The sequence below is a fragment of the Durio zibethinus genome, chromosome 4 (genome assembly GCF_047325235.1).
Source record: "Durio zibethinus cultivar Kanyao isolate XHJ-2024 chromosome 4, ASM4732523v1, whole genome shotgun sequence".
NCBI classification, from domain to species: domain Eukaryota; kingdom Viridiplantae; phylum Streptophyta; class Magnoliopsida; order Malvales; family Malvaceae; genus Durio; species Durio zibethinus.
In genome coordinates this window covers 955,409-1,026,843 of record NC_143165.1, presented here as the reverse complement: position 1 = coordinate 1,026,843, position 71,435 = coordinate 955,409, and the positions used below count along the sequence as shown (strand labels likewise).

Genomic DNA, 71,435 nt, shown 5'->3' with positions numbered 1-71,435 from the left:
ATATATTTTTATATATAATATAATATAAATATATGAATAATAATATTTTACATGATACAAATACACAAATCGTTAAAAATAAATGCAACAAATAATGTGAAAATATTTAAAATCGATCCAATAAAGAACTGAACTTTAGTTAGTTTATCTTATGTTGTGACTTGTCCCATAGAATTAGGCATAGTCAATGCACATCCTTTTCACTTAATTGAATGATAGCTTTGAAGGAAATTAGATTAGAAAATATTGGTCTTTATTGGAAAATAAGACCTATCAATCCATTTTATCTAGAAAATCTTCATCTCATATTTCCATATGATTCCTTCATTTTTCAAACTTATGCTTTGAAAATATTTGCCATGAGAATGATTAGAGAAGATAGAAAACATATTATTTGACTTAGAAAATAAGAAACATTTGACTTGACTACAAGTATATCTTATCTTTTTGTGCAAAGAGTTAGACTTTCAAACACATTTGATCATTTAAAATAAATATGATTACGAAAATAATATGAAAAAAAAAAAGTTACTTGGATTAAAATCTTAACAAAAATTATTTTAAATTAAAAAATAAAAAAAATATTTTATATTTTTCGTATCAAGATAAATTATGATATATAATTTTTATATAAAACATAAAATAAATACATAAATTATCAATATTTTACATAACATAAATATACTAGCAATCGGATTTGTTTTTGAGTGCTTCCACAAAAATTGGACCCAAATTGATAAATAAATAGATAAAGAGAATTCTTCTTATTAATTCTTTGTGACTACATATAAAGGCGTATTCCATTATTCCTTCCCAAGCTCAACGCATGATGAGATTGGATATGATTTTTTAGGCCCCCGATACATGGTACATACGTAATGTAATGTAAGTGGTTGATAAAATTAAGTTATTTTTGTATTTTTTATTATTTTTATATTTTACTATTGTATTATATTAATTTTTAACTTAATATTTTACTGTCTCTGGTACATACTTTTATATGTATGCAATACATGATATGGGTATAATTAGAGATGAAGGGAATTTTTTTTTTTTGGTTGGGTAGGTAAAGCTGACTGTACTGTTTATCTACTTCATTTTTTTTTGTTTTAGCTGTTTTGTTTTGGTCGGCTTAACGTTATTGACTGTACTGTATCTTTATAATTAGCTGTTTTGTTTTGTTTTTTAAAATTATTTTAGCTTATAAATATTATAAATTATTTTAAATATTGTTATATTAAATTGTTCTACATAAATTATGAAATTTTTAAAAAAATCACAATGATGATGAGCACAACTATCGGTAGTTATATCCGTAACTGCTATGATCACATTTTAAATGCACCATGGAGGATTGTTAGATTTTAGTTCTATTTGATTTCCTTTAAAAAATTTTTAATGTTTTGCTATGTTAGGGAGTAATTTCTGGGTGATTGATGCATGCACCAGTGACATATCTGTTCCTTCTTTGAATTTTAAAAACTTATAGGCTTTTAATATTTATAGCTTTTTCTTAAAAAAAAAAATGTCTGCAGAAATGTATGGTTTAAGTAATCAATTCAATTCGAATTAAATGACTGAAAGTTAATTCCACAGGATGTTGTCTACTTCAATCTGTTTAGTGGCTGAAGCAAATCAGCTCATCAAAGTTGAAAATCATAGTTATGGTCATAAATGAATCATTGTTGTGAAAAAAAAAATCCAAGGAAACTGCAATCACTTTTTTTTAACGGATTTAAGATTTAAATTTTAATATTTGTAATTTTGTATCCGATTTCCGAGCTATAACCTCCTATATAAAAAGGAAAATATAAAGCATTGAGGAGATAAGAGGAGTGGGGTGGGGGATAAAAATCCATTTGATGCTGTATTTGAGTAGTATTTACTTGATAATTTAAAATTTTTAATGTACAACTCAAGCTTCAGGTTCCACAAGAAAAAACCTGTTATTAATGATCTGCATGGCTGAAACTAGAATCTGATACTAAAGCCTTTAATCAACCCAGAGTTTCAAGTTTTGATGTGATGACATTGGCAAGAAAAACTATTGTCTGAGAAAGAAAATGAGGCAAAGGACAGACAGGAAGCAATTCCTGTTACTCCTGATGTAATTATAACTCAAAAAATAATGGAGTTGACACTAGAAGAAGCTGTAGCAATGCATGCTTCAATGGGTGGGGTCACAATGCAAAATAATGATGCCAGCAGCTGCAGCAGCACATCTTGCCACTTCACCTGCGTCTGCAGTTTTCATAGTTTGCTTTCACATGATATGCCCCAAACACCACCTGATCAATTCTAGGCAAATAAAATTTTTTGGAGCCAAAATTGACCATCAAGAGTATGAAAAATTGTTGAAGTATTTAATTTAAAATTAATTAGTAATAACTGAAGAGACTTAACTTAAATATAAAATTACAAAAAATTAAATATTTGTTAGATATAGAAAACATTATTTTAAAGTATAAACAAAAATAAATAAATAAAAACTTGTCACGTGATAAATTAAGAAAAAAATAATAAGAAAAAAAATCATAATTTTGATATCACTCAAATTAGGAAAGTGCAATAAAAAAGAGATCTTAATTCTGATACTATATTAAGTATTCAATTTAAAATCAATTGACAATAAGTGAAATCACTCAATCTGAATATCAAATAATAGATTTGAAAAGGATAATAGAAAGAAATCTTAATTTTGATATCATGTTAAGTATCCAATTTAATATATCAAGTAATATATTAAGTATTCAACTTAAAATCAATTGACAATAAATGAAATGATCCAATCTGAATATCAAGTGATAGATTTGAAAAGGATAATAGAAAGAGATTTTAATTTTGATATCATATTAAATATCCAATTTAAAATTAATTAAAAATAAATAGAGGGATTCAACTTAAATATAAAATTATAAAAAATTAAATATTTATTAGATGTGATATAATATTACGTCCAATCCAGAGCAAACAAAATGCTTTTAATGTTTACTATGTAAAAAGGCAAAAGATGACTGGAAACCTTGGTAGTATCTATCTTTTGACCCTGGAAAGAAAAATGTAAAGTTATATAGAGATCATATCCTATTAAATCTATCTTTTTTTAACTTTCCTGTTAAACTCTAGTTGATTTCTATTGCACCTGAAACAATAAATACAACAACGTAAAAGTAATATATTGTAATAAACCTACAGTAATAGACAACAATCAATAACGCATAAAAAATAAAGCACACAAAAATTTACATGGAAGACCCTCCAGTGTAGAGGGAAAAACCATGGACCACTAAAAAAATTTTTACTATCAAATAATGAATATACAAAGTTTTTTTATAGCTAAAACTATAGCTAATCAATAACTAGAGAGACAATTAGAGAAATCTCATCAAATAGGTAACTCAACAAATACATTTTGAATTTGTTCCTAGAGAGCTTCAAACCTAATCTTCACTGCTCAGAATGTAGAACTCTGAATCATAAATCTGCTAACAAATTTTTAGCTCAATCGGATAACGGATCGACTTTCGTTCAACCAACTATTCTTTCTCTTTTTTCTCTCTGCTTTTCCTGGATTATCTTCTTTTCTCTTCTTGGTTTGCAATACCACCTTAAACAACCCCACCTCTTTTTTATTAAGCAGCTAGGGCTCTGTGTAAAAAGAAAGACCAAGGCCCATAACCTTTAGTTGGTCCAAAACCAATTACATGGGGCTGGACCTTATTTTTCTAACAATCTCCCCCTCTAGCCCCATTAGAAAAGAGATTCATCACCATAACAGTTTCATTTAAAGCTTACCTTGGTCAAGAAACTCATTCCAGCCAAGTTACTGCAAAGCTCAAGCTTTTTTCTGAGAACTGTCTTAGTCAATATATCTGTTACATTCTCATCAGTATGGATTTTTTTTAATAGCATCTGTTGTTCCTCAATCATTTAATATAACTAATGATATCTAACATCAATGTGTTTTATTCTAGCATGATACATGACATTCTTACTCAAATCTAAAGTACTCTAGCTATCACAAAATACCACATACTCTTTCTGATTCATCTCAATTCAAGAAAAAAAAAACGTTTCGTCCAAAGCATTTCTTTACTTACTTCGGTTGCTATAATATACTCAGCCTCTATAGTTGATAAAGTAACACACTTCTGCATCTTAGACTATCAAGACATAATTTCTCCTGCAAAAGTGAACAAATACTCTAAATTAGATTTTTTATCATAAAGATCACCTACCATATTAGCATCAGTAAACTCTTTTAGAACTGATTGTAAAACTCCATAACTCAAGTACATTTTTAAGGTACCCTTCAAATATCTAAAAATTTATTTTACTACTTTTCATTGAACCTTTTTTGGATTAAAAAAAATTGCTCATTACACCAACTGCATGAACAATGTTAGACTATGTACAAACTATAAGATACATTAAAGAATCGACTGCAAAAGAATAAGAAATACTAGACATAGCTAGTTGCTCTTCTTTAAATACCAGACAAGATTTCTTACTCAAATGAAAATGGTTGGTAAATAGACTGCTAACTGATTTAGTATGTTGTATGTTGAATCTACTAAACACTTGTTCAATATACTTTTCTTATGACAATCACAGCTTTTTAGCTCTCCTATGTTGGATAATGTTTATACCAAAAATCTGCTTTGCTGGACCTAAATCATTCATATCAAAAGACTTAGACAATTATTCTTTTAATCTGTAAACCATACTGGTATCTTGTCTCACAATCAACATATCATCAACATATAATAAGATAATAATGAAGTTACTATCAGAAAATTTTTTAACATATACACAAGGATCCGTTGTTGTTCTTTTATAGCTGTAACTTACCATAAAAGAATCAAACTTCTTGTACCACTATCGCGAAGCTTGTTTCAAGCCATATAAGGTTTTTTTCAATTTACAAACTAAGTGATATTTTCCTTTCACTTCAAAATCCGTAAGCTAATTCATATAAATGTCATTCTAAAATCACCACACAAGAATGCAGTTTTAACATTAAGTTACTCAAGCTCAATATTCAAACTAGCTGCTAATCCTAGTACCACTCGAATGAAACTCATATTCACAAATGGAGAGAAGATCTCATCAAAATCAATGACTAGTTTTTGAAAAAAATCTTTCACCACTAATCTAGCTTTGTACCTCACTAGTTTGTCACTATCTTTTTTCAACTTGAACACACATTTATTTTTTAACAGCCTCTTTTTTTTTTAAAGTTTAACAAGGACATAAGTGCCATTATTTCGTAATGACTCTATCTCTTCTTTCATTGCTTTTAATCAATGCTCTCTATTTGAAGTAGCCTGCACATCTTGAAAACTCTGTAGCTCTCTCTCATTGGTAACTAAAATAAAATTTAAACTTGAATACATGGTAGATGGCCTACGTTCTTTAGTAAATCTCTTAGGCTGAGACTCTCTATCACCTGATGCCGAAGGTAGCTCCCCCTACTCAACACTTCAGGTAGAGAAGATTGCTCATTTTACTCAAAACTAATTGCATCTGGTTCATCACTAACTATGGCTAGCTCATTCATATCTCCAAGTTTTGTTTCTTGCTAATTTTCATCATCTGTGGCTCTTTCCTATGGAGCCACTGTCGATGTTGAAATATCACATTCAACAGTAACCCTTGTAATCTTTTTATTTTTTTCAAGGTCTGCTATGATTTTTTTCATGGAAGACCATATCTCTATTTTTTACTATCTTTCTTTTCACTAGATCCCATACTCTGTAGCCAAATTCTTCGTTACTATATCCCATAAACACACACTGTGTAGCTTTACTATCAAGTTTTGATCTCTATTCTTTCGATACATGTATGAATACTTTACATCCGAAAACTTTCAAATAAGAGTATGAAGCATCTTTCTCTGTCCACACTCTTTCTAGAATGTCAAAGCTCAAAGCAACTGATGATGATCTCTTAAGTAAATAACAAGCTGTGTTGACTGCTTCATCCCAGAATAGCTTTGGTAATTTTGTCATCCTCAACATACATCTGACTTTTTTCACAATGGTGTGATTCATCCTTTCAGCTACACCATTATGTTACAGTGTTTCAGGTTCTATCATCTTATACCTAATCTCATGCTTTGAACAATACTATTCAAAGTTTTTGGATGTGTATTCCTCACCATTATCAGTCCAAATACATTTTAAGAGCAACTTTATCATCCTTTCAATCATGGCATAAAATTTTTAAAAATACTGCAGTACCTAACTTTTGTATTTTGAAATATACACCCAAGTTTTACGTAAAGCATTATCAATAAAAGTAATAAAATATCTATTACCACCTAACGACTCAACCTCAATGGGACTACATACATTAGAATAAATCAATTTCAATATATTTTTTTTTCTTTAAGAATTTTTACCCAAAAAAACTCTATAATATTTACCAAACAAACAATAATCACATGAATCGAGAAATATATCTTTGGTCAAGGGAATGAGAGACTGTTTTACCAAAACTTATAACCTTTTTTCGCTCATGTGTGCTAACCTCTTAAGCCACAAGTTTGCTAAAGCATCATCCTCAATGGCATTTACCTGGTTGTCATTCAATTGCATCCATGTCTTATACATTATGTAGCATAATTTTTTTCTTATAACTACCATAGATCCTTTGAGAAGCTTTCACTGCCCATTTTTTTATCGACTCTCATATCTTTCCTTATCAAGGGCATTAATCGTAAGCAAGTTCATTCTCATATCCGAAAATATGTCTGACATCCCTCAAAATCAACATGCAACATGTACTAATTTATACAATAATATCACCAATCTCAATAATCTGTGACGCACTGTTGTTTCTCATCTTAGTACAACCAAAGTCTCATATTTTGTAAATTGTAAACAACTCTCTCTTAGGAATACAATGGTACACCGTTCACGTGTTAACTATTCACTCAATGCCGGGATCACCAACATGATTATAATTATCATGTGTATAAATCAAAGTAACTGAATCACTATCTGAATTCACTGCTACAACATTATCATCATCTGATACCTTTCTCATCTTTTCACTATTGCTTCAAGATTTTACAATGTCGTTTTATATGACATGTTTTACTATAATGAAAATACTTTACTTTATCTTTGGACTTAGATCAATATTTAGACTTACTACGATCTTTTGAGTTCTGACCTCTGTCAATGTTTCTATATCTGTTCTCTGTGACTAGAGCTTGATTTTCAAGGTCTACATCTTTTTGCCTTGCTTCTTCATTAAGCATACTGTCTTTTACCGTCTCTAATGTCACTTTATAATCAGGAGCTGAATTAAAAACAATCACAACTAAAATATTTCAGTTGTCTGGCAATAAACTCAAAAGAAATAACATCTTCATTTCATCATCCATTTTAAGTTCTATAGTAGTCATCCGATTAAATATGTCTTAAAAATCACTCAAGTGCTCAATAATCGATCATCCATCCATATACTGTAAAGTTACAAGCTTTTTAACAAGCATAACTTTATTCATATCTATTTTTCTCTTATACAATCTATCAATTTTTCTCAAATAATGTAGGCATCTGTCTCTTACATTATATGATGGAACACACTGATATCAACCTATTTTCTAATTGTAGTCAACGTCTTTTACCTAACTTCTTTCAGTTTTCATTTTTCTTATCTACTGATTTAACCGAATCATCTAATACCGACTTATACAAATCTTTGCAGTATAGATGATCCTCTATCATAGGCTTCTAAATTGAATAATTTGATGCTGTCAATTTTATCATGAAACCTGTATCACCCTTCATGATCTCAAATAGAATGTACTTCTATCTTAGACTGCTTTTGTATCATTATCTCAAAATAACCTTGCTCTGATACCACTTGTTAAGCCTGAAACAATAAACATAACAACGCAAAAGCAATATATCGTAATAAACCCATAGTAATAGACAATAATCAAGAACACAAAAAATAAAGCACACCAAGATTTACGTGAAAAACCCTCTAGTGTAGAGAAAAAAATCATAGACCATTAGAAAAATCTCCACTATCAAATAATTGATATACAAAGTTCTTTAGCTAAAACTAGAGCTAATCAACAACTAGAGAAACAATTGAAAAAATCTCACAAAATAAGTGACTCAACAAATATACTTTGAATTTGTTCCTAGAGAGCTTCAAACCCGATCTTCATCGTTCAGAATGTAGAACTCTGAATCATAAACCTGCTGATAAAGTTTCAGCTCAATCGGACTACGGATCAACTTCCGTTCAACCAACCTCCCTTCTCATTTTTCTCTCTACTTTTCTTGGCTTTTCTTCTTTTCTCTTCTTGGTTTGCGACACTACCTTAAAACAATCCCATCTCTTTTTTATTAAGTAACTAGGGCTCTGTGTAGAAAGAAAGATCAAAATCAATGACCTTTGATTAGTCCAAAACTAATTACACGTGACTGGACCCTATTTTTTTAACAGTTTCAACACAATGAAATAATTGAAACATATAGTGAGAAACCACTATGACTTGAAAGTAGAGCTTCAAGCCCCCAATCACTTGATTAGGTAAGTAACCATTTCAATTATAGACATATAATTTAAGGGAGATCGCAATTTAAGTATATTAGAAAAAGGGAAATTACAAGTTTTAAAGATGAAATCCAAACTCTTTTGAGAATTTATAAAAAAATAAATGAATCAATCATTTAAATTAAATTCAAATTATTTTACTTATTTATGTTGGTTAATGTCATGATATTTTTAAATTTTATTTTAACTTAATCTTATGAACAATTTTAATTGAATATTTCTGCACATTATTATCAAATTAAAGTAATAATTTAAAAATAAAAAAATTATAAGTATAAAATTTTAAATTTTAAATTTATTAAATATTAAAATTTTTTAAATAATTATATGAATTAAATTGAATTAAATCTTGTATTCATTTTATATTTATTTTTGTCTATATGCACTTAAACATCAAATATTTTGCATTAACCATATATATCTATAGAAACTCTCTAATGAAATTAGCTTTATAAAAAATATATATAATATGGTAAATTTAAGATCAGTGCTCTTACTTCGTAACACATCCCAATGGACTTTATTTTTATGACAATTATATATTAACAAAGTATTTAATTTGTACTGAAACAATCTCTAATCCAACATCCTCAATCATCATGTCTCTTTGCGGCGGCTTTTTTGCTAATTTTCTGACATAAATCCACCCAAGCCACAAATTAATCACCATGCCATCCATTGAAAAATTATTTAATATTTATAACATGATGTATAATAAAAGTTATAATTTATGTATTTATATTATATAAAATACTAAAATTTATATATTTATATTATATTTTATATAAAAATTATATATCATAATTTTTATTAATATAAAAATATAAAATAATTTTTTATTTTATTAAACATATTTAATTATTATTCAAATTTTAAATCATATCAAATAAAATTGACCTCAATTCTTAGGCTTTGTACTTTAACAATATTACAAAGGCTAAATCTTTTGTTAAATCAGAACCAAATTCATGACTTTTTGTAGTCTGTAAAGATAATTACTGCCCCCTTGCCTATTATTAGACTGAAGATATAGCTTAAAGCCTTAAATCATTTTTTTTTATTTTTGCTAAAATGCATTTGGATCTATTATTAAATATAAATTTTATGTTACATATTCGAGTTAAAACGGATAATAATTAACAGGTTAAATATTATATTGAAAATTTTTTTATATTTAAAATATTTAGTCCTTGGTGGAAGCATTTCATAATTGTAACAAATAGGAATGTTGATGATTAATGCCAAAAGGAAACAACAATATCATGACCCCAACTTGGTTAATAATTACCTTAATGTGCTAACATTGTGTTATTGGTGAAATATGAACCCAAACCAAAAGTTGTGTTTTTTCAATTTGATCCTCTATGATTCTTCTAACACAAAGGCAGGCCAAGCATGTCTAAAACAAAATTAATAACCCCAAACAATCTCACTTGCTAACAACAATAAACTTTGGAGGAAAACATGATTATAGGGGTCTAAACACTTTCTAATGCCCTAATTAAGTAATGATTTAAAGTAGATAGGGCAATTCATGTAATTTGCTTCATATTTATTTTGTATTAAACAAAAAATTATCGTACTACAATATGTATCGATACATCAATTATAAAATATATTTTTTAATTTTTGTTAAAATTTAAAATTGTATTATTTTAATTTTTTTGTATTATTTTTGTATTATATTATTATATCGTATTTGATATTATCAAGTTTAATTTAAAATGATTTTAAGGGTACAAGAGTAATTGCATTAAAAAGTAACAATTTTATTTTGCCTTTAAAATTTTAAAACTCTCTTTCTTACAAAAAAAAAAAAATCACTAGGAATCATGTCTGCCAAAGGAGAAGAAAGAGGGCTGTAATAAAGAATGGAGAAAAAGAAAAGAAAGCACATTGCCAACTCCCCCATGTTTGTCAACCTGAAGGCCAATGGCTTTTCCCTCTCTCAACAGAGATGAAAATTCCCTGCTTTCTGATCTTTTCTCAGCTCTTTCATACATCATTCTTCAGCTTGCTTTGTTCATGCAAGATCCAAAGCAGTCTCACACAAGGTATGTATGCCTTCAAAAACAAAAATTGCTCTCTCTCTGTTTTTTTCTGCATGTACCAAAAATGCTGCAATGTTGCTCAAATCAGTTCAAACATTCACCATAAATAATTACTGCTACATATTGTCCGTTAACATTTTTTTATCTACAATATCTTATTGCTACAATGAGTCAGTGACAATAGATAGAATGATATGTTGTTGCCAAATTCTCCAAATTTTGAATTGATTTAAAAGTTGCATAGAAGGGTGATTATTATTGTGCTCTGATTTCCATGGAGTTGAGCAAGAAATGTTCTAAATCTGCAGCCTGCAACTTTAGCACAATTGTCCACTAAGTGTCAAGCATAGTGGGCCTACATGTTTATTTGATTTGATCCAAAGTGCCAAGTTGAGTCAGTGGTTGAGCCTTGGGCTTGGGTCTGAAAACCCAGTACAATCTTATCTGGAAGTTAATGCTCAGCTCAGGCTGCAGGACTTGGGCTGAACTGGAGCACAACCAATTCTTCAGCATATGAACTGAGCTGAAATCCATTACATTTCTTGATCTTTGATTACTTTTGAGCTGGACTTTGGGTTTACCATTCACCTCAATCTATGTTTTTTAAATTGTAAATTTGTATAGAACAAAATGAAGGATAACCCTGATCTTTAAATATGCATGTGATCACCCAAAAATCATTGTTAAGGTTATTTGTTCATATCGTAGTTTTTATTCTTTTTCCTAAGGGAACCCTTCTGCCTTTTTTTGAAGAAAAAGCATAGAAAAAAACTAGTGGATAGGACAACTTCAGTGTAAGTTGAACTTGTTTAGTCCCCTTTTGGTTTACTAAACAATCATTGATGTGTAGTTCAATGAAAAAATTGATAAGCATGTCAATAAATGTGGTAATTTCTTAAGCTATTTAAGCTGTTTATAGTTAATTACATCATTGATGTGTTGTTCAATTAACAATTCTAATGTACTTTCCAAATTTTAACCCTACATAAATATGTCAACCATAAAAAATTGTTGGTAATTTGACTTTTATTACAATATTGCTATAAATTCCTCTAAATTCAGATCAGTGATGTTTGAATTGTCAAAGACAACTATGAATTTTACCTTTCTTTGATATGTCTAGTTAAAGTTGGGAATTTGGCAATTGGCATGGATAAATTTAGGTTTTAGACCAAATCAAAGAACAGCTGCATATAAAAGTATATATGTTGAATCTGTGAAACTGCAATAATTATAGTGTAATTGCTTGTGAATTTGCTTGTTCATCTACAGTTCTTCAATGAATCCACAAAAACATCTTGTTCAAGATTTCATGATTTACATGCGTTTGTTTTTCTGTAGGAAGCCTTGGTATCAAAGAGCAATAGAGAGGGCTACCGTATGGAAAACTGTTGCAAAGACTGCTGAAATTCCTACTACAAATGCTACATTGTGGAAAACCATTTCCAAACCTACAGAAATTCCTATGGCGAATGCAATGTTATGGAAAACCTTTCCCAAGTCCGCTGAAATCCCATTGACTCCTCCTAGACAAAAGCTAAGGAAATGTACATCCCTAAGGGTTGCCACGTCGTTTACTAGGGTTTGTCTATGTGCACCAATCTCTTCCTACAATGAGGCTTTTCATGCTAATGTTCCCCCTAGAAAAAGCAACAGTTACCCTAGGTCAAATCCGTTTCCCATGTCGCAAGAAAGGATACCTAACGCGAGACTTGGCATGGAAGGAAGAAGAGTTTTTCGCGGAAAATCTTTGAGGGATGATGTTTTAATGAGGAGATTTGTTGTGGACGAAGAAGCAATGATGCAAGTTAGAAGGAGGAACCAAATGGAAGTTATAAGGAGGAGAAGTATGATGAGAAGGAAGATGCTTGGCCCTAGTCCTCTTAACAAAATGGTAAAGGCTGATGAAGAAGAAAATTTTTAAATTTTCTTTTTTGTAATTTTCCATGTGACCTTTTTGCAATTCAAACAATTCCAATGCATGAACGTGAAAACAACAATGGAAATTACTTTTTTTTTAATTATAATATTATCATAATTTTTCGAAGCATCCTTGATTTTTTGTTTCGATATATATATATATATATATATGGATTGAGACGGGACAAAGCTAAACATAAGGCAAAGAAGGAGCCAAATGATTAAATTAACGAAAAAGGAAGGATCGACGTTGATGTTAGATGGGTTGAGTTACTATTTATAATGGTGTAAAAAAAAATTTGGGGACCATGACCCATGCTTGCCCTTTTGGATTTGCCTCTGGATCAAGTGAGTGTTAGTTTGTAAGGTGAACTAATTTATTTGGATGAATATGAACAGTGTTATTCACAAAAGAAGAAAAAAAAATGTACACAACATTGGTCTTTAATGCAAGAAATATATATTTTACATTTTTATATCGATAAAAATTATAACACAAAATTTTCATAAAAAATATAATATAAATATATAAATTATTAATATTTTATACAATATAAATACACAAATTATTAAATCTATCTAACAGCAGCACCCTTTGATTTGGCAAGGTAAGAATTCATTGTCTTCACTTATTTGGAGTCGCACGACCCCAAACCAAAGCCCAAATGATGGATTAAAAATTAATTAAAACAAATACCTAACGGTTTTAATCAGTTGCCATGGTTGCTGTCCGAATAGTCTTCCCATTCAAGTCAAGGTAGTTGAAGTTAGGCCTATTGACTGAGAAACTGGCCAACCCTCCCTTCCCTCTCTTCCTTTCTTACTCGTACTACTAATCATCATGATCAGCAGCAACACTTCAATGAATTTGAGACAATCAAAAAGAGAAGAATCTACGTTAGAAACATTACAATAGTTAAAACATAAGTACAACCATGTAATAAAAAGCTAGGAATAAGAAAAATTATTAAAAACAAGCATGTTGTATAGGAAAAGAGATGGAGGCTTGAGAGAAAAAAAGAAGGGTCTTCTCTGGCTGGCTGCTACTACATTTCTGTTATTAGATTCTTATAACTCAGCTTTTTGAAGGGTTCTTTGCAGAATATGGAATTTGGAAGCTTTCCAGGTAATTACGTGAATGATTTATTTTATTCTTTTTTTGTTTTTTTTTTTTTTTTAGTATTTTTGTTTATAGTTTTGGGTTTTTGTCAATTCTGTTGCTCATGATCAAGGTAATCTTTTGTTGACCTTGTTCTTATGAATCATCAAGCTGATTTTAATATTTGTTCTTTATTAAGAAACTTTTGGATCATGAAGGCCTGAAAAGTTTCCAAGTCATAATGTTTATCAGGCAGTTTCATCAGATTTCATGGTTAAAAACTTGAATCCCAGAGTCCGCATGAAACAGTCTTTGCCAAAAACGATGTCTTAATTATGTATTCTTTTTCATCCATATCATTCACAATTTCATTAAATCTTTTGCATCCTTTTATGTCTACAGATAGAAGGATCAACATTTTGGCCATACACGATCAGGCCTAATGCTGGCAGAATGGGAAAGAAAGGAAGTTGGTTTTCTGCCATTAAAAGAGTTTTCATACCACACTCCAAGGAAAAGCTGAATAATGTAAGTTGATATCTTAACAATGGTGCACAGGGACTTCACCACTTCCTGTGTGGTTTTGGTTTACTATAACAAGAAATGTGTTACAATTGTAGATGATATTTAACATGCGAGTAGATAGTGCTGGAATGAAAATATTTTGCGTTTTAAACCAGAATGTGATTACTGATTAGGAGAGCATAAGAACCTGGCATTTGGAAAAATGATCAAAACAAAATTGGATATACTTAGTTGCCTTCTGATAGACAGTAGATGCATCTAATTGGAGTGTGAAATTTCTGATTGAAGTCAGTTTTGTTATAGGGTCAGCTGTTGAGCTCTATTTGTTTGTTTCCCAGACAGAACAAGCAAAGTTCTCATAGCAATTTTTAAGGTTAAATCGTTTCAGGAATCAGATAAAAAAAGTGGTAAAGAAAAGAAGAAAGGCCTAGGAAAATTAAGACATGGAGAAACCAATTCCCTCATTCCCCTCTTCAGAGAGCCCAGCAGTTTTGAGAAATTTCTGGGGGAGGCTGAAAGGGAGCATAAACTAATATTCAGCCTACCACTCCTGAGGGGCCAAGAACACCACCTTTTGTGCCTCATAGAGCTGCTTCTCCACGAGTTCCTTCACAGAGGATTGCCTCTCCTACTGTTGCTTCTCCGAGACCTGCTTCCCCTCCAGGATCTGCTGCACCTAGACCTGCTTCTCCACCTCGACAAGCTGCTTCTCCACGAGCTCCTTCTCCTAGGATTCTTCGTCCTCGACCAGAACCAACTTTAAGGAACCATCATGCTTCAGCTACTAAAATTCGAGCAGCCTATAGAGGTTATATGGTAAGTCCTTTATTCTTCTTGTTAACAGAAGATCTCAAGTGAAATTTCATGGGGCAACTGGTTTGAAAAGACAAACAATGAGAATAACAATATCATTAGCAGGATCCATCTGTTCAAAATTTCACGTTTTAAGGATTTATGACGAGTACTGATGTGGGAAGTTATTGGTTGTGCACAACACTTATTGATAAGGTTATTTAGAGAATCAAAGATTTCAAATCTGGTTACTTTACATTTGGTCACTTCCCCTGCACTTTTCCTCCTCCTGATATTAATATATTGTAAACTAACATAATTCCTCATGGAAGTCTTATAGACAGAAATGTCAAAAAGCCATTTGATATGAACAACTTTTAAATGGGCTTAAGTAACAACTGAAGTTTGCTTTGCAAAACAGTTAATTACAGTGCTCTGGGTCATGTATGAGTTGGTGCTATCATGACTCGTGTTATAGAGAGTAGACCCCTTGCATTGATATGTTTTGCATCAATGTTTCACATCCCAACTTGATTATCTTGGAACTTCTAATACAGGCAAGGAGAAAATTTAGAGATTTGAAAGGGCTTGTGAGGCTTCAAGGAGTTGTGAGAGGTCGGAACGTGAAACGCCAAACCATGAATGCCATGAAATGTATGCAGCTTTTGGTGCGAATTGAATCTCAGATTCAGTCACGCAGGATCCAGATGTTAGAAAACAGAGCACGACAGCAGGCTCAGTTTAAGAACGATAAGGAAGTGGAGAGTACCTTGGGCAAATGCACCTTCAGCCAGGTAGTAAGTTTATATATATACATACATATATATATATATATATATATTTGCTCTCTATATTGCTATTAAAAAATGAGTCACTTAGTTGAATTTTGGATCAGTCCGAGGCAGGCAATGAAGATTGGGATGATAGCATGCTAACGAAAGAGGAAATAAAGGCAAGGATGCAGAGAAAGGTGGAGGCAGTCATCAAGAGAGAAAGGGCCATAGCCTATGCATTTTCCCACCAGGTACTGTTTAACTTTTACTGGCCCTGTCTACTTTCAACTGTATCACGTTGAATGGTTTATATAAGTCATATTTTGGGCACAGTTGTCTTTTAAAAACTTTTCTACATACAGCTATGGAAAGCTACCCCGAAATCAGCTCACACAGGTGTATCAGACATTGGCTCTGGCGGATTTCCATGGTGGTGGAACTGGTTAGAACTTCAACTACCTCCAGTCAACGCTCCTGAAAGCCAAGGCATGAAGAGTTTCCAAGTTACACCACCGAGGCCAACTTCTGAATTGAAGCCTAGTCCAAGGCCACAGTTGAGCAGCAAGCAACATCAGTTTACCCTTGACAATATGGACACTCCCACACCGAAATATACAAGGTCAACAGCAACAAGACCTATGCAAACACCACCTTCCAGTAGAACCCCACAAGCAAGCAGCTCAGGGTTGTCAAAATATTCAAGACCAAGGGCTAGTGGAGACGATTCTTAATTTGACTTGCCCCTCAAGGATGATGATAGCCTTACAAGCTGCCCACCATTTTCAGTTCACAATTACATGACTCCTACAGTTTCAACCAAAGCCAAAGTGAGAGCCAGCAGTGGTCCCAAGGAAAGGTTTATGGAGACACCAGGAAGTGAGTCGAAGGGGAGACTTTCGGTCCCTTTGACACAGGGGATTGGATCATTCAAGTGGAGCAAAGGGTATTTGTTTTCTGGCAAAGATTCAAGCTCTCAAAGGGGTTTAGATAAGCGCCATTCACTTCATTCTATAGGCAATTTGAGTGTGGATTGAACTGCTTCTATGCCTGCAACAGTTGGAAGAAAGCCATTTAACAGATTTGCATGATTTTTTTCCTTATTTTTAACCTTTGATTACTTCTTTTATTTTAGCTGCTTTTCTTAATTGATTGTACGGCGATATGTTAGTGTTACAAAATTTCTGATGTAAAATAAAACAGAAAATGATAGGAAATGATGGTTTAAATGCCACAGCACTTGGGGTTTGGTGAGATATTATATTAATTTTTATTTTATTTTTATTATTAATTAAAAATTTTTTCTCCATTTTTTTAAAATGTTTAATTTATCAATAAAATTATAAAAAATAAAAAATTGATTTAGCCATTAAAGAACTTGCTTCCAACAAAGATATGCGTGCAGCTCTAAGTAAGTGGGCTGGTTTTGTTGGGAAGAAGCAGCTTCAATATGGGCTGAAGCTACCAAAGCCCAACAAGTGAAACCACAACAAAAATAAAAGCAAAGGGAATTCATTATTTTCTTATTAAATTATGATTTAAGTATAGAGACTCTTAAATTAAAATTAAATAATCATCTAAATTTTTATCATTTTATTATAATTAATTGAGCTCTCTAATATCTTCTTTTACTCAATTAAATTTTTATTGGGCAAAAATTAATTTTTCGCCAGCATTCATTTTCGTTCAATTGAAAGCTTAATTATGTAAAAATAAATATTTAAGTGTCAATTAGATGAAAATAAATATTTAAAAATTTAATTGATCTCAAAAAATAAAATAAAATTTTAAATAATTATTTTAGATGTTTGTACTTCTTAGCTCTTTATTATTGATGTTGCTTCTCTTTCTTTAGCAAATTTTAAATACATATTAAAAAAAAAAACCTCTTAATTAATAATATGTCAAACAAGTATTGAGAAAGAAAATGAAATACAAATATTAAATATATTTACATAACTTTTCCACTAAAGATAATGAAAATTCATAAATCATTAGAAACTCAAAAGTTAATGACATTAATATTATAAAACTAAAAATTTCAATTAATCTTAACAAATAACGGTTTTAAAAAATATAAATCGAAGCTAATTAAAAGTCATAAATCCATAAAAGCTAAAAATTTCAATAAATTTTAATAAATAACGGTTTTAAATAATATAAAAATTTATAAAAATACAAATATAAAATACTCCGAATAGAAACAAATCATAAATCACAAAAAAAAATTAATAATAAAAAATATTAATATTAGAAAATTAAAAGTTTCAATTAATTTTAATAAATATCGGTTTTAAAGAACACAAATAGAATCAAAAGTTAAAAATCCATAAAAAAATTAGGCAACCAAAAGTGTATAGTGATGAAAAATCATAAATTACAAGAAAATCAATAGTAAAAAACATTAATATTAAAAAACTAAAAGTTTCAATAAATTTTAATAAATAATAGTTTTAAAGAGCATAAATATAAGAAAATCAAAAGCCAAAAATTTACAAAAAATAAAAATAAAAAGAAAACCAAAAGCCTACTGTATTTAATGTAATAAAATTAGAAAATATAGATTTAAAATTTATGTAAAAAGACTTGAAATTTATTACAAAATATTTTAATTTTATCCATAAAAAGTTAAGCAACCAAAAATTTATTGTGATAAAAAAATCATAAATTACAAGAAAATTAATAGTAAAAAACATTAATATTAGAAAACTAAAATTTATGTAAAAATCAAAAGTCAATTAAAAATTCATAAAAAATTTAAGAAATCAAAAGTTTATTGTGTTTAATGTAATAAAATTAATCATAAATAACAAGAAACGTAATAGTAAAAAATATTAATATTAAAATATTAAAAGTTTCAATAAATCTTAATAAATAACGATTTTAAAGAAAATAAATAAAAAATCAGAAATTCATAAAAAATTTAAGAAACCAATAGTCTGTTGTGTTTGATATAATAAAATAAGAAATATAAGTGTAAAATTTATGTAAAAAGTAATTATTACAAAATATTTGAACTATATATATACAACTGCTTCTCTTTCTTTCTTTCACTTAATACTTAAATAAATCTTGAATGTTACTTTAAAATATAAATAATTATTCAATCTTTTATTGTATGAAATTAAAATTATAAATTGTTATTTTATTATAATTATACTTATTAAAGCTTAAAAATAAATGAATAATGTCCAATTGATAAAATTTTAAAAATAGTATTCTCTCAAATATTTATCATTTAATTCATCCAAAATAAATTTAAGTATATTTTATAAATTAAATCATTCAACAAAAAAATTAAATTTTTTATACCATCAATAATCTAATTATAATAAAATAAAATTCATAATCTAAGTTTCAAAATATCATAAACTTCTTTCTATATTCGAGTAAAGTTTCAAAACTTATTTAAATATTATATCTCTTTCTTTTGATTTTGGAATAATATCACATGATACTTAAATTTTAAAAATCTTTAAAATAGTATCTAAATTATTAACATGTAAATTAATATGATACTTGAATAACTATTTATCAACCACTTGTAATCATTTAAAATTAGTCATATTAAAAATAAATATCAATAGAAATTCATAATTTAAAATCTATATTAAATATTTTTTAAATTTAAAATAACATATTAAGATTACATTTGGTGTATAAAATGATGGATAAGACACAATACTAATCATTTTATATCATATTTAATTGTATATAAAAAAAATGATTACAAGAAGGATTAATGATCATTTTGGTATAAAATGATTCAATTTTTTTGAAATAAATAAGATTAGTTTTAATACATGAGATTAAATTTATATGTATTTTATATGCTTAAAAATTATATCAATAATTTAAGTTATATAAACTTTAAAAAAATATAATTTTGACCAATAAATAAATAATTTTATTTTTATTTTTACATACATCAAATATAAAATAAAATAATATTATTTAATCTACTTCATTTTATAATATTATTTTATCTTATTTTATCATTATTTTATGTATCAAACATATTTTAAATATTTCAATATTATAATTCAAAAGCAAAGCTAATTAGGATACAATACTAATCATTTTATATTATGTTTTATTTGTAAAAGTGATTGAAATACAAGAAAAATTAATCATTTTCTTGATAAAAGATAATTTAATTATCTCAAAATGAAGACAATTATTTTTAATCCATGATATTAAATTTATATGTCTTATTATATTCACAAAAAATTATATTAATAATTTAAATTATAAAAATTTTTAAAAATAATAAATTTAACTAATAAATAAATTATTCTATCATAATTTATATATATAATATAAAATAAAATAATATTATTTAATTTAATTTAATTTATATTATCATTTTATCTTATCTCTTCTTATAATTTTTCGTGTCAAACATCTTAAATATTTTTATTAGCATCATTAATATTTTGATTATTTTTCGTTTGATTTAATTTGAGTAGGTGGGTCGGTGGATCTGTATTTTTATTATTAAAAGAAAGAACATGGTTTTAGACTTACCTATGGGATTCATTGAGATTCACGCCTGCTATTCATTTTACGAGAGAAAGTAGTTTATAGTTCTACGTAGCTATCATGTGACCTTGTCGTTTTTATTTTTATTATTTTTAAATTTCTTTGAATGTATCGATTTCATAAGTGGATTCCATTGATTTCGTTTGAAAGCGAGATACGCAGGTTGGGGTTCCGATGGCGACAGCTTCCATTTATTTAATCTGTGTTTTGGATGCTTTCGATGAAAGACGTAATCTCAGTTTTCGATTGCATGATACGTGTATTAGTATAATGTAAAATATAAAAATTTAAATATTTTATATAAGAGTTATATATTATAATTTATGTTAATATCAGATATGAATTATATTTTTTAATTTTATTATAATTATATATAATTATTATTAAAATTTTAAATAATATTATTTTTATTTTTTATATTATATTTATGTTATGTTATTTTAAAATTTTAAATCTAATTTATTCATTGGAGTTTGCATTAAACGAAACCTGTCTATATTTGTTTTTCTTTTAAAGCAATTTTATTTTCTACATTAACCTTAATTTTTACCTTTCACTATTTTTTTTTCTCTTCAACCCCTTAAATTTAAAGGTGAGATAAAAAAAATCCAAAATTCTATAAAAAAAGGTAATATTTTATTTGATTTAAATTGATTTTTTATTTAATTTAAATTAAATTTGAAATAGATTTTGAATAACAAATACTTATATATTATATTAAATAATATATAAAAATAAAAAATTAGATTTTAAAATTTAATAAATCAAATCCAATGAAATTAATAAATGAATTGATTTAAAAAAAATATTAATTTAAATTTTATAATTTTGTTATAAAAAACTTAAATCGAATTCGACTCTTACCACTGCGCTACCACTAAACACGAACCTCCTTTTCCTATCCGACATTTGTATCCACGCTTTTCGTGATCCATTGACACGATCACCCTTTTGGGACTCGATTTTCATACATTAGATTCCCTATTAAAAACATTACCTCATAAATTATTAATGAAGATTCCGGATTTCATTAAAAGAAATTAAACGCGGTCATATATCTCGATAAAATATATTTTAAATAAATAATAAATTAATATAATAAATAAAATAACATAAAAATATTTTAATTATGTGATTATGTATAAAATAATAATTATATGTATTATCTGACCCCTTTTCATAATAATATATAAGAAAAAAAAAACCGAAGACGGGGATATAAAATGAACAAATGACTGGGCATTCGGTAATTAAAACTAAAATTGGGGCTAATGTGTTAGAGTGCCACCTTAATTAAATATGGGCGCTGAAGCTGCTGGAGCATGAGAAGTGAAACCGGAGCAAGGATAAAAGCAGAGCGAGTCTCTGAAACAAAAATAAGCAAAAAAAAAGGAAAAATGGCTTTGAAATTCAATCCCATCGCCTCACAATCTCAGAAGTTCCCTTCTTTTGCTCTTCGTCCAATGGCCAGCCTCAGATATCCCAAGGTTTCCATGGTCTCCACTCTTCCTTCTGGCTCCAAGTAAGTGTCTTTCTTTCTTTTTTTTTTTGGTTGATTTTTTGTTCATTTCTTGTTAAATCGTGGATCTTGACTTCTTTTCTTTACTTACAGCTGATTTTGGATCTGGGTGTTTGTTGTTTTTGCTAACTAACATGGCTTTCAAGTTTCAAGAGCTCTCTTTTATGTGCTGATGTGTTATGATCTTAATGTTCTTAATGTTTAATGGCCTCTAAGGTAGTTCTTTCCCATTTCAGGATACTACTTTTGATTTAGAAGTCATTGAAATGTAATTCATTTCTCAAGTTTCCAATTTTATATACCTATCATGTGGAGGTGGTTTGCTTGAGACACTAAACTTGACTGTTTTCCTGCTAAATTGAATTCTAATTTACAGCCAACTAATGACTCTATTTGATGAAATTAAGCCTGGTTGTGTAATCAGCTGCATAGGGCATGTTGCACATAATAAAGCTGTTTTTCTTTTTGCCAACATATAAAGCTGTTTCATTACACTGCTATTGCATATTCCATTACACCTTGCTTTATAGTTTCATGTGCTGGAAACCTGGAACATTCAGTAACCAAATTTTTGGGATGGGATTTGTGCTTTTACAAGTTATTGTTGCCTTTTAATCCTTACTGGCATATCTGATCTATGAGAATGTAATCCCAAATTCATTTTACTTAATGCAGAGAGATTGGGAATCTCAAAAAGACTTTCATGCCTTCTAGGGAGGTGCATGGCCAGGTCACCCACTCCATGCCACCTCAGAAGATTGAGATCTTTAAATCTTTGGAGGGCTGGGCTGAGAAGAACATTCTAATTCACCTCAAACCAGTTGAAAAATGTTGGCAACCCCAGGATTTTCTTCCAGATCCAAATTCTGAAGGATTTGAGGAGCAAGTCAAAGAACTTAGGGAAAGGGCAAAGGAGATTCCAGATGATTACTATGTTGTTTTGGTTGGTGATATGATCACAGAGGAAGCCCTTCCAACTTACCAAACGATGCTTAATACCTTAGATGGAACTCGTGATGAAACAGGTGCTAGCCTTACTCCTTGGGCAATTTGGACGAGGGCATGGACAGCTGAAGAAAACAGGCATGGTGATCTACTCAATAAGTATCTCTACTTGTCTGGAAGAGTGGACATGAGGCAAGTTGAGAAGACAATCCAGTATCTGATTGGATCAGGAATGGTAAGATGCTTGCTATACAATTTACTCACTTCTCATATTTATTGAATCCTTTGCAGTTCATTGAAGGACAGTATATTGCGGTCCCTAAGACACAATTATTCCGTTTTCTTTAGTCTTTTGGTGGAGTCTTCTTTGTGTGTGGAGGGCTGAGAAAACCCATGCACATAATTCTTTAAAGTCATGCATGCCTTCCGTTTTGTTTCTTTCCATCTTCTAATTTGGATTAACATTGCATTACATTACTTATGGAGTTTCACTAAATTGCGTAAAAGTGGCCCCTAATGTGATCTTCCACATGCATCATCATGAAGGAGTGCAATTCAGGAGGACTACTGATCAATTCTTTTATGTCCTCCTCTTCTTCTGTATATTTATAGGATCCCCATACGGAGAATAATCCTTATATGGGATTCATCTACACAACATTCCAAGAAAGGGCTACTTTTATCTCCCATGCAAATACAGCCAGGCTTGCCAAGGAGCATGGGGACACTAATTTGGCTCATATTTGTGGTAGCATTGCCTCGGATGAAAAGCGGCATGAGACAGCCTATACCAAAATTATTGAAAAGCTCTTTGAGATTGACCCTGATGGAGCAGTCCTGGCCTTTGCAGACATGATGAAGAAGAAAATCACCATGCCAGCTGAGTTCAGCTATGATGGTCGAGATGACAACCTTTTCAACCACTACTCAGCTGTTGCCCAAAGACTTGGGGTTTACACTGCCAAGGACTATGCTGATATAGTAGAGTACCTGGTTGACAGATGGAAGGTGAAGGACCAAACTGGACTTTCAGCTGAGGGGCGTAAAGCTCAGGACTTTGTGTGTGGACTTGCTCCAAGAATTAGAAGGCTGGAGGAGAGAGCTCAAGAAAGGGCCGAGCAAGCACCTAGTATTCCATTCAGTTGGATTTTTGATAGAGAAGTGAGTCTCTAAGGTCTTTAAAAAGGAAATATCAATGCCCCTCTCCTGCATGCGTGTTCTCATTAGAGGAAAAACCAAGCTAGAGAGAAACATGATGAAGCTGCAACTTCTGTTTAAATTCCTATGTAATGTAACAGCAAGAACTTTTGTTTAAACTTGTGTTTAACTTCTGTTTAAAAATCTTTTTTGATCTTTATTTCATTTTCAGTAGCTCTAGATACATAAAAAAATACAAGAAAATGGCTTTAATCTGGTAAGACAATTGCTGAAATATTATCACCATGAGAAAGAATATGTAAGCAGATAACAGACAAAAAATATGATGTTTTCTATGTAATTGAATTATTGTTAAAATTTTGATATTTTTTCTGTAATTGAATTATCTTGGTTAGAATTAAATATTTGCTATTAACATTTTGAAAAAAAAATTATGAATTATTATTATTATTTTCACTTTTACTTAAATCTATATCACCGACCGTTGAAATGTATCTGACCAAGTGATTCGAAGAGAATTTCGCAGGATCTCCTTCACGTGACCCCGCGTTTGGGACCATGTAATAAGGGAGATCCAACTTGACCACCTGACCAGATGGATCCCACGTGCCCTTCAGGATTTGGTTGTATGACGTATCTCTATCACGTGTTAGTATTGCAGGAGCAATGGAAGAGGGCAGGTGTTGTTGGTATTCAATTATTTCATATTTAATAAATATAAAATATAAAATATATTATATTATAATTTTTATTAATATATTAGATATAAAATATATTTTTAATTTTTTAAAGTTCATATAAGAATTTTGCTTTTTTTTTTTGGTAAATTAAAATTTTAAAATGAGGATAGATTTTTAATTTAAAAATAATCACAAATGGCAAATTTCATAAAAAATTTATATTAAATTTATAAATCATTTACTAATAAAAATTGATAACATCGAGATTGGAATTTAAATTTTGTAAATAAAAATTCAAATATATCAATTAAATCAAATTTTATTAAATTTAAATTATATTATTGTTATATTTTTCATATAACTTTTTTTTATTATATTATTATATTATATTTAAAATTGTCAAATGTGGGTTCTGAACAACACGGACATGAAGTTGCATGACGCTAACACTTGGCCCTGAGTACTGAGATTCTGTCGGGGGACTTGATATCTCATCTGACAATTTCTCTCATCTCTTCCCTATTTTTGTTTTGTCTTGCAATGCTCTATTATTATTATTTTTTTGTTGGGTTTCAAAGGAGTGGAGGCAAAGCCTATTGAAAGAGGAGGGCGAACTTGGTTTGAAATCCAAGTCTTTTGTGTCTTTTCATCGCATTGCAGGTGGAGCTCCATTGTCTTTTGAAACGGTTACTATCAAGGTTCTCAAATCCTTTCTTTTTTTTATAGGGTGATTATTAAGGTTAACAATTTATTTTGAATTTATCTATTTTAATTCGATGTGATTTTATAAAAAAATTTTAAAATTGATTTTTAAATCAATTTAGATTACATCAATTTTTTTTGAAAAAAATCAAAATTAAGTTTTAAGTATATCAATTCTAATTTGATTCGATATATATAAAATATTTTTTATTTATTTAATTTTTTATTTATCTATATTTTATATTTTAAAAATATTTTATTAATTTTAAATCAAATCAACTTAATTTTAGTTTTTATATATATACAAATTAAATTTGATATAAAAATAATATTTTTAATTTTTCAATTTTTTATTATATAAAATTAAGCTCGAAATAAATAAAAATCAACTCCAATATGACACATTGTCATTTCTAGTGATGGTGCAGAATTCACCTCAAAACCAATTTACAAATGCTGCAGCCCCAGGATTCTCTTGCAGGGCCTGCCTCTGATGGATTTCATGAGCAAAGGGAAAGGGCAAAGGACATTCCAGATGATTATTTTGTATCTCTACTTGTTTGCATGAGATAATTTGATAATAGTAGCTGTTAATCGATTTAATACGTATAATATTATATCAATTTAATTATTTCATTAATTTATTATAAAATTTTTTTATGTTAATTTATCATTTTTTAAGTGAATGATTATTGATCATATCAATTCGACTTACTAAATCATCTTAATCATAAAATTGATCTTAAATTGCTTAAATCGTCTCAAAATTTTTTGTCTTTAACTATAAATAGAGTTATTTAGGTATTATTTGCATGTTTCATTTTTTTTTTTTTTTATCAATTTTTAATTTGAACATAAAAAACGTAAAGTCTAAAAAAATTTTCAATTTTTTAATTTTTACCTTTTTAACCGTTATCTTTTTAATTTTTATGATTTTAAGATTTACTTTTTTAACTCAAAACTCGATAGGAACGGTAACTATAATTAACTCACTTCTTATGGTTTAATTTGAAACTTCACATTCTTTGGAGCTCTGGAACACAATTGTGATTATATATTTAGTTTTGAAATTGAACTCCTATTATTTTTATCAATCCATCATTTTAAATTATCTTATTGTGAATAATATTTATACATGAGATTCATCAAATCATTCTAAAAAAGACCAACTTTGATCTCCAATGGGAATACAGCCAAACTTGAGAAGAAGCATGGGGACATCAGCTCAAACATGCCGTATGAATGATTGCCTCATGAAAAGCGCCATCACACAACCTAAACTAAAATAGTTAAAAGGCTGTCTGAGATTAGGATGGTAATAAATAATAAATAAACACAAATTTGTTATTATTCGATTTATTTATATCAAATTTAAATAATTATAAATAGATAATTAATTAATTTAGATAAAAAATTTATTATTCATAATAAATTCAGAATGGATACAATAATATTTTTTAAATATTTAATATTTAAATTTATCTAAATTTTAATAAATAGTAACTGATATAAGAATTCATATATAAATTTATTATCTATTTATATATATATATATAATATATAAAATTTTATATTTGTAAAAAGTTTCAATCTTAAAAAATAAGTTTTATTTATTAGTAATTAAAAGTGAACATAAATTTTAAATAAAATTTTTGTTTTTTATTTTGACTAAAAATTTAAATAAACAAATAATTAAACAAATAATATTTATCTAAATAAATTTAAATTTAAATAAATATTTAATAAATTCAGATATTATCAATATTAAATAAATTTATATATTTAAAAAATAATAAATATCCGTTCTGTTCTCATTGAGATTATCCTCGTGAAACTGTCTTGACATTTGCTGACATGGAGGGCGAAAATTTCTCATTCTAGTAGATTGATATCATTTATGATATATATATATATATATATATATAATTAAATTTATTAATTTTATCAATAAAGTAATATTTTTAAAAAATTATTTCCAAATTTCTTATTTTTTAAACGTCCTAATTTAAAGAATGGATCCCCAACAGCCAGGCTAGCCAATTTGTGATATATAACGACGGAGATGACAACCTTTTCGACCACTTCTCAGCTATGCTCATATTCTAGAAGCATCTGGCATTCCTTACAGTTGGATTTTTTAAACTTGTAATTCGAAGCACTAAAAAAAACGTATGAAAAAAAATAAAAATGATATTATTTAAAATTTTAATAAAAGCTATATATATTTTTTTAATAAAAATAAAACTATATATTTTAAATTATTCATGTAAATATAAATTGTAATATATAATTTTTATTTAAAATATAATATAAATATATAAATTTATTAATATTTTATATAACACAAATATACAATGTTATAAATTTATTATAAAAAGTTAAAGCTCGATGAAAATGAACTATGAATTTTTCTTTCCCGCAAAGTGCGTTTTTAAAACATTTTTTAATTTAATATTATACTCAAATAGATTAATAACAACTAAAATTAAATAAATTATATATGCATGTAGTGGAAACATAGGAGCACATTTAAAATAATTTTCCTTATGGTGATTATCCATCGACTGCATCTTTAATTGTCGGTCCATTAACATTTTTGCTATAATTTTTGAATAGTGTGTGAGGTGTCGAGTAGAGATATAAATAATATATTAATACTCGTAAGTTATTTAGATTTGACTTGAATAAAATTTGAACTCGGTTTAGTTATTATCGAGTCAAGCTTGAGCTTGAGTAATTTAATTTATTGATTGAGTCGAGTTCGAATATTTTTATACCTGATTCAAATAGCTCGCGAGCTTAATTGAGATTTTATATTTAAATTTTTTTATTATTTTAATTAATAAATTATCTCGAATTCGAGTTTGAGTTTGAGCACAAATAATTAAACTATTATCGAATATAAAAATCGAGCTTATTTTAACATATTAATTGAACTAATCAAACAAATTTGAGTAGCTTGATTTCGATCATAAATCAAGCTCGAGCTAGAAAAATAAAATTCGATCGAATTCGAACCGAGTATCGAGCTTCGAGTTGAGAGCCAAACTCGAACTTTTCACTGTATTGACTCGACTCAACTCAAATACATCCCTAGTATCGAGCACATAATTTGTACACGCATTTTTTTTTTAATTTTACTTTTCTTCAATTGATTATAAAATTTTTACGTGAATGAAATTTATTAAATTTGATAATTTAAAATAAAATATAATAATATATTTTAAAAATAATATAAAAATTATATAACAAGAACATAATTAAAATTATTAAAATTTTATATATAAATTTTATAAAAATAAAAAATATATTTTATATTTTTTTAGTCACCCTAATAATAATATATAATTTTTATATAAAATACGATATAAATATATTAATTATTAATAATATTTTATATAATTGTTACATATATATAATATATTTTTTAAAAAATAATTAATGTGATTAAATTCATTCATTCAATAAGTATCTTTGGACGAGTCGTTGAGCCATCCAGTACTTATTTAATTCTTGTACTTAATACGTATCTACTATTCTCATATATAAATGAGGTTCAAAACTATTCATTTAATAAAAAAATTATTTTTTAAAGAAATATATCGAAACACGACTTGATAAGAAAAACATAATAATTTAATATATAATTTGATGATATGTTATAAAAATAATTTTAAAAAGTTAAAATTTATAAAATTAAAATTATTGTAAAAATTATATATAATTTTAATAAAATTTAAAAAATATATTTATATTTTTTATATTAATTTAATTATAATATATAATTTTCATCGAATACTTATTTAACACATATATATTGATTTATAAAAAAGCAAAATTAGAAAAGATGACGGAATTAAAATTTTCGTCTACATGCTTTCATCAATGTAACTTAACCATTAAAGGCTAAGATTAGGAAGACATTAAATACTTTTATTTAAGACATTCTAGAGAGGCTCAAAACTATTTATTTAATAAAAAAATTATTTTTAAAGAGATTATATTGGGACGACACCAGCTGGCAAGGAACAGACGTCCCATTTCATCTTCATCGTTTGTTAAGTACAAGGACAAGACAAACAAAAAACATTTTAAAAAATTGGTGTTGGACTTTGCCGGCTGACATTCATAAAAATCCCAAAATCATCTATATTGTTTGTTTTATAATAAGAAAACTTTTTTTTAATTAGTATTAAATAGGACCGAAAATGATTACCTAATTATAAATTATCGAACGAATATTATATATTTACGTGATTTATTTATTTATTTTTAAACATATTTGAATTCAGTTTATATTTGATAAAAAAATTATTTTATTCATTTAAATTTGATTCTTTTAAGTATTAAAATATTTATGTTTTATTTATATTTAATTTAATAAAATTAAATGAATTTATTCATGATTATTAAATAAATATATATAAATAAACATGTTAATAAATAATAAATAAATTTAAATAAAAAAATAAATTTAAATAAAATTAAGATAAAAAATAAAAAAATAATTTTATTAATATTATTAAAAATAAACAACAAATAAATAATAAACAAAATAAATAAATGAAATTTAAATAAATTTATTAATAAATATAAATAAATCAGACAAACTCTTATTTGTGTTAGATTTATTTAATAAATGAATATGAAAAATATTGTTAAGATCTATTATTAAATTTAATAAATATAATTAAAAAATAAAATATATTTATAAAAAATTTATCAAAAATTTATTGGTTTACACTCTTAATTTATGAATAGTTTATCAAAATCTTCGTTAGTTTATATTTTTAGTATTAAAGGATTTTAAATTTTGTTTTATTATTTTTTAATTAATTTAAATATAATAAATTAAAGTTTAAGTCAACTATCTGTTGACTTACAAAGGCTGATTTTAAAGGAGAGTTATTGTGACGGTTGCCAGTTAGCGGATATGAGAAAAATTTAAGAGAGGAATAATAGCATGAATAGATGCGTGGGCAATCTGTAATTAAAACAAAAGTTAAGGCTAATATGTTAAAGTGGCACCCAGTAAATATCCTGGGCTGTCTTTCTTTTGTGGAGGAAATATAAGATGTGAAACCAAAACAATAACAAAAGCGGAGGGAGTCTTAAAACCAAAAAACCCTAAAGCGAAAAGGAAAAAAAAATGGCTTTGAAATTCAATCCCTTTGCCTCACAATCTCAGAAACTCCATTCTTTTGGTCTTACACCAAAGGCCAGCCTCAGATCTCCCAAGGTTTCCATGGTCTCCACTCTTCCTTCTGGCTCCAAGTTAGTGTCTTTCTTTTTTTTTTTTTTTTGTTTTGTTTACTTTTTATTCATTGTTTTCTTGTGAAATCATGGATCTTTCTTTACTTATAGCTGATTTTGGATCTGGGTTTTTGTTATTTTTGCTATCTGACATGGCTTTCAAGACCTCTCTTTTGTTTGGTGATGTCTTATGATCTTAATCCATGCCTGTCTCTGCATATGCTCTTGGGGTTTCCATGCTATATGAGATTGTTTCTGCTATATCACTGTGCCTTCTGTGTTTGTATTCAATTTCAAATCTTGGGTCTCCACACAAAATGATATTTTCATTTTTGGTTCATTTATCTGGTGTAATTACATTTTATTAGCTGATTTTTTTTTCTAAAACTTTTTCCAACTATATTTCCTTCTATTCCATTTTTCTTTGTTTCAAGTTGGTGGAAGTAGTTTAGATTCTCTAGACATGTTGATAGGTAACAAGGCTTTCCTTTTTCTTTTCCTTTAAGTAATCTCATGTTACTTTTTTTGCAATATTGTTGAATCTATATTTTTAAAAGAATATTGCATTTGGTAGAAGTAGTTCAGAATATGTTGTCCTGAGTCCTCAGTTCTCTGTTATTCTCATCCTTTTTTTGGTTTTTAGGTCTGGTTTTTAAACAGAATAAAATGTTTCTCATGGTTGATAATTTTTTAAACTTTGTCTTTTATAATTTCTTGCACAATTTATTGATGGTGCTTCTGTTTCGTCTTTGAATCTACTTTATGTTAACACTTTAATCAACAGATTATTTGGCTGATACTTCCAACATTCTTCACTCCATTTATGGTTCAAGGATATTTTATTATTTCCTTGCAAATTTTGAGTCATAGCAAAATATTCATGTACTGGAAAAAGAACATGTAAATAATTTTCCTTGAGTTTTCTTCCTGGTATTGGTCATTTCTGGTGGCTGTACATTAATTGCACCGTTAACAACAAAGTATTTTCCTTCTAAATTGAATTATACTTTACAGCCAAGTAACTAATTGACTCCATTAATGAAATTAAGTCTGGTAGTGTAAGTAGTGGCATAGGGTATGTTACACATAATAAAGCTGCTGTTCCTTTTTTTTTTTTTTGGGTGCAGAACTGCTTTTCTTTTTGTGAACACATAAAGCTGTCTAATTACATTGCTATTGCATATTCCATTATACCTTGCTTTATAGTTTTCATGTGCTGGATACCTGGAACATGCAGTAGCCCAATTTGTGAGATGGGATTTGTGCTTTTATAATTTGTTGTTGCCTTTTAATCCTTACTGATATATCTGATCTATGAGAATGTAGTTTCAAATTCATTTTACATAACGCAGAGAAGTTGAAAATCTCAAAAAGCCTTTCATGCCTCCTAGGGAGGTGCATGGTCAGGTCACCCACTCCATGCCACCTCAGAAGATTGAGATCTTTAAATCTTTGGAGAACTGGGCTGAGAAGAACATTCTAACTCATCTCAAACCAGTTGAAAAATGTTGGCAACCCCAGGATTTTCTTCCTGATCCAAATTCGGATGGATTTGAGGAGCAAGTCAAAGAACTTAGGCAAAGGGCAAAGGAGATTCCAGATGATTACTATGTTGTATTGGTTGGTGATATGATCACAGAGGAAGCCCTTCCAACTTACCAAACAATGCTCAATACCTTAGATGGAACTTGTGATGAAACAGGTGCTAGCCTTACTCCTTGGGCAATTTGGACGAGGGCATGGACGGCAGAAGAAAACAGGCATGGTGATCTACTTAATAAGTATCTCTACTTGTCTGGAAGAGTGGACATGAGGCAAGTTGAGAAGACAATCCAGTATTTGATTGGATCAGGAATGGTAAGATGCTTGCGACACAATTGACTCACTTCTCGTCGTTTAATGTGCAGAACTATATTGAATCCTTTGCAGTTCATTGATGGACGGCATATTGCAGTCTCTAAGACAGTATAAGTTCTATTTTCTTTAGTCTTTTGGTAGTGTTTTCTTTGTGCGTGGAGGGCGGAGAAAACCCATGGACATAGTTCTTCAAAGTCATGTTCGCCTTTCTTTTTGTTTCTTTTCATCTTCTAATTTGGGGTAAAACCTTGTGAAAATGAAAGCATATTAACATTGCGCTACTTCACATTTGGAATTTCACTAAATTTTTGTAAAAGTGTCCCCTAATGAGGTCTTACTCTTTTACCATCGTTAAGGAGTGCAAATTTGGAGGATTATTGACATTTAATTACTTTTCACTCAAAAGCAAACATGAAAGATGCCATTGTATATGGTTACAATCCGTCGGTGTTAAACTGAGCTCTTTTTGCCCTATTGATCAATTTTTTAAGTTTTCTTCTGTATATTTGTAGGATCCCCATACAGAGAATAGTCCGTATCGAGGATTCATCTACACAACATTCCAAGAAAGGGCAACTTTCATCTCCCATGCAAATACAGCCAGGCTTGCCAAGGAGCACGGGGACATGAATTTGGCTCAAATTTGTGGTAGCATTGCATCAGATGAAAAGCGTCATGAGACTGCATACACCAAAATTGTTGAAAAGCTCTTTGAAATTGATCCTGATGAAACAGTCCTGGCCTTTGCTGACATGATGAGGAAGAAAATCACCATGCCAGCCGAGTTCATCTATGATGGCCGAGATGACACCCTTTTCGACCACTACTCAGCTGTTGCCCAAAGACTTGGGGTTTACACTGCCAAGGACTATGCTGATATAGTAGAGTACCTGGTTGACAGATGGAAGGTGAAGGACCTAACCGGACTTTCAGCTGATGGGCGTAAAGCCCAAGACTTTGTGTGTGGACTTGCTCCAAGAATTAGAAGGCTGGAGGAGAGAGCTCAAGAAAGAGCCAAGGAAGCACCCAGTATTTCATTCAGTTGGATTTTTGATAGAGAAGTGAAGCTCTAAGGTCATGACAAGGAAATATGTATGTCTCTCTCCTGAAAGTGTTACTCATTTGTGGAAAAACAGGGCTAGAGAGAAACATGATGAAGCTGTGCCATCTGCAACAGGAGGAATTGTTTGGGGGTGTTCGTGGCTTTGGTATGGTGTACGTGCAGTTGTTTCTAGATGTGTGGTGTCATTAAATAATGCAGATAGGGGCAGCTGTAGTTTTTGATGTTGTGTTCTTTTAGCTAATGTATCCTTGTTGGTTGTTTTCTTCAAACAATCTTCTTAACGATGGCAATATCCTGTTGTTGTTTCCAATATGATACTCCTTTACCATTCACTTTTGTCGGGTTTATGAATCCTTTCAGCTTTTTAATTGATTCTGCATGACATAAAAATATTTTCCCTCGAACAGAACAGTGGCATGAAGAAATTTCACCATTGTCACCAGTCGCCCACCATAACCACGCATTGTTTTCGTTTTGGTCTACACTAGGGGTGTAGTTTTGGCTTCCACCACCGTTGTAATCGAGTTCCAGCTTCATTTTAAATTTGAGATTGATTTGAAATAAGATTTGAATTATTTGAATTCCTATTCGTTTAATAAAAATAAATTTAATTTTTATACTCTATTTTAAATTTAAAATTATTTATTTGAATTAATATATAAATAAAATAATAATTTTTTAATTAAAATAAATAAAAATATATTAAAATTTAAATTTTTGATTAAATTTATAAATTATTCAAGTTTGATATTAAAATATTCTAACTCAATTTACTTTAATTTAAATAATTTACTAAATATTAATATATTATTTAGAACGTAATGACCAATTTGATGAGTTGAAAAAAAAATCTGATACGACATAAAAATTTTTTTTTTTTTTTGTGATTTTTTTTTTCGTGTAAAACTGAAATTTGGACTACTCTTTTATTCAAAACAGGGGTTTCAATGTAGTTTACATCTTCAATTAAAATTCTTTTCTTCTTTTTCATCTTTGGGTCACAATAACTCATTGGTTGTAAGAACTTATTTTTCAATTAAATCAATGCGTTGTTGCTTAAAAGAAGCTACTAACAAAAAGTCACCATTTGAAATGATTTTAATAAAAAATTATTAATTAAATTTAAACTAAAAATTTTTTATATTATAATAAACGATCTTAATCAATTCAAGATTTAATATTCAAATTCAAGATTTTTATTTTGAAATAAATGATTTTGATCAAATAAATATTTAATAAATTGAAATATGATATAATATTATTATATTAAATAAAATTTTTACCAATACGAATCGTAATATATTATTTTTATATAAAATATAAAATAAATATAATATTTTATACTATATGATAATATAAATAATTGGTAATTTGATTTTAATTTATTATCGTTGTGCTCTCCACGTTGGACCAGTGTGATTTTGTTGAAAAATAAAAAACTGATATGACACGAAAGTTAAGGTTTTTCACTGTTTTTATAATTCTTTTTTGTCTTTTTCATCTTTGGGTCACAAGAACTCGTTGGGTTCTAAGAACTTAATAATTGTCACAGCTCACAACTGCGGAGATCCTCTCACCATTTTCATAAAAACAATTCAATTTTATTTTAAAGTTGGAAAATAAAATTATTTCTTTTATTATCCAAGAAATTCAAACAATGAAAACGAAAATTTTTTCTTTGTCTTGCAAGCGCAATAAAAAAAATTAAAATAAAAGATGTAGCGACTTGTTCGAGGCCACGATCAAAACGAACAACACATTTGATGGGCACGGAGAATCGCTTAATGTTATTGCCAGCCTTCAATGCAAATCACGCCATTTTCGTTCAAATTTTGACATCTTTGCTCTGCAAATTGGCTTCTGAAAAACAAAAAAGATTGAAAACAGAAGGAACAGAGGAGCCCTGTGACATTGCAGAGATTGGTGATGGAAAAGGGTCCTTTATAGGTGGAAAGTGAGGAACCAAAACCCTAACCCTAATAAAACTGCTACTAAATGCATCTCAGATTTTGTTTTTTTTGGTATCCTATTTTTTTTTAAATTTTTTACAAGTGAAATTATGTAATTATTTTTTTCTTTCATATAAATTTTTAGAAATAAATTTTCTAAAAATCATAAATTTTTTCAAATAAATTTATAGAAAATTCTATAATTTTTTGAAAATAAATTTTTATAAAATTATAAACTTTTTAGAAAAAATTTATGATTCTCTTAAAATCTATTTTTACAAAAATTTATGATTTTTCATAAATTTATTTTTAAAAAATTATATGATTTTTCCAAAATTTATTTTCAAATAATTATAAAATTTTAAAAAATTGTGAGAAAAGTAATTAAATAATTTATTTACAAAAATTTAATGAAAAAAATGGGAATGTTAAGAGAAAAAACGAGAATGCGTTTCAGCAGCCCCTAATAATATGAGAGTGAATTATCTGTGCGAAATGGCGGAACTGCCCTTGTTTAGTGTTGGGCTTTGAATTATATGGCTTTGTTGGACTTGTATCTGGATGGAATATTTGGGCTCATTTAATCTTGGGCTTGGCTATATCAAATAAATAATATTTTCTCGGGTTTAATTTCTGTTCATTTCTTTTTAATATACTCATTTCTCATGAAATATTTTGTTATATTTGAAATAATTAGATTGAAACTTCAAACCAAAGTATCCTAATTGATAGAACTCATAAATGAAAAAGTCATAAGTAAAAATATTTTTATTTGAGATTATCAGAATTTGAATCTTAATTATTAATAATAAAAATACATTATGAATCGAAAGAATTGACCAATCATTTGATTTTAGATTATTTAACTAATTATAAGTAAATTATTTAATAGCTCTGTGTAATGGCAGCTTCAATCAAATTGATTTTCATTAGCCACCGGTCATTAATAAAATGTTGAATTTTTAGTTTTAGTGGGCCTGATAAATTCAAATAAAAAAAATCAATATATCCATTGTTCCATCTGCCATCAAGCCAATTCACCAGCTTAATGCAAAGTTTAGATCCTGCAAAAGGTAAAAGCTACTTCAGTTGTTTTTGTGGCCATCCAAGTAAGATGTTTAATGCTCCTACTATGTTGACTATTAGTGTATTTTTATTTTTTAATTTTGTTAAATTTATATATAATTTATATCATATTTTATATATAAATTATATATTATAATTTATATTAACACAAAAAATAAAATATATATTTTTAATTTTATTAAATTTATATATAATTATTACTAAAATTTTCAATCATATTATTTTTATATTTTATTTTCGTATCGTATTTATATTATTATTAGATTTAGGCCAACCACCCAAAGAAAGTTAAAACCTTCACTGGGAAGTCACCTACAATACCTACTCAGAGACTGCATCTAGAGAGCATAGCTTGATTCTTAGAAGGCTGTATGAAAGAAAAAGCACTTCAAAATGTTAGAGCATGAAAATGCATAACGATGGAGAAGTTTTAAAAGTTGCAGATTCAATTACAAGGTACAGGCCATTCATCGATCACACATAACAAACACATTTGTTATTACATTCGAAGGACACGAAACCATGAAAGCCAAAAACGAAACAAGCACATAAATAGAAAAGAAAAGATCTATTTCTGAGTAGCCTTAGAGGTGGCCTTGATATCCTGGCCAGAAGAAGCCACTGAAGCAATGTCAATAACCTTAGGCTGCCTCTTAATCTCATCTGCAAATTTAGGCACAGTAACCCTCAAAACCCCATCCTCCAGATGAGCCTTGATATGATCCAAATCTGCATTGGCAGGCAGCCTGAACTGCCTCCAAAACCTTCCAATAGTTCTTTCAGCCCTATGCCACTTCTCTCCCTCAACTTCTTCTTCATTTTTCCTTTCCCCGCTGATCCTCACCACCCTGTTATCCTCCACCTCGATCTTCACATCATCTTTCTTCATCCCTGGAATGTCTAGGAAGATGACATGCGCCTGTGGGGTTTCTTTCCAGTCTGCTTGAGCCAAGGCCAGGTTCTCAACCCCTTTAGGGACTGTTAGTGGGGTGTGTTCAAGGATTCTGAAAGGGTCTTCGGGGAGCATCATGTCCCACAGGGGCCTTGCGTAGGGCACGAAACCATTCACTTGGGTTGCCATGACAGCTACTACCATCAAGAAAACAAAGGCTTTGGTGATATTTTGGATTCTCATTTTGACGGAAACTATGGTCTAGCAATGTCGGGTGATTTCTTGAGGTGGGAATGGTGTTGATATGTATATATATAAGGGTGAGGAGGATTTCTCCGGATTGTTCTTGTTCTTGGTCGTGGTCTTACGCGAACAATCTAGGAGGGAGCAGCGAGAATGCAAAAGAATAGGTGAATCGCATGACGTGGGCTCCTAGAGTTTTCTACAGAAAATTGAATTTGCCAGATCTGAAGACTCCGATGGACACGTGGGCCTTTGGATGACTTCCATGATTCAAGCAGTAGCTGGTAAATGTTGATTTCATTCATGGGGAATCTTTTCTAGTGGGGTAAAAACGAATATATTATGAATTTGCGGTCGATTTAGTTAATTTTGAATTGAATTGTTCAAACGAGTTATATTTTATTTTTGTTAATTGAATTAATTTTTTATTTTAAAATTAATTTAATTGGTTTAATTAATATTTTGATTAATTAAATAATAAAATATAAAATTACATTATATTTTAAAATTTTAATTTATTATATTTAAAATAAAATAAATAAAATTATTCATAAAAAAATATTTGAATGTCAAAATATTAAGTCAAAAATTTTAATAATTTGTAATAAAATGCGTAATTTTATATATTTTTGTTTTATATAAAAACATTATTATATTTTAATTAAAATTCAATTAATTTAATTAAAAATGAAAATTTTTTTAAAATTGTTTTTGATTACTAATCAAAATTAATTTGATAATTGATTAATTAATTGAGTTTAATTAATTTAATCAATTAATTCGATTAAAATTAAATTTTAAACACTTCAAAATAAGATAATATTATAAATTAAATTAAATTAAATAATTATTTTTATCTTATATTTTATATATAATAATTAAAATATAATAATTTTATTTATTAATCAAAATTATTTTTTACCCACCTACGGCTTCCCAATTCTACCTAGTGGTAAACGTTGATTTTCGTTGGCAGGAAACCTTTCTCGTGGAGTCAAAAAATATATTATGTATATAAACTTTTATTTAAAATTAAATTTAGACATGCTTACTGTATAAATGGAAAGGAAAAAAATACTTTGAAAAAAAGAATTTATCTATGAAATAGAAGTTATTTTATAGATAATTTGAGTAGATAATTTTTAATATATGTGAAATAAAAAATAAAAAACATAAATATCATTATTTATATATTTTTTATTATTTTTTCGATTTGATCTTTATGTAATTTCATCAAAATTCATGTCCAATTCAATAAAAAATTGTATGAATACTATAGATAATATGATAAATAATAATAATAATAATAATAATAATACATATTAAAAAAATTAATTTATTAAAATAAATAAAAAATAAAAATTTTATTTCAATTAAAAATAATATAAAATTTTCATTAACAAATAAATTAATAAATTAAAAATATTTTTTACAATCAAATATAAACTTAAATATAATTTATATTAATATTTTGAAAATATTTTAAATAAAAAACAATTTTATTAATAAAACAATATTCGCGTCGGGTCGGCGGACAACTCAGCCCATCAACAGATCCAAAACCAATTAAACAGCAACCAAAAACCCTATAAACCCTAGTGTACAATTCTCAGTCTTTTTCTTAAGTCAGACTGACTGAACGAAAGAAGCAAAAAAACAAGGAAAACAGAGAAAAAAAAAAAGAAAAAAAATGGATCACATTGCAGCAGCTGAACAGCAATTAGTTTCAGAAAGAATGAGGAGGAAACTGAATGAAGTGAATATGGCAGCTCAAGCCCAGCTTGCTCCTGTCCAAGACCACATCAATTTCACTCTTCAGGTCTCCCTCTCTTTCTTCCAAATTTGAAATATTTACTTGTCTTTTTGACATGGGCATCTTTTCTTTTTTGTCAGTTTCTTATGGATATAGCCCCTTTACCTTCATATTTTCCATAAAGAAATGATTTCTTTGTGCCATTTGATTCGTTTTGGTTTATGGGTTCTTATTAATGCGTGCTTAGGATTGTTAGTCCTTCATGTTTTCCATAAAAATGTGATTTCTTTGGGCCATTTGATTCATTTTGTTGAATGTGTTCTGCTTTATTCATGTTTAGGATTGTTAGTCCTTCATGTTTTCCATAAAAATATGATTTCTTTGGGTCATTTGATTCGTTTTGGTGTATGGGTTCTGCTTGATTCATGCTTAGGATTGTTAGTCCTTCACGTTTTCCATAAAAATATGATTTCTTTGGGCCATTTGATTCGTTTTGGTATGTGGGTTCTGCTTAATTCATGCTTAGGAATTGTTAACACCAAATTGAGATTAGAAGAAAAAGCTTTGAACTTGCTGATTGCTTTTGATATTAAAAGCCTTTACCTTTTTCTGGAATATTGTTAGATATCATGCTTGTTTATTGTCTGACCAGTTATGATAATGATTTTAACTTCTTGGTCACGTTGGTTTTTATTTTTGTTTAAAATTCTTGTGATGATTGGTTGCAGCAAGCGTATTTCAAGTGTGCCTACGAGTGCTTTGATAGAAGTAGGAAACAAGAGGAGATAAGCAATTGTGTAGAACATTGCAGTGTTCCTGTTGTTAATGCTCAACAGCATTTTGAGAATGAGATGGCCAAGTTTCAAGTAAGTTCATTTTCTTTCTTTTTTTCTAATTTTTGTTGAGGCTTCAGTCTTCTCTTCATTGAACAGCTTTAACTTTTCTGAGGCTATAATTTTGCTTCCATTGTCACTTCACTTTCTTGCTTCCACTCCACAACTTTTCTTTGTGTCTTTACAAATTTAGGGACCTTATACAGTTTCTTTCCAGATCATGTATGAGCTGCTGTTACTGTCTGTTTTTTATGCTTTTCTAGAGTTTTATTTTAGAAGGGTTTCCAAAAGTTAGCAACATTGAATGCATTGTCTCTTGAGTTTCTTCTTTCACTTGTATGCATTTTCTAAGTAGTTGAACAAAGAGGATCCTTGGATTTGATGTGATGAGATGGACAATACTATCTCTTTCCTTTGTTAGGAAGTGTCAAAGGTGAAGATCCTTCTCCTTTTAGTTTTCTGTCATCTAGAAAGTTAACCATCTCCATGTGTCACAAAATTTGTATTGGTCGTGCTTCTTGTAAGCATCCAGTGGGTTCTGAATTATATTAGAGAATTGTTCTCATTTTATGAGTGGTAAGGCAGTGAAGTGCCATTAGACTGATCTCCCATCCCTTTTGTTAAATCAATTTAGAAATCTATGACAAGCTACTTGCTTTGCATATTATTCCTCCCTCCTCTTTTTTTCTTTACAGCCAATGGTAGTTAAGTTGAACTGGTCTCTGGATATGTAATTAGCTACTTTTAACCTGAATTAAAGATTATTTACTGGAAAATGCTCAAATGTGGAATATGACATCTTAAGGTTGGTTTTAAGTGTTGTAGTGTAGAATTAGCAAATGGCATATAGTTATTACTGTAACATAATTTGTAGTTTAGACCTGATTGATTGATTAATGATTCCAAAATAGCTGGAATTTAACACCCAGCTGAGTATCGTAGTTTGGAGGTCGAAACAGAAATCTGGATGATATGATAAGAAAGCAAGAGAACGAGTCATTCAGAAAAGTTCTATTACATCACCAGTTCCCTGCTGCTTTGCTAGTCAATTTGTTGGTAACTGCAATGATCCAATTGGGTTCATAAATTAATCAACTCGGGAATTTATTTCACTATAGGATTAATGTTATGAAAGGCTCCAGAACTATAGGAAAATATTCAATATGATACCTGAGCTTTAAAAATCTCTAATGTAATATTTGAGCTAAGAATCTATTAGCTAACGTGGTATTCACTTTTAACGTAGTTAGCTCCAAATGATGACATGTGGCAGACAAACAACCTTTCAAGTACCACATTAGTTAACAAATTCTTAGTTCATATACCACATTAGTGATTTTTAAAATTCAGATACTACATTGAATATTTTACTATAATTTAGGGGTTGTTTGTAATATTAACCCTTCACTAAGGCTAATGGCAATGTCTGGTGAATGAACACGTGGTGACATGAGTTAGAAATTTGTTATTGTTCTTTGAATAAAAAATGTTTTTCAACCTTAAATAAAAGATTCTCCATTTATTATGGTTCATATTGAAGTTAATTCTTTTGTGCTTATCAATCTAACGATTCTTCATATTTGTATGGTTCAATTGTGTTGACTTTTCATGGTGCATTGAATCATTGATAAATACTTGTTGTAATGGATGTAGGAAAGATTGAATAGAACCTTGATGGTCTGCCAAGACAAGTTTGAATCAGCTAAGTATCAGCAGATTAAAACTGATGCAATCAATGAGTTGGAGTCATGCGTCAACCAGTCAATCGAGGATAACATGAAGACATTGCCACACCTTGTTGGGAGATTGAAGGCTTCTTTCAACATCAGTGATTGAGCCAAATGAGTATTAGGAAAGTGGTTGTAACCCATTACTATTTACTTGATAGATTCTTAACTCAAATCTTGAGATTTCATAAAACAAGGCATTAAGATATTCCCAGCAATGCCTTCCTGGCCATCTTGGATAAGGCGATTATATTCACATATTTGTTTCAGATGAAGTTGATTTTACTTCCAATTAAATATTTGAGAAATTTGCCTTGTGATATAGATTTGGTAATTTTAAACAGAGGAATTCTATTTCCACCTCGCTTTCTACTAGACACCCCCCTTTTAAATATACTCCAAATTCAAAATTCAAAATTCAATTTTTTATTTTTACTAAATATATTTTAACCTTTCACTTTTTATTTTTTATTTTTACGTTTTGTCTTCTTATCTTTTCACTTTTTGAGATCAAGTTTTTCGAAAATGAATATTTGAGAAGTTTTGAGTTTTCTTGGATATCTATTTTGAGAAATTCGATTTCATTTTTAATTACTGAAAATTTTTATCATGTGCTTACGAATCAATTTACTTGATCATGTGTATGAATGAAACTGAAATTGATGTTTTGAACATGCATGATATAAATTTATTTTTTCTCTATAGACTTTAGAAAATTAAGAACACCATTTTTTGGTTTTGCATAGGTAAAAGGGTGTTTGTGATTATTTGATCTCAAGATAAAAACACCTTTATATCCATGTATGCTTAACAACTAACATGCTTGAAAATTAAGATATTTTTTTCATTCGAATATATGATCAAATAAGAATGGATACATGTTCAAGCTCAAACACCTTATGGAATATTAATCCTAACAATGTTATCAGTAAACTAACAATCTGATAGTAAGGATATCTAATTTTTTTTATCACTAGGATACTGGTGACCTAAAAATTAGAGATCTTTATTGTTAGAATTAAACCATAACTTGAAGAAATCATTAAAGACATTTGGACATCTTAACACGTCAGATTTATTTATTTTAGTATTATTTATTTTAAAATTATGTACTTATTTTGTTTAAATTAAAATTAAATGTTATCAAGAGTTTATAATTGAATATATATTTAAACAAAAATTTATGTATTTTCGAAAATAAATTTTCAAAAATACAAGATAATTCTCAAAATTCTTTTTCAAGAACTTAATATATTTCTCAAAAATCAAATTTTAAAAATTAGATTATTTTTTTAAAAAATTATTTTTGAGAATTATATTGTTTTTTCGAAAATGGATTATCGAGAACAAAATATATATTCTTGAAAATCTATTTTCGAGATTTATGAAGAAGATTTTGGAGTATATAAGTTATTGAGGGTATTTTTGTGATTTATTAAATGTTAAAATTGATATTTGCTATGTGAGTATTTTTGGAAGAAAATTTTAAAGGTGTATAAAGAAAATTTTGCGGTGTATTTAGAAGTCTTATTTTAAATGTGATATAAAAACGATATCATTTAAAATTTTGATAAAAATCATATATAAATTTAGGAAAATTAAAAAATATATTTTGTATTTAGCATATTGATACAAGTTGAGAGCTTAAGCCATCAAAAATTGTTTAACTGATTTCTTTTAAAATGATGATTTCTAAATTGTATTAAAATTATTGGTTTTTTGTGGTTTTATCAAACATCAATTATGTTAGTAATTTACTCAATAAAAGATTGAATGACCCAAACAATGAGTTTTTTCAAGAGTATGGTGCTTTTAAAATTTTTTTCCACATAAGAGATATTATTTTTATTTTTTATAAACAAGTTAATTTAACCACATCATTATCTAATTATTATGTGACAAATAGTTGTAATAAATAAATAAATAAATAAAAGTAAAAAATGAGAGTTATTGTCGATTACTCCACCTTACCAAATCACCTTTGTTGGGAATATGTTAAGGTGAAGAATAAAATAAATATTTTATTTCAAAATATGACTCATCGATTACACATGAATAAATTAATTTTTTTATTCGAATTTAAAATTTCGATATTCATATCAATTTAATCATATCAATTTATCATTTAAAAATGCATAAAAATATTGAATTACTTTTTTTTAATTAAATTATTAATAGTTAGATCATATCAAATCAATAATATCAATCTTAATTTAATCATTTAAAACTCAAATCATTTAAATTCGATACATTCATCTTACAAATATAAATAACCTCTTTTCCTCGTATATACTATTTAATTCAACTTCCTAGTTTTCGAACTTCCTATTAACCGACTTATTACCACATGATTTTAGGTTTTACCCTTGTCAAGACAGCTTGACACCAACAACCATACCTTACCTTTTCTTTATAAACATTGATACCTTCCCTTGACCCACTAAATTTTCAGGTATTTGATTTGGATCTGCTATATCGTTGATCCCAAGCTTTCAAGTCTTTAGCTTTAGCCGGACAAGTTCGAAAAGATGATTCTAGTGGCAATTATAGCGGAGCTAATGGACGAGTACACGGTGGCGTTGGCTAAAGTATGTAACAGAAGCCAAAAACCAAACAATACCCAGAGTAAACCACCAGTAATTGCAGAAGTGGTAACACATTCAATAAACTGTAACACTCCTTCAGCTCCAGAAGAAGCTTTCAATCTTTTCTACCACATGTACTCAAGAATTTGAAGAAATTTAACGGTGATTCTGGTTTGCAAGTAAAAAAAAATTTTGAAATTTCCCAGAAAGAAAATGTCATTAGAAGGTAGAAGAACAGCTTTCAATCTTTTCTATTCTGTTTATAGAGTTCTGCGTCATTTTTGAGTTCTATAACAGTGAAATACAAAATGCAATTTTGTTTAAGAAATTGCAGGAGAATTCCAGTCAAGAATCTTAGTATTTTACTGCTGTCTTAACTCATAGTTGAAGAATTTCAAGTAAAGGCCTTCTCAATGGTGTTCATCTGGTATGCATACCATCACCAAAAGGTACAAAATCTATAAGGAGGAAAATTTGCTTTTATTTGTCAAAAAATACAGGAGACTTCATGGTTCAGGCTGCATTTTCTCGCATTCATCTCGAATAGACTGGAAAAGTACAGAGGAGAGGTATCGCTCGCCAAAGCTTGGAAACACAACCTGAAAGTATTTCAATTCTCATGAGTTATATCATAGATAATGTATTGGAATAATACTATTTAATATATGTCATTTCCTAGTCTACCAAAACTATGATACGTCCATAACTTGTTTTTTCGACCACATCCCACACACTCCCAACTCTGACCTCTCCTCTCTCCAGAAACCCACACACGTGCAAAACATAAGTTCAGGATTAATTTCATCCTAGGTAGCTTTCTAAATTGATGTGGAACCTTCATTCAGTTTCTTGGCAAGAATAAAATTTATACCTCAAATTTGTTAACTATAATGTACTTCAACAAGCTTCCATGATATATTTGATGTTTACAATTTCCAAATATAAGTATTCTTCCTTTAAAACTGCAGCTCAAGTTCTTAAGGGATGCAAAATAACTCACCACAATCAGCTTCCCGACATTCTCGGGTCTTTTCCCAACCTTCATTCCAGCAGCAGCTGCTGCTCCAGAGGATATGCCAACCTGATATTACATAATATGATGGATCAAATTAGCAACGAAGGAATAGTATAGGACATGTAGAATAAGAGTAAGACAAAGAGAACTCAATTGTCTGTTTATTTTGCTCTCTTCTTTTTCTTTATTCTTTTTTAATTTTCCCTTGGGTTTGTAAAGTCTTATACAAACTCATAACTAAAGAAAAGGCTTGTTTTCTTAATGAGCCAAGTCAAAGCAACCTTACGCTTGTTAAGGCTTAGGTGAAGCTATACTACGCTTGATTTGTTTACTAAACTAGAGTAACATATTGCAAATAAAATGTTTTTATTAATATCTCATCTAGCAAATACTGACTTTATTAAAAATTCCATGACATGGCCCGAGCTGTCACTTTACCTACCAAAGCCAGTATATTTCATCTTCCAGTTAACAGAAAAACAAGAAAGATGGAGATTCAACATAGACAAAGGAAGAGAGTAGAAAGGAAATATAGTTTAAAAAAATAAAGGATAATGAAGGGAGCAGTTGGATTCCTCTCAGGAACCAACTAAACCGTCATTCTCCTCGTCAGTTATACATGATTGGTTTTTAGGTTGCTTCCTTGATTTAGGGCGCTCTTTTTAAAAAAAAAATTTTTTTATCAATTCTCTCAATCATAGCCTTGCTACCATGAAATCCTTTTGGTTTTGTGGTCAAGATTTCTCATGCCAAGTTGTTCTGCTTGAGCTAAGCTTAATGAAGAATTTCTCAAGAAAAAGAACCAAAAAAGAAGAATTCATTAGAATGGTAAGCCAACCAAGCTGGGCTTGAGCTTGGGTAAATTGTCAGACCACGTTGTACAGGCTTAGCTAAACCTCAGTTCAAACTCGAGCAGAGCCAGAAAAATGCCCTTTTGAGATCAACCTGAGCCAGGGTAAGCTAATACTCAGCTTGACCCAACTACATTACGGCCCCACATCCAGCTATCACTAATGTTGGAGAAAGCCAGACGCGAAGATAAGAAACTTAATCAACAGGATACAGTTCCCTCATTCTTGTTAGCATAAAAGATTTGTCATTTCCTTGAGTAATACAAGCTTACTAGCGAACCAGTCTGTCCATCCAAAATAGTCTATCAAACCAACAAAGTTTAAGGAGATAAAAAAGTCTTATTAAATTAGTAATATTTATTTTTCCTTCTACCTCTCTTTCTGTAGTTTTAACAAGTTCAGACAACCTAGAGTTGGCCAAACAGGTGTTGCACTCTTTAGGAGGGGCTAAGGTCCAAGGTTCGAATCTCCCATTCCCCTTGGACCTCATATGTACCAGAAAAGAAAATGACTTCTTTCCATTTGCATTAACTTCCTATTACTTGCTTAAGAATAGGATGATTACAAAGTAAACGTCTGTAAAGGACCTTCATTCACTTTTGCTTTAACTGCAAACTTTGAAGTCACTGTAAAGTAAAAGAAAAATAGCTTACCAACAAGCCTTCCTGAAGGGCTAATTGCTTTGCAGTTTCAACTGCTTCATCACTGGTTATCTGTCAAGTCAAATCCATCAGAAGGTATACATTACAAAATAAAAGCTTGTAACTAACATGCAATTTAGACTTCTAATTTGACTTGAACCACATGGCTTATTAAAAATGTCTTGATATGAACCCAGAAACTAGAACCAGTTGATTTCCATTTCTTTTATCTTTTCCTTTTCAGTTTTAGCTGGTTAGGTTTATGAGAAATATGCTGGACATGAAAGCCATACATGAAACCTGCAAATCGCACCAGTTGATTTGCATTTTTTTTTCTTTTCCTTTCAGTTTTATCTGGTTAGGTTTGATAGATCTTACATTCTCCACCATTTAAATCATTAACATAGTAACTGAAAAACCCAAACTAAACAGACTTGAATTTTATTTAAGTTCATATGCTGTTATCAGCAGCTAAACATGAAAATGCTATACCTCCAACTACATCACCTCACCTGAAGCCGCATGAATTAATATGTCCACTTACTTAATGGAGGAAAATTTTATGTAACTTAGAAGAAATGTTTCAATTAACTTGACCCTCTTACTGGTTATTCAACTATAAAAAGACTGTTCTTTGCAAATTTCATTTAAACTCTATCTACTAAAACAAAAAAGAAACTTCATGAACTGAAGCCATTAGAGAAACTTAATAGAAAGGAAACCTCAATGACTGCTTTCTTGATAATACGGCCATCTAAAAATTGACTAACAGTAGTCACAAACAATGAACCAGGAAGAAGGAAAATAAAACTCAGACCTCTATAACTTCATCAACCACATCTTGGTCCAAATTCCTAGGTACAAAACCTGCTCCAATCCCTTGAATCTTGTGAGGACCTGTATTTCATGGGGGGAAGGTACAGTGTCAATCTAAGCTACGCATTCCTAAACTTGACACATGAAAAGATAATCATATTCAAAAAATCATCTTCTCTTACCGGGCTTTCCACCAGAAAGTATGTTGCTCTCTGTGGGTTCCACACCAATAACCTGATAACCCATAGTCAAATACAAACAGTCACCAATTCAGTTGCAAAAGAAGGCAAGGCCCTTCTTGCCAAGACAATCAATAGCAGGAGACACTGCAAATTCACTTTTCTTTGATGATAAATTTTCTAAAACATTTCTCTAAAATTGATTGCAATAATGTTCACAAAGGCATGTGAGATAAGTGCCATCCAGGGTTTATTAAAAGGGAAATAATCACCTTGATTTTAGGATTTTTTTCTTTAAGGAACCGACCAACTCCAGATATGGTTCCACCAGTTCCTATCCCTGCAATAAAAATGTCCACTTTGCCTCTGGTGTCTTCCCAGATCTCTGGTCCAGTTGTCTCATAGTGTATCTGCAAAAGGAAACATGAATTTTACCCAAGCCAAAAATTCAACAAGCTACTAATAAGGAGTTGCAAATACAAACTTTAGGATTTGATGGATTATCAAATTGTTGAAGCATGTAGGCATTGGGTGTGCTTTTCAAAATCTCTTCAGCTTTCTGAACTGCCCCCTTCATGCCTTTAGCTGAATCAGTTAAAACAAGCTCAGCTCCAAATGCTTTCAAAAGAACTCTTCTTTCCAAACTCATTGATGCAGGCATTGTCAAGATAAGTTGATATCCTTTTGAGGCAGCTATGAATGCAAGGCCAATGCCTGTGTTTCCACTTGTAGGTTCCACAAGAATACTCTGAAAATATTGAAAAAGAAAAAGTGAGCAACATGCCCAAATCTATTCAAAAGCATGTAACAGGTAACACTCACAAATGAGGTTGACAGTAATGAACATTAAGAAATGATCTAGAAGGTAATTTTGTAATTTCAATCATCCTCTCACAAATGTAAGTATATACATAATAAAAAGAAAAGAAATCAATGAACTGTATTACATTTTGCCAGTTAAATTGAACCACAAGCCATATTTCATCAGTGGACAACAATAGAGAGCCATGAAAACCATTGGCGATGACATGTAACAGGATTTCACACTAGAAACCATTCACTAAATAACCAGAAAATAAGATGCAAAAGCTGTGCCCTTAATCCATGCTGGAGCAAATAGGTCAAACCTAAAAGATGCCTAATAACTGGTGTGATGATATACTAAAAAGCAGGCATCTATAAGGGACAGCTTGTCATTTGTCATTTGTGACCTTAAGTTATGTAGTCAGGCCTCTCTTTCAGTGCTAGGACAAGCTAGACCAATTGATCCCGACATTAGACCTGAACTCATGATTACTGAAACAGCAGCAGATTGGTCTAACAATGGGAGCCTATGCCTAAAATAGAACTCTAACTTGCCTATTCGAGAAGACCATTATCTAGGAATGCCAAAATTGAGCTAAAGTATTCAAAAAAGTATTGAGATAGAAAATTTGACCATATATTTAGTTGTTACACATCGACTGCACATAGACAGAAGTTTTGTCGACCTTCCGTTACCTTTCCAGGTGTTATAACTCCTCTTTGCTCAGCATCAGCAATCATACTGTACCCTATCCTGAAAACAATAATAAATGATATTAATTTCCTGTTTTTCTTTAGGCTTAATGATGAACTCGATAGCAACATTTAAGCCTTGACCAAGAGATTCCGGAAGTTTAAATTTTAATTTTAACTTCATATATGAATAAATACGGCCAGAGAAGAACTTAATTATGGATGCACATATAAAGTTCTTTAGAACGGCTTCCAGGTTGAACACATGGTAATGCTTTTTAACTATTAGCAAACAATGAGCCTGCTAACTATGCACAGAAGCTACAAGATGCTTACAAAAAGTTTGGCTACCTGTCCTTCACACTGCAACATGGTTCCATAATCTCAAGCTTGGCAGCAATATTTGCGACAGAGCCCTTCACAATATTGTTCAAGTACACCATTGGTGTTTTCCCAATAAGCTGTTACAAAACAATCAATACAACAAATAAATAATGAAACAAAGCACAGAAATAAAGAAAAAGGTGCATTGACCAATAGATTCATAGGAGTTCACTTCTTTCTCCATTGAGATAGCACATGCCCTGAGAAAAATGGTACAGGGTTTCATATAGAAGAACAAGACTCAAGCCCTGTACTTTATCAGATGGAATGACCAGTCACAATGTATCCGGAGACCACTATGGACAAGACAATGCCACACAGCACCACAAGTTGAGAAAGTGAAAGGAGGCAATAGTAAATTAAGACCATTAACAAGTCATTAGTAGACAAAAAGCAGCTTGAAAATTTTCAGATAACCAAATCAAACAACTCAACAGAATCTTGCATATCCCATATGGTATAAAAAAAACCTTTTCTTCCCCCCCTTCTTTAATAGTAATAATATGAAATTATGAATGCTCACTTATGTTTATGTCAGTGAACACAATTCAAGAACATGTTCAGATCATAATCCCGTGCCTTATCTCTTTATAACCTAAGAAGCATTGGGAAAAGAAAACTAATTAATAGAACTAAACTCCCTCATATAACAAAATAGACCAGCAAAAAAGATCTAACTTTCCAATTTGTTTTGATAATAAGGATTATTTCTAAACATAAACTGAAGAGATAATCTTTCTAGGTGCAGAACAACTAGTCTTAACTCAATCAGACATATGACATCCTGATGAAAGAAACAAAGAACTTCAATTGAGCTAATTTCAATACTATCTAACACTATTACAGACACAAATGCACTATAGCCTTTCAACTTTTGTGGTTCTTACCTTTATTAATTCACACAGCCTAATAGACAAAGTTGGAATCTTAGAACAATTGAAATCCATAAAAATATTTGTTACTTGGTACCAGTTAAAAACTATTTTACCACTAGGCTCCTCTACAAGTTAAAGACAACCAATCCCACAAGTCATATAATTCCAGTATGGAGAACATAAAAGTTAAAACTTCAAACCAAAGTAACATTGCCTCCAACAATAGCTCTAGCAGTTACATTAACATTAGCATCAAAAACATTATACAATAATTCATTGAAACATATATTTGAAAAATATAAAACCCATCGTAAATTACACCAAAAAGAAAATAATATACCAATAAAACTAAGAACCCCACGAAGCAAAACTAAAAATTTTCCAAGAAACAAATTCAACCATTTCAGAATTACATGCAAACAAAACACTGAAAGTCGAATTTTCTAAAAGCAAAAGCAACCCATTGCCCAAATCCAATCAAATTCAAGAAATAAATATCAAATGAAGCATCAGAATGAGACCTGAGTAACATCATCAGCAATGTTAAGTCCTTCGATCTGAGTGTCAGGCTTAACGGACACAGCCTTACATACAACAGAGAAGCCAGAAGCTGATCCCTTCCCATAATTCAGCTTCCTCAATCTCAGAGTGGGCCCATAAGAACCCAGTTTGAGAGTGTGGGGAGAAAGGTCAGAGGATAGGTTCTTCGTGGAGTTACAAAGACGAAAAGTCAACGGATTGAAGAGAAGAGAAGAAGAAGCTGCCGCAGCCATTTTTTTTCTTTTTGGTTTGTCTGTGAAACCCTGCAGATGTTTGCACTTTGTTTCCTTGGGCCTTCGGTCTTATATTCCTCACAATTACGCAACAACACAGTAGACAAACCGCAAAAATTTTAAGGTTAAATACTCATTTGCCCCCACATTTTTTATTAGTTTGATACCTAAAAAATAATATATTAATTTAATACTCTAATTTTCAATAAATAATTTTTTGATATTATGATAACATTGAGGAATACTATTAATTTAATTTTAATTTTGATATAATACAAGTAAAATTTGATAACTTTTGATATAATTTTAATTTAAAAAATTTTTGATAAAATTTTAGTAACTTTCAATATAATTTTGGTAATTTTGATAAAATTTTAGTAACTTTCATACAATTTTAGTAATTTTGTATAAAATTTTAATAATCTCTTAATGTAATTTTAGAAATATTTTGGTAACTTATGATATACCTTTAGTAATTATTGATAAAATTTTGTGTCATAATATATTTAACAATTTATTAATATATTATCATTGATTTACTATTTAATTTTCAATAATTTATTGCAAAATCATAATAAATTTATTATTAAATTAACCATAATTTATTACCAAATTATTACTAATTTATATTAAATTACTCATTATTTACTATTAAATTATCATTAATTAATTATTAAGTTATTAATGATTTACTACTATTAAGTTATATTAATTTACTTTTAAGTTTTCAATAATTTATTACTACATTATTCATGAAATATAATTATTGTGAATTTAAATTTTTTTAAAATTTTTATTTGTTTAATTTTTATAAAATTTATTTAGTAAATTTGTTTTAATTACTTCTATCCTATATATAACACAATTTCTATCCAAAATTATATACTTAAAATAAAAACATAAAGTAAAGTTTATTACTTTCATTAGTGATAGAACATTTCAAAATTTTCAATCTTTTATATGCAATTATACTTCAATAAAAGGTATAAAAATATATGCATTAATAATTTAATTAAATCATCAATAAAACATATTTTAATATATACTATTTTACCATGAAGAAATAAGATAAACCTACCATGAATCTATTTAATAAAAAATTAATGAAAATTTTTAAAACTTGAATAAAACAATAACATTATTATATAAAAAAAATTTTCTAATATATTATTGGTAGACTTTTTAAATTTTATGTTTCATAGTTGAAAACGCATAACAATATATTAGTAAATTAATAATAGGTTAATAAAAAGCAAATGATTACTTAGTAATTAATCATTGATAATTTAATAATAAATAAATGATAACTTAATAATAAAGAAATAATAACTTAAAAGTATATTAGTTTCAATTTAGTAGTAATCAATTGATAATTTTAGCATTAAATCATAAATAACTTAATAATATATCAACGATAATTTAATAATTAATCATTGGAAAGTAAATCGATATAAATTAGTATTAGTTAATCATCACTAACTTAATAGTTAAATAATTTAATAGTAAATTATGAAGAATTTAATATAAATTAGTGATAACTTGATAATGAATTATGGTTAATTTAATATTAAATCTATGACAATTTTGTAATAAATAATCGAAAACTAAGTAGTGAATCAATAATAACATAACAAAAAATGCATAATAATATAATAGTAAATTATTAATAATTTAGATATAAATTATTGATAGTTTAATACTAAATGACAAAGAAAGTACTATATGATATTTCAATAAATGTCCATTTGCATATCTCGAATTAACATTTTCAGGTAACTTATATTAAGATTTAAAAAAGATACTAATATATGTAAAAAAAGAATTCAATCAATATTACATCATCAATTATAAGATTATTATTAAAAACTTTTTTTTTAAATTTCATTAAAAAAATTTTTAAACTAAAATATTTTAAAATTTTCAAAAAAACTCAAAATTTTAATAAAACTACAAAAAATTTATAAAATTCAAAATCAAAATAAAAATAATTTTTTAAAAATCTAAAATATCCACAAAACATAAAAAATTTTGAAAGTAAAAAAAATCTAAATTTTTTTTAAAAAAATTTTGAAAATTAAAAAAAATCTAAAAAATTAAAATTTTAAAAAAATCTTAAACATTTAAAAAAATATATATAAAAATTATAAACATTTCTAAAAAATAAAAAAAAATCTTAAAATTTTAATAGAAATCTAAGAAACTCAAAAACATTTTGAAAATTTAAAAAAATATAAAAAATAAAATTTTAATAAAAATAAACATTTCTTGAAGCTAAAGAATTTTTAAATTTTATTAAAATTTTGATTTTTATATTTTTGTTGAATTTTTTGAAACTTTTTTAAAATTTTCTTGGATTTTGTATTAAATATTTAATTTTTAAAAATTTTCAGATTTATTTAAATTTTTTATTTTTATTAAAATTTTCATTTTTTTAATTTTTCATAATTTTTTTTATTTTTTTATAAATTTTTAAAAAGCTTTAGATTTTTTACACTTTTTAATTTTTCAAAATTTTTTTAAAATTTTCATATTTTTGCATAAAATTTTAGATTTTTTATTATCAATTTTAGTATAAAATTTATCAATAGAGTTAACTTATTATTGAAATATTTGATTTATTAATACAACTATAAATTTACATAAAAAAATTGCACAAGATTAATTAAAATTTTACGTATGTTTCTAAAATTTGTGTAATAAATATGTGTATATAATTTCTTATAAAAATTCATAAAAATATTATTAAAGTTAAGTTTACCGGTTTACAATTTACAAATATTTTATTTTTTTACAAAGAAAAACGGTAATTTAAGAATAAAAAAGAGATTTGAATCCAATTGTATTTACTTATGTGTCTAATTTTACGATGGACTTGCTTTTAAATCTAGTAATTTAAAATATAACATGATAACACTACATAAATATAATACGAAAATAGAATATGAAAGTGACATGACTTAAAATTGTAACAATAATTATATATGATGATGACACGACATAAATATAATACGAAAATAGAATATAAAAGTGATATGGCTTAAAATTGTAACAATAACTATATATGAGTTTAACAAAATAAAAAATTATATTTTATATTTTTATTTTGACACGAATTATAACACGTAATTTTTATGTAAAACACAATAGATATAAAAATTTTAATATTTTCCACAACATAAATACATAAATCATTAGATCTACTTGATTTGTCTCCAATTTTATGTTTGATTTTTACTTTTGTTTCTTAAAGAGATATTCATGAAATAAAATAAATTTTCATTTTGAAAATCAGTAATATATTATATGGAATATGTTATTTAAAATTTACATTAATTAGCTATACAGTAGAATCTAAAAAAATAAAATGCGAACCATCACAATAATCAATACAAAATGCTTATGAAAATTAGAGGAAAAAAAATGTCTAACAACTAATAATACATTTAGGAAAACAACTTTTTGAAGAAGTTTATAACTTTATATTTTCAAATTAGGGTTTTAATTATCAATTAAAAAAATTATTTAAAAAGTTAATTTATAACTACATATTTTATATTTAAATTAAAATGAACAAAGAAAACTAGTTTGGGAAAGGATAAATAATTCTTATCATAAATACAGGGTTTTTTTTTTAATATTTTAAGTTATAATTATGATTCAAACTCTAATCTTTTAATTTTAGAGTGGACTCGAGTATCATTTATCTACATATTTTATATTTAAATTAAAATAAACATAAAAAACTAATTTGAGAAATGAATAAATAATTATTGTGTTTAATAAACATAATTGATTTTTTTAAAAATTTTTTGAATTATAATTGAAATTTAAATTTAAAATCTTCAATTCTAAAATTGATTGGAATGCCTCATTGTCATTGTTCAAATTTAATTCTTTAACATATTATGTAAACTATACATTGTTTACATAATTTATAAAAAAACAATTAAAACTGTTCCCCTATTTATAACTTTAAAGCCAAATCATTTTTGTCTTAAAAAATAATTTGAGGAGTAATTTTGGAACTAATCTTTATATCTATTATTAACAATAAAAACCATCCCAACGTTATATTACATGAATAGATCATCAATGTCCAAAAAAAATTTAAGGGTAATTTTGAAATTAAAATTGAATCTATCAATCTTTATCATATTTTTTATGCAACATCATGAATTTTAATCCTAATTAAAATGGTAATTGAAGCCCATTTATCAATGAATTTTATGCTACCTGTTGATGTACGAAGGCATGTGTACCATTTGTTTATGTTTGAACATTTGTCATCAATAATGTCGATAAATCTCCTTATCCATAAGGAAAATATTTTTTAAAATAAAACTATTTAAATAAAAAATTTTGTCCTGCGACGAAGTGTGGGCAAATTTTCTAGTACTAAATTATAATAATCCTTCAAAAGTTAGGAAACCTACAAATGCAAGGATACAATCGCCTTTTCTCTTGTATATATTTTTCTTCTAATCATTCTATTAGGCTTTGGCAATATAAAAATATTGCAACCCTCCATTTTTTAATTGCTGCCATCGTTTCAAGTTCCAATATGTCTACTGAAATAGATCAAGTTTTAGTATCTTGTTTGAGTTTGAATTCGGACGGACAGGAGGCTTTTTTATGCATTCCATTAGCCACCACGTTTCCCAGGGATGATCAGTTCATTGTTGATCACGATGATGCTTACATGAAATATATGATCGTACTCGAAACTGATACTGTTGAGTTTCTTGAGGATGTTTTTGTTGATAATATTGATCCTCCAAAGATGATGAGGGCCGCCAGTAAAACAGCCATTGAAGGATTGGAGAAAGTAAACATCAATGGAACATCATTAGTGTCGTGTTTGGTGTGCTTTGAAGATTTTTCAATCGTGACAGAAGCCGGACGCTTGCCCTGCTCCCACATTTACCATATAGGTTGCATAGTTAAATGGCTTAAAGAGAGCAATGCATGTCCATTGTGCCGGTACAAAATGTCTATTGTCGATTTTGATCTGAATTCCACAATGCCTGCCCTTGACCCTGATGTGGATTCTAAGGATATGATTGCTGATGATAATTGATTCGGATGCCTTGCATGCTTATGTTTTCTTTTCTTTTCCTGCATTAATTGATCAACAAACTATATGTAGTGAAACTGTCCATTTGATATGCAGTAATTGAGTTAAGCTCCGGATTCGTTATGTTATTGTTTCTCTACATGATTATGCTGTCTCTACCACTATTGATATAAATTCTTGTGAAATAATTTGTTTTGTTATGCGGAGTTTTTGAATAATCTTGCAAGTGCTGCTGTTCATACTTTCTGAGAAAACTTTTGAGAACAAGATTGGTCCTGAAGAGAAACTGAGCCAATACATAATGTAGAGTTAGTATTTACCAATACATAATCATTAGCATGGAAGACATTCATTCACAGACCCTGTGTGGCCAGGAAGCTTATACAGGATGCATTTGTACACCATCCTATCCATACTACCAGCTGTGACCTTGCTTCCATCTGGTGATCAGCCACATTTCAACTTGTTCTTTTCAAAACACAACGATTCTGTGGTGCATAAGGGCGCATATCCCATTTGCAGAGTTTGCAATCCACACCATTGGTGAGAAGATAGGAACCATCCAGACTCAAACTCATACCAGTTATCATGTCTTGATGACCGTGAAGTGTCATGGTTCCCAAATCTTAACATCATTGTCAATGCCACCTGTAAAGATCTTATCTGATGCATCGGAGAAACTAACGGCTGTAATTTGGTATTTTATCAGGAAATGTTTGGATGGCACCTCTCCGTGATGGACAACACGAATTCACAACAGAAGAGTGTTCTGCCATCTTTTTAATTTGTTTCCCTGTTTCAACATCCCATGCTCTCAAAATTTTGTCAGGGCTAGCTGATGTTATCTGGGATCCATCACTGGTCCAATGAAGATCCAAGACTGCATTCTTGTGCCCTTTTAGAGCCATGAAGTTCTTGCAGTCACCATGGACATTCCAAGGAAAATTTTCTTCGTCATGCGATCCAGAAACGACAACAGTCCCAACTGGATTGAACCCAATCGTATATATAGCACTCTGATGTCCAGTCAGTAATATCATTGGTGGTTCCAGACTTGATGTACGTTCATAACACAAATTTAATAAGAAAATATAGTATCGAGATCTTATTAGGGGCGATAATGATTAATTGAATTCAATTTGATTTTTTTAAATATTATATAATATTATAAAAATTTAAAATTTGATCTAAATTTGAATTGAATTTTTATTCGATCTGAATCGAATTGAATTAATATATGATTTTTGTATAAAATATGATATAAATATAATATTTTATTTAAAAGAGAAGTAGATAACTTGGAAACATAAAATAAAAGAAAAAAAAAAACTTAATAGGCCGAGTAACTTGGGCTGAGACACTGGGTTTTAATAAAACTGTAAGCTTATTGGCTCATTTAAATAATTTAATTTAATTAGTACTACAATATTAAGAAGACAATAAAATTAACAGGAGGGAGCCACGATCACTCAACACAATGAAATTGATCATTGTAGAATTGGTAACTGACGAATGTTATTTGAATTTTTTTTATAAATTTTTTTGGTAAATAATTTATAAATTTATAAAAATTGAAAATAAAAATTAATAAATTAATAAATCATAATTAAATTAACTATTTACTTTAATTTTAAAAATAAAATAATTTTTTTCCTAAACTTTTAAAATAATAAAAATAAACACAATGACATTGCTCCATATAATTAAAAGAAGATGATAAAAAATCCTTATTTCTAATTGCTCTTTAAAAAGGCAATGCATTTCACTCACTCAAAATAACGATATTGGAATTGTTGATTATTTTAAATCACACAACTAATACTATTTATATCCTAAATTAAGGCTTCTCCCACAAATCCCAAAACCCAAAAAATAAATTTAAAAAGAAACCCCAAAACATTTCCAAATATTGCATCCATGTCCCTTGACTCAGAATCCTCTCCTTCCTCCAGTAGGGACTGGTTCTTCCCTTCACCTTCCTTCATCCACTCCACTTCCCACCATTCACGATCCGCAAATTACCCTCGGAAGTTCACCACGATCCCCAGACACTCCCCCCCTTCCGATTGGAAGAAGCCCCATAAAACGCCCACGTTTCGAAGCGTTTCGTCCTCTAGTTCCGCCTCCTATGGAGACCCCAACTACGGAAGGCTTCGCCGAAGAGTCGACTTCACTCTTAGGAGCGAGAGAACGTCGAAACACGAAGAAGAAGTCGCCGTTTTGGAACAGAAACGGGGCGTTTCGAATGCCGTTTCGGTTGAGAAAACGGCGTCCGGCGAAATGGGTATCCGGATTGCGGGTCAACGGTTTAAAATCCGGTGGCAGATGGCCTTCTCTATAGCTGTATGCGTTAAAAATTAAAAATTTATTGTTATCTTCTCTTCTTTTTGTTGATATTTTGATAGTTTTTGTATGTTTTGCTTTGCAGGTTTTAATTACAGCTTTTGGTTCTTTGGTTCACAAGAATTTCTCTTTACATAACCAAGTCATTGACTTGCAGGTACATTCAATATTTATGCTGCATTTCCCTTCAAAGCTGATAATATTTCATGCTTAGTTCAATGATAATGCTTTACAGTTGTTTAGTAAACTGAATTATTTTAGTCTATGAACTTGCTTCAATAGGCAAAAGTTGTTTTTTATTTTGGGGGGGGGGGGGGGAGATGGGGGGTTTCCTACGATTGAGTTCATTTTTCATATTTATAAAAAAATTTTATAACTTCCATTAAAATTCATACTTTCTTGATTCATTTGTAAACTGTTAACTGAGGCTATGTTTGGTTGTTACTTTTGATGTTTGCTTTTTGCTTCCTGAAAAGTTGCTGGATGCAATACCTCTATACCATAATTGATTAAATATAAGCAAATAGATAAAATATAGTAATACACATTCATACATAATTATCTCATACAACAATAATAACAACAACAACAACAACAAACTAAGGCTCATACTCTGGTGTCGGCTATATGAAAGGCCAAAAAACGAATCATGCTAGCTCGTAGTTTTGAATCTTCTTGCACCACTCATTTTTATAGAAAAACAACCTTTTCATCTACTTTCTTAATCCTCATATCATTTCTTATTAGTTGCATCTACGTCTTTCGTGATCTACCTCTATAAGCTTTGGTCTCTTTCAAATCCAGAAGCTTATTCACCTAACTGGTGCACAAATAGGCCTACATTTCACATACATAATACATAATTATCTCATATAAAAGAAAAATACTCCATACTTTTTAGTTACAAATTTTAGTTCTAATTATTCAGAAGTATTAGTATTTGTTTTTGTATGGAAATGCCTTTTTTGTCTTTTCCTTTCAAATTATAACAACCAAACGAAAAGTTAATTTTCTGCCGTTGATAGGAAACCCAATTCATTTCTTTAAATTAAAGGAAAATAATGATGACACATTACGCCTGTTGCTTATGAATGCTTTTTGAGCATTTATCAAATCTAGGGTTGATTTATGTAGTAGTAATAATAGAGCTAGTGTATGTGCATCTGTTCAAACTATAGGGTTCCAAACTTGATTAGTAATCATCTTTGACTCATGGTATATTAGTTATTACGAGAAAACTTGCTAAATAGAAAATTTCTTGCTTGCAGGACCAAATATCGGCTCTGAATATTAGATTACAAGCTTGCAATTTGTTGGACCCTCTAGATACTATTTCTTTATTGCAAGAGAATGATCATCTTTCCAGAAAAGGCTTAAAGATTCTAGCTCTGATGGTCTCAATTGCACTGTTATCCATGCCTATTTTTGTTTTCAAGTATATTGACTATATCTCTAAGTTGAGATCCTCAGATAATTCTTCTGAAAAGGTTGCACTTAATACACAACTTGAATATCGGGTTGATGTCTTTTTATCAGTTCATCCATATGCAAAGCCCCTTGCTTTACTGGTTGCAACTCTAATGCTTATTTGTCTCGGAGGGTTGGCACTCTTTGGCGTCACTGATGATAGCCTAGCAGATTGCCTTTGGTTATCTTGGACTTTTGTTGCTGATTCAGGTAACCATGCCAGCTCTGAAGGAATGGGTCCCAGATTAGTTTCTGTTTCTATAAGCTTTGGTGGGATGCTTATATTTGCAATGATGCTCGGGCTTGTTTCTGATGCAATTTCTGAGAAATTTGATTCGTTAAGGAAAGGAAGAAGTGAGGTTGTTGAGCAAAATCACACTCTAATTCTTGGGTGGAGTGATAAGTTGGTAAACTTTTAATTTCACAATTTATCTATGGTTATGAGTTATGACTCTCTCATGGGGGTTTGGTCTATTAAGTTTGTGCTTATTGGTTGATGGGAATGAGCTACTATATATAATCCATTTTCCCCGTAAATTAAGGCCAAACATTCTAGCATTAGAACCTTTTGCATGTACTTTCACCACAGTCATACCCATTATACATTTTTGATGGACACATATGCACATACAGTGATACAGGATAAAGGAAGTTGATTGGAGAAACAAATTATTTGGGACTTCGTTTATTTTTTTTCTTGTTTACTATGGGTTCAATTGGAAATTTTAGTATTTATGTACCTATTAGGACATTTAGGGTTATATTTGATATTTTGCCCTAAATCCATAAGTACTCATGTTGTCAGTTTCACTAATTCTAAATTATGATATTGAGATTTCTACCATATTGATTCTCTTTGTTTCCCTTTACTTTTTTTTTCAATTTTTTTTTATTCTTTTTGGTTTGTTGTTTTCCATCCCTAGTTCTTTTATTTCTCCCTAATTACTTCCATTGCTCTGAAATTTTCCCTATGATCTCTGTTATCTATCTTTTTCCCTATTCTTGTTCTACATTATACATGCATATCTATTTGCTGTGGTAAAACTAAGAAATAAACTATGGAAAACTAAGAGTAAAACTGAATGTATATTGAAAAACTGCTCATTAAGTATTATACAAGCACCTTAGGTTTATATACAACTAACTAGTGGGTAAACTAGGAAACTAAATCTTCCTAAAATTGATCTTATAATTGAGGGATTGTTTATCTTAATTTTTTATCCTTAATTCTAGGGATACAAATACTTAATTTTAGAGATACAAATATAAATATACAGATTACAAGATTACAACTAATTGTAAATAAGTGTTTTCCCACACTCCCCCTCAAGCTGGTGAATAGGTGTTTTTCATTCCCAGCTTGGAAATAATTTCTTGAAATATTGCACTGCTGAGACCTTTAGTTAACACATCTGCAAGTTGACCATTGGTTGATACATACAGTGAACAAATCAACCAATTGTCTAGTTTCTCTTTTATGAAATGCCGCTCTGCTTCAATGTGTTTTGTCTGTCATATTGCACAGGATTGTGTGCAATGCTTATTGCAGACTTATTATCACAGTAAAGTCTCATTGGTCCATCCCACTTGATCTTCAAGTCTTTTAGGATAATTTTTAACCATAATAGTTCACAAATTCCTTGAGCCATTGCTTTGAACTTTGCTTCAGCACTTGATCTTGCCACCACATTCTGTTTTTTACTCCTTCAAGTCACAAGATTAGCACCTAGGAAAGTGCAGTAGCTTGAGGTGGATCTTCTATCAGTTACTGAACTTGTATAATCAACATTTGTATATGCCTCTAGAACCAACCTTGAATTTCTTTTGAATAAGATACCTCTCCTAGGATTGGCTTTCAAATAGTGTAATATACGGTAGACAGCCTGTAGGTACACTTCTTTAGGACTATGCATAAATTGACTTATCACACTAACAGCATATGCTATATCAGCTCTAGTATGTGAGAGATAAATGAGTCTTTCAACTAATCTTTGGTACATCTTTCTATCTATAGTATCATCTTCATTAGCTTCTCCAAGTTTATGATTAGGATATATAAGGGTATTTGCAGGTTTACATGCGAGTTTCCCAGTTTTCTTCAAAAGATCCATCACATATTTCTGTTGTGAGATGAAAATACCATATCATGAGTGAGCTACTTCAATTCCTAGGAAGTACTTCAATCTCCCTAGCTCTGTTATCTCAAATTCTCTAGCCAAGCACTGTTTTAGAGATTCTCTCTTTTTCACCATCTCTTAGTTACAATTATATCATCAACATATACTAACAGAACTGTGACTCTCCCTAAATTAGAGTGCTTGATAAACAATGTGTGATCTCCTTGACTTTGCTTATATCCCATTGCTAGCATCACTTTGGAAAATCTCTCGAACCAAGTCCTAGGAGACTATTTAAGGCCATATGAAGCCTTTTTCAGCTTGTATACTTTGTTTGCTTCTAGTTGACCTCCAAATCCCGGTGGAACCTACATATATATTTCTTTTTCTAAATCACCATGTAGAAAAGCATTCTTTATGTCAAATTGTTGAAGTTGCCAACTGTAATTTGCAGCGAATGATAACAAAATCCTAATTGTGTTAATCTTGGCAACTGGAGCAAAAGTTACCTAATAATCCACTCTAGAAGTTTGAGTGTAGCCCTTAACCACCAACTTGGCTTTATACCTTTCAACAGTATCATCCACCTTGTATTTTATAGTGAAAACCCATTTACACTCATTTGGATTTTTTCCTTTAGGCAACTCTATCAGTTCCCATGTTTTATTTTTCTCTAAGACCTCCATTTCTATTTTCATGGTTTACCTCCATTTCTCACTGGATAATGCCTCGGATAATGTAGTTGGAATAGAAATAGTGTTTAGACTCACAAAAAAATTTTGTGGGATAGTGAGAATTTTTCAAATGACGCAAACTTAGAGATTAGGTATAGTGGATGCTTAGTACATTCTCTTCCTTTCCTAATGGCAATAGGTAGATCATAATCATTAGTTGTAGTTTTAGGAGATTCATGCTCATTTTGAGAAATAGAGTAAAAAACTGTAGTTATCTCATTTTTCAGAATTAGGATCAGGTTCTTAGACTTGCACTAGTTCAGAATCTGGAACTTTCTTGAGTACACCTGTAATTCCTTCATGGAATCAAGAACAATATTATCCTTTACCACATCTTCTGTGTTTTTGGAATGGGTTTAGACTCAAATTTAGTGTTTGACTTGCACTTAGAAGAAACAAGTTTCGATTCAGAAGAATTAATGGGTGAAAATGATGAAGAGGAGGATAAATCAAGCAAAAAGAAGTCTTTATCCTTATCTTCCATGAATGAAGTCTCCCCCCGAAGATAAGGTTGAGTAAAAAATGGTTTACTTTCTTCAAATGTGACATTTGCAAACACATAGAATTTTTTGGTAGGAGTATGATAACACTTATCCCTTTCTGAGTTGATGAATATCCCACAAAAATGCACTTAATTGCCTTAGGATCCAACTTCCCCCTATTGTGACTGTGAACATGAATAAATGATGTACAACCAAATATCCTAGGTGTGAGGTTGTTTGTGGCATTAAAGGTGGGATAGAATTATGAGAGTAGTTCTATAGGGGTTTTAAATCCCAAAACCCTTGAAGGTAACTTATTTATAATATGTGTGGCAGTGACGACAGTTTCTCCTAATAGGATTTGGGTACGTTTGCTTGAAAAAGTAAAGCTCGGGTTGTGGCTAGTAAATGATTATTTTTCTGTAGAGTATTAACATAAGATGACTCATGGATAATCCTTTCATTTTGGAAATAGGTAGATAAACTTTGGTTGAAATAGTCTCTTGCATTATTAGATCTAAATATCTTGATTTTCACTCCAAATTGATTTTGGATCATGCTTAGGAAGCTTAAAAACACACTATTCACATCAAATTTGGATTTAAGTAAAAATATCGAAGAGACTCTGGTACAATCATCTATGAAAGAAACAAATCACCTTGCACCAGAAATATAAGGAATTGTAGAAGGACCATATGCCACTATGAATCAAGTAAAAAAGAGTAGAACTTCTTTTATTGCTAACTGGAAAAGGCACACATCTATGCTTTGCAAGTTCATAAACATCACAATGAAAATTTTCGTCATTTAATAATTTGAACAAAGAAGGAAACATGTTTTTCAAAGTTCCAAAAGAAGGATGTCCAAGACGAAAATGATAAAGCCATATTTTGTCTTTATTGGGAAAATTTTTAGAAAGAAATGACAAAGGTAAACTATTCTTGATATTACTTGTGTTGTTTGATATCTCAAGGTAGTATAGTCTATCCTTCTCCTTAGCAAGTCCAATGCTCTTCCTCGAACTTTGGTCCCGAAATTCACAATAACAGGGATAAAAAGTCGCTCTGTAGTTCATAGAATAAGTTTTTGTATAGATATCAAATTAGTAGACAATCTAGGAACATGAAGAACATTTTTTAGAATGAATGAGGGATTAATTTGAACATCTCCTAATCTTGCCATTATAGTAAGTGAACCATCTGCAGCAATAATTTTCTTATTATTAGGGCAAAGGGTATATGTATTAAACTTTTGTGAGGAATGTGTCATATAGTTTGTAGCTCCTAAGTCAATGACCCAAGAACTCATAATAGGCGTAACCGAGACATTTAATCTATGAGAACCAGAAGCTTTACCTAAACTAGAGACCTTACCCAAATAACATACCCCAGTAGGCTTTTCGAGAGTTTTCAAAAGGCTTTTTAGTTTCTCAATCTTTTCGCTGTCCAACTCTCCTTGTTCCCGAGACTTCTGTAGTACTCTGGTGGTTTTCTAGTTGTCACTTCCTCAAATCGGGTAGTAGTGGCAAATTCTGCTATCTCTGGCATGTTTATCTTTCTCAAAATTGAAACGAGTCTTGATAATAAAGGTTTAACCAAAGATGATTCTAGGCAATGAAGGCCAAAGAACGAAAAAAATAAGAATGAAAGATTTAACAAGATTTGGCTATGAAGGCCTGAAATAGAATTTAGCAATGAAGGCTGAAAAAATTTTCTTCCCAAGAAGAGCCCAAAGCTCTGATACCATGTAGAAAAACTAAGAAATAAACTGTGTGAAAAACTAAGAGTAAAACTTAAATATATTGAAAAACTGCTCATTAAGAATTATACAAGCACCTTAGGTTTATATACAACTAACTAGTGGGTAAACTAGGAAGCTAATCTAAATCTTCCTAAAACTGATCCTATAACTGAGAGATTGTCTATCCTAATTTTTTGTCCTTAATTCTAGGGATACCAATACTTAATTCTAGAGATACAAATATAAATATACAGATTACAAGATTACAACCAGCTGTAAATAAGCGTGTTCCCACATTCGCATATGTGTATATTCTATACAAGATTCTAGGCTTATTGTCTGCTTTAGCATTTGGTATAGAATTATGCTTCTGACTTCACAAGAAGAGGGTTTGGCGTTTTTTTGAGTATTGAAAAAAATTGTTCTATTCCACTTTGGTAACTTATGAGTATCTCTATAAAGTTTTCAGACACAAATTGGTATGTATGATAGCTTTTTATGCTGTTGTTCTCTATATTGTTGATTATTTTGTTGTGGATGCAGGGTTCATTGCTCAATCAACTTGCCATAGCTAATGAGAGTTTGGGTGGAGGGATTGTTGTAGTGATGGCTGAACGGGACAAGGAGGAGATGGAGCTTGATATTGCTAAAATGGAGTTTGATTTCAGAGGGACATCTGTGATATGCAGAAGTGGAAGCCCTCTGATTGTGGCTGACCTGAAAAAAGTATGGTTCTTTTCTTCTTGATTCATATGTCAAAATAAGTTACCCTCTGCTGCAAAGCTGAGCTATCATATTGAACTGAATCAACTCTCTTCAAAGATAATCTAAAAATGAAAATCTGAATTGGGTAATGTAGTTGAGGAAACAAGGGGGTAATTTTAATCTCAACCTTGTTCTAGTTTTGTGCTTAAATTGCTTCAGGGTGGTTGCTGCACCTGCACTTTGCTTTAATTTCATCCTACATTTGTGCTACATGATCCGAGGATATTTTCTCTGCTGGTTGAAAAGATATCTAATGCTAAAGGGGTTTGTACATGTTGAAGCGACTAATTTTTATGCTAACATGCCAATTCTTTCAGGTATCTGTCTCCAAGGCCCGTGCAATCATTGTCCTTGCTGAAGATGGAAATGCTGACCAGGTCTTACGCAAATGTGTTAATGTTATGTACGTCTGATGTTGAATGATGGTTGCTCACTCTTGTTCATGGTGTAATGCAGAGTGATGCCCGTGCTTTGAGAACGGTCTTAAGTTTGACAGGAGTAAAGGAAGGGCTAAGAGGACATATTGTGGTGGAACTAAGTGATCTTGACAATGAGGTTCTGGTTAAACTTGTTGGTGGAGAACTTGTTGAAACTGTAGTAGCTCATGATGTTATTGGACGCTTGATGATTCAATGTGCACGGCAGCCAGGACTTGCTCAGGTTGGGTTCTGCAATTTTCAGTGTGAGAAGTTTGTTCAGTGATATTCTACTGATGGCAGTATGAATGTGATGTTCCTTGTTGTTCTTTGTGACTAAATTTTCTTTCTCCTTATTATTATGTTATTTAGCCCTATCCCTGTTTCCTTATCAGTTACATCTCTAGTAATTGTGGAGTGATTGTGACAGATATGGGAAGATATCCTTGGCTTTGAAAATTGTGAATTCTACATAAAAAGATGGCCGCAATTGGATGGTATGCAATTTGAGGATGTATTGATCAGTTTTCCTGATGCTGTTCCTTGTGGAGTCAAGGTTGCTTCCCGGGGGGGTAAAATTATCCTGAATCCTGATGACTCATATGCTCTACAAGAAGGCGATGAAGTGCTTGTTATAGCTGAAGATGATGATACCTATGCTCCAGGCGCATTACCTATGGTGATTTCATTTTGCTTTTTTCTTTTCCTAAATGCAAAAATAAATTTTGTGGTCATTCTTGCTAGCCTTTTCCATTTTCTTTTTGTGGTTCTATTTGGCCAATTCATTGCCTTATTCAAGTCAAGCTGCATTGACGCTCACTAGTTGGAGAAATCAATACAATAAATAAAAAAATAAAGACAGAAACAGATAAGTGTAAGAAAGAAAAAGCTCATGCAATTTGGGCAGAATTATATCATAGTTTTTGTTATCGGGTCTTCAGTCACTTTTCAGGTAGTTCTGTAAACTTTTCTCCGTCTGAACTGGTCATTTGTACATTGAGCTGATGCTCTATACCTGTTATGCAGACTTGATGAATGCAACTGTAGAGTTATCATAGATATTTTCCTTTTGTTGTCTATAGTAAGACATAGAGTTAGATCCTCTTGTAATTTGCCATTTATTTCCTGAAGTGAGAAAATGTTATAACAATCTGACCTTCTATTTATTACTAGAAAATTCTTGCCATTGCTATGTTCTGCAGTCAACACCATCAATGATGGTAGAATAAACTGGTGAAGAACTTGGAACAAAAAGTGGAGAGAATTGCCAATTGGTTGTTTCCATTTCTCTCTGTTTTCTCTAAGTCTAGTGTGATAAAGAATTTGTTGCTATAATTGTATAATAATCTTAAAAACTGACTAAGATAAATTAGGAATCAAAAGGGACCCGACCACATTTAGGTTGTGATTCATGAAAAAAGTCGCAATAGGGTGAGCCCATGATGAAATTTAGTAAGTGGGGCATACCATAGTTAAAACAACTTACAAAAATATAATCCATTTGGTCATTCAGGTCAAAGAAGCATCATTCATGCACATTGCTCGACCAGCAAGAAAGCCCCAGAAGATTCTACTTTGTGGATGGCGGAGAGACGTTGATGATATGATTGTGGTACGTTCTTTCTAATTGAAGCTCCTAATTCTGTTTCTCTTCGGCTGAATGCTGCAGGTGCGGAGAGGAAATTTACCTGGAGACTTTATTGTCCCAAAATCAACGGAAAAAATACTTCTTTGTGGTTGGCGACGGGATATGGAAGACATTATTATGGTAATTTTTTAAGGAATCTACAATGGTGCTCCCAAGTGCTTCCTGGTTGTAGCTTCCACTGTGCAAACTGTGGTGATTGATGTTTCAGATTTTCTCAATGATATTGTCACTCAATATCGGTGTTAATTGTCAATAAATCTTCACAAATTTCAAGACTTTTTCCCCATATTTTACTTCTGATGCGCAAAATAGAACCCATTTCAGTCTTTGCTTTATTACCAATGTGTACTCATTAATGTTTGTTTAGGTTTTGGATGCCTTCCTAGCTCCTGGATCAGAACTCTGGATGTTCAATGATGTTCTTGAAAATGAGAGGGAAAAAAAGCTTATTGATGGTGGTCTAGACATCAATAGATTGACAAATATAACATTGGTTAATCGTGAAGGTAATGCAGTTATACGACGTCACCTAGAAAGTCTTCCCTTGGAATCTTTTGATTCGGTAAGTATCTTTATCACTTGTATATTTATGAAACAACATACAGAAGGAATTGTCAGTTAATAAATCATGGTAATTGTTAAAAGGCACGGCAGCCACCTAGCAGATTTCCCATGATGATGTACATTTTTAGAGGAAGGTTGGATAATGTACATTTTAAGATGAAGGCTGCCATTCTATTGAAGAAGTTTGTAGACAGCTTGATTATTTTTTATGCCATTTAACATACAGTAGGTCATTTGTATCCTTAGTGGTTTTTTTTTTTTTTTTGAACTAGGATAGATGAAGAGGAAAGTTTCAGGGCTTCTAGAATATTTGTCCCCGTTTAATTTCTGAATATATTTTTGTGGTCTGTACAGATCCTAATTCTGGCTGATGAATCTGTGGAAGATTCAGCTATTCAAGCTGATTCAAGATCTCTTGCCACATTACTGTTGATTCGTGACATTCAGGTGCTTTGAGTTTTGATCTTTAAGTCAAATTTAATTTAATGGATTGGTTATTGAGTTTTTTGTTTTCATTTGGTCTTGACTTTTCTCCTTGCATAATAGAAAAGGCTTACCTTATTGTTGACATAGCCACCCCTGCCTAAATTGGCAATTCGTGTATTCGTGTCATGTCAAATATTGAAATTCATGTATTCGTTCCATATTTTGCACGAAAATAGCATGTCATAATTCGTGTCGATACGTGTCATAATTCATGTCAATACCAAAATATGAAATATATATAATTTTTTGTTTTGTTAAATCCATATATAGTTATTTTTAAAATTTTAAGCCGTGTCAATTTTGTATTGTATTTTCGTATCGTGTATGTGTCGTGTCACCTTGTCATTTTATTATTGCTATTCATGGTGGGCATGTTCTTGAATCTTAACAACGTATCACATGCTTATACTTCAAATATTGACTTCCAGTCTTTCTCTCTTTTCACAACTATAAGTTTCGCAATTCAAACATTTTGCTTATGGCAGGCCAAGCGTCTTCCATATAGAGAAGCTATGGTAACCCGAGGTCACAGAGGAAGTTTCTCACAAGGTTCTTGGATAGGGGAGATGCAGCAAGCTTCCGATAGATCAGTAATAATCAGTGAAATTCTGGATCCAAGGACTAAAAATTTATTATCCATGTCTAAGATTAGTGATTACGTTTTATCAAACGAGCTAGTCAGTATGGCATTAGCCATGGTTGCAGAGGATCGGCAAATAAATGATGTACTGGAAGAGCTTTTTGCAGAAGAGGTACTCTTTCTTTCATGTAGTCTTTACGTTGACTTGCTTATAAATGGTAGAAAAACAACAAAGTGCTTGGCTTTGCTCAGGCGGACTGCGGAGCCAGGGGGGCAGGCAGAGGTCACCCCGCCCCGCCCCATAATTTTTTTTACACCATTCTAGATCAGTAACTGAGCCTACCAAAAGTAGTATGCATCTCCTCTTTCCTCATTCAGTTCACTGTTTGGCTCCTTTTAGTTATTGTCTGGCTTCGCCTCCGGCTATACTTTCTGTACCAATTATGTTACCTTCTGAAAACTTAAACTTCTGCAAAAGTTACCCTGGAGATGCTATATTGTGTGAATGAGATTTGTCTAAGTATTGTTCCTTCCGTTGTGCAAAATAATCTTATATAAGAAATTTCACTGTCTATCTATATGTATCTTCTCACTACAATAACCTTATTAATCTAAAATCTTGTATTTTGTCAGGGAAATGAGCTGCATATTCAACAAGCGGATCTATATCTTCATGAAGGTGAAGAACTGAGTTTCTATGAAATAATCTTACGAGCTCGGCAGAGGAGAGAGATTGTCATAGGTTACCGTTTAGCAAATGCCGAGAGAGCTGTTATCAATCCCCCAGCTAAAAGTGAGAGAAGAAGATGGTCAGAGAAGGATGTATTTGTGGTAATCACGGAGAAGGAATGAGATGCTTGTTCTTTGTTATGCTGACATGTAAGATTCCATTTGAAATGGCTGAAAAATCGAAATTCTTATCAATCTGAAAAGTCTGGTCACTATCCTAGCTTCAACATTTCTCTTCCAATTTTGTATTCACAGAAACTACTTGAGCTGTAAATCATCCCTCCTTGCTGAATGTGTTGTTGTATATCAAATAAAAAAATCTAATAACAAGAGATCCTATCCCTCATCCAGTATGCCTAAACTAACATCAGCACTGGATTTCCGAGAAGCAGATAAGAGAGTAAAAAGCTAAGAAGAAAATATCTTACATGCCATCAATACAACTCAAAAATTGGAAGAATATGACATTACTAGATGCGTACTAATGTTAAAAAGAAAGGGATAATGGGCTTAAATATTATAAATTTTATAATATGGTATCTAAATTAAAAAAATTTATAATTAAATATGTAAATTATATTTAAATGTTTTAAATTATTTTAATTTTTTAATACTGTCAGAATAATGTTAATATAATATTTAAATGTTAATATAGATGACACGTGATTATGATGTAATTGTTATATATCATTTTAAAAAATAAAAAATAAAAAAAATTTATTTTAAAAAATT

At 29.8% G+C, this 71,435-nt stretch overlaps 7 protein-coding genes, 1 non-coding gene and 2 pseudogenes across 13 annotated transcripts; 6 read left to right on the top strand and 4 right to left on the bottom strand.

The window, feature by feature from the left end:
* Positions 1–10,427: 10,427 nt before the first annotated feature.
* Positions 10,428–12,677, top strand: LOC111287692 (uncharacterized). The gene is made up of 2 exons (XM_022878362.2): positions 10,428–10,637; positions 11,976–12,677. Exons 1-2 carry the CDS (start codon positions 10,516–10,518, stop codon positions 12,556–12,558), a joined length of 705 nt encoding a protein of 234 aa, XP_022734097.2. The 5' UTR covers positions 10,428–10,515; the 3' UTR covers positions 12,559–12,677.
* A 310-nt stretch (positions 12,678–12,987) lies between these two features.
* Positions 12,988–16,978, top strand: LOC111288167 (protein IQ-DOMAIN 13-like; annotated as a pseudogene). The gene is made up of 6 exons (XR_016341329.1): positions 12,988–13,680; positions 14,056–14,181; positions 14,567–14,994; positions 15,528–15,764; positions 15,866–15,994; positions 16,106–16,978. The product of XR_016341329.1 is annotated as a protein IQ-DOMAIN 13-like (transcript).
* A 4,628-nt stretch (positions 16,979–21,606) lies between these two features.
* Positions 21,607–24,103, top strand: LOC111287575 (stearoyl-[acyl-carrier-protein] 9-desaturase, chloroplastic-like). Its single transcript, XM_022878204.2, has 3 exons — positions 21,607–21,804; positions 22,477–22,981; positions 23,359–24,103. Exons 1-3 carry the CDS (start codon positions 21,680–21,682, stop codon positions 23,917–23,919), a joined length of 1,191 nt encoding a protein of 396 aa, XP_022733939.2. The 5' UTR covers positions 21,607–21,679; the 3' UTR covers positions 23,920–24,103.
* Positions 24,104–30,387: 6,284 nt separating this feature from the next.
* On the top strand, positions 30,388–33,791 carry LOC111287200 (stearoyl-[acyl-carrier-protein] 9-desaturase, chloroplastic). 3 transcript variants are annotated; one of them, XM_089758948.1, is made up of 3 exons: positions 30,388–30,560; positions 31,931–32,396; positions 32,909–33,791. In XM_089758948.1, exons 1-3 carry the CDS (start codon positions 30,436–30,438, stop codon positions 33,467–33,469), a joined length of 1,152 nt encoding a protein of 383 aa, XP_089615074.1. In that variant the 5' UTR covers positions 30,388–30,435; the 3' UTR covers positions 33,470–33,791. The 3 variants fall into 3 exon arrangements, with proteins under 3 accessions (XP_089615074.1, XP_022733275.1, XP_022733276.1); XM_022877540.2 differs by having other exon boundaries at positions 31,892–32,396; XM_022877541.2 differs by having other exon boundaries at positions 31,866–32,396.
* Positions 33,792–35,174: 1,383 nt separating this feature from the next.
* LOC149519008 (small nucleolar RNA snoR86) lies at positions 35,175–35,306 on the bottom strand. Its single transcript, XR_016341943.1, has one exon. It is a non-coding gene; the product is annotated as a small nucleolar RNA snoR86 (small nucleolar RNA).
* Positions 35,307–36,890: 1,584 nt separating this feature from the next.
* On the bottom strand, positions 36,891–37,761 carry LOC111288280 (22.0 kDa class IV heat shock protein-like). The gene has a single exon (XM_022879101.2). The coding sequence runs from the start codon at positions 37,627–37,629 to the stop codon at positions 37,063–37,065; it is 567 nt and encodes a 188-aa protein (XP_022734836.2). The 5' UTR covers positions 37,630–37,761; the 3' UTR covers positions 36,891–37,062.
* Positions 37,762–39,243: 1,482 nt separating this feature from the next.
* On the top strand, positions 39,244–42,262 carry LOC111287871 (uncharacterized). The gene is made up of 3 exons (XM_022878545.2): positions 39,244–39,448; positions 40,111–40,248; positions 41,869–42,262. The coding sequence occupies exons 1-3, from the start codon at positions 39,320–39,322 to the stop codon at positions 42,049–42,051; spliced, it is 450 nt and encodes a 149-aa protein (XP_022734280.1). The 5' UTR covers positions 39,244–39,319; the 3' UTR covers positions 42,052–42,262.
* A 2,484-nt stretch (positions 42,263–44,746) lies between these two features.
* LOC111287519 (cysteine synthase, chloroplastic/chromoplastic-like) lies at positions 44,747–51,602 on the bottom strand. Its single transcript, XM_022878136.2, has 10 exons — positions 51,307–51,602; positions 49,878–49,987; positions 49,530–49,587; positions 48,514–48,777; positions 48,302–48,439; positions 48,033–48,084; positions 47,852–47,931; positions 47,047–47,106; positions 45,528–45,608; positions 44,747–45,126 (listed from the first exon to the last, which is right to left on the bottom strand). Exons 1-10 carry the CDS (start codon positions 51,556–51,558, stop codon positions 45,034–45,036), a joined length of 1,188 nt encoding a protein of 395 aa, XP_022733871.2. The 5' UTR covers positions 51,559–51,602; the 3' UTR covers positions 44,747–45,033.
* Positions 51,603–56,868: 5,266 nt separating this feature from the next.
* On the bottom strand, positions 56,869–58,551 carry LOC111287685 (uncharacterized; annotated as a pseudogene).
* LOC111287414 (ion channel CASTOR-like) lies at positions 58,334–71,049 on the top strand. Of its 3 annotated transcripts, none has more exons than XM_022877953.2 (12): positions 58,334–58,975; positions 59,061–59,132; positions 60,244–60,849; positions 66,059–66,241; positions 66,598–66,657; positions 66,737–66,940; positions 67,127–67,375; positions 68,366–68,464; positions 68,712–68,906; positions 69,263–69,355; positions 69,880–70,146; positions 70,608–71,049. In XM_022877953.2, exons 1-12 carry the CDS (start codon positions 58,550–58,552, stop codon positions 70,824–70,826), a joined length of 2,673 nt encoding a protein of 890 aa, XP_022733688.2. In that variant the 5' UTR covers positions 58,334–58,549; the 3' UTR covers positions 70,827–71,049. The 3 variants fall into 3 exon arrangements, with proteins under 3 accessions (XP_022733688.2, XP_022733689.2, XP_089615073.1); XM_022877954.2 differs by lacking the exon at positions 68,366–68,464 and adding an exon at positions 68,210–68,308 and having other exon boundaries at positions 58,480–58,975; XM_089758947.1 differs by lacking the exons at positions 60,244–60,849; positions 68,366–68,464 and adding an exon at positions 68,210–68,308 and having other exon boundaries at positions 58,481–58,975.
* Positions 71,050–71,435: the final 386 nt, after the last annotated feature.

Bases quoted from the DNA above. Each gene is read 5' to 3' on its own strand.
- LOC111287692 (XM_022878362.2), top strand. From the start codon at position 10,516: ATGGCTTTTCCCTCTCTCAACAGAGATGAAAATTCCCTGCTTTCTGAT. The intron at 10,638-11,975 runs GTATGTATGCCT...GTTTTTCTGTAG, and splicing joins CCAAAGCAGTCTCACACAAG to GAAGCCTTGGTATCAAAGAG.
- LOC111287575 (XM_022878204.2), top strand. From the start codon at position 21,680: ATGGCTTTGAAATTCAATCCCATCGCCTCACAATCTCAGAAGTTCCCT. The intron at 21,805-22,476 runs GTAAGTGTCTTT...TACTTAATGCAG, and splicing joins ACTCTTCCTTCTGGCTCCAA to AGAGATTGGGAATCTCAAAA. The intron at 22,982-23,358 runs GTAAGATGCTTG...GTATATTTATAG, and splicing joins ATCTGATTGGATCAGGAATG to GATCCCCATACGGAGAATAA.
- LOC111287200 (XM_022877540.2), top strand. From the start codon at position 30,436: ATGGCTTTGAAATTCAATCCCTTTGCCTCACAATCTCAGAAACTCCAT. The intron at 30,561-31,891 runs GTTAGTGTCTTT...TACATAACGCAG, and splicing joins ACTCTTCCTTCTGGCTCCAA to AGAAGTTGAAAATCTCAAAA. The intron at 32,397-32,908 runs GTAAGATGCTTG...GTATATTTGTAG, and splicing joins ATTTGATTGGATCAGGAATG to GATCCCCATACAGAGAATAG.
- LOC111288280 (XM_022879101.2), bottom strand. From the start codon at position 37,629: ATGAGAATCCAAAATATCACCAAAGCCTTTGTTTTCTTGATGGTAGTA.
- LOC111287871 (XM_022878545.2), top strand. From the start codon at position 39,320: ATGGATCACATTGCAGCAGCTGAACAGCAATTAGTTTCAGAAAGAATG. The intron at 39,449-40,110 runs GTCTCCCTCTCT...GATTGGTTGCAG, and splicing joins ACATCAATTTCACTCTTCAG to CAAGCGTATTTCAAGTGTGC. The intron at 40,249-41,868 runs GTAAGTTCATTT...TAATGGATGTAG, and splicing joins ATGAGATGGCCAAGTTTCAA to GAAAGATTGAATAGAACCTT.
- LOC111287519 (XM_022878136.2), bottom strand. From the start codon at position 51,558: ATGGCTGCGGCAGCTTCTTCTTCTCTTCTCTTCAATCCGTTGACTTTT. The intron at 48,778-49,529 runs GTAACGGAAGGT...CAATATTTTCAG, and splicing joins GAGTTATAACACCTGGAAAG to AGTATTCTTGTGGAACCTAC. The intron at 45,609-47,046 runs GTAAGCTATTTT...ATGTAATATCAG, and splicing joins CCCTTCAGGAAGGCTTGTTG to GTTGGCATATCCTCTGGAGC.
- LOC111287414 (XM_022877953.2), top strand. From the start codon at position 58,550: ATGTCCCTTGACTCAGAATCCTCTCCTTCCTCCAGTAGGGACTGGTTC. The intron at 66,658-66,736 runs GTCTTACGCAAA...GGTGTAATGCAG, and splicing joins AAGATGGAAATGCTGACCAG to AGTGATGCCCGTGCTTTGAG. The intron at 69,356-69,879 runs GTGCTTTGAGTT...TGCTTATGGCAG, and splicing joins TGTTGATTCGTGACATTCAG to GCCAAGCGTCTTCCATATAG.